At 40.7% G+C, this 51,774-nt stretch overlaps 7 protein-coding genes across 8 annotated transcripts; 1 reads left to right on the forward strand and 6 right to left on the reverse strand.

The window, feature by feature from the left end:
• Positions 1-6,490: 6,490 nt before the first annotated feature.
• Positions 6,491-11,085, reverse strand: LOC308114964 (trypsinogen-like protein 3). Its single transcript, XM_080472240.1, has 5 exons — positions 10,800-11,085; positions 10,580-10,715; positions 9,646-9,899; positions 7,935-8,068; positions 6,491-7,793 (listed from the first exon to the last, which is right to left on the reverse strand). The coding sequence occupies exons 1-5, from the start codon at positions 10,834-10,836 to the stop codon at positions 7,599-7,601; spliced, it is 756 nt and encodes a 251-aa protein (XP_080328366.1). The 5' UTR covers positions 10,837-11,085; the 3' UTR covers positions 6,491-7,598.
• Positions 11,086-13,760: 2,675 nt separating this feature from the next.
• Positions 13,761-16,116, reverse strand: apoc2 (apolipoprotein C-II). The gene is made up of 4 exons (XM_080472239.1): positions 15,684-16,116; positions 15,269-15,329; positions 14,331-14,487; positions 13,761-14,239 (listed from the first exon to the last, which is right to left on the reverse strand). The coding sequence occupies exons 2-4, from the start codon at positions 15,315-15,317 to the stop codon at positions 14,149-14,151; spliced, it is 297 nt and encodes a 98-aa protein (XP_080328365.1). The 5' UTR covers positions 15,318-15,329; positions 15,684-16,116; the 3' UTR covers positions 13,761-14,148.
• A 1,870-nt stretch (positions 16,117-17,986) lies between these two features.
• Positions 17,987-23,740, reverse strand: apoa2 (apolipoprotein A-II). Its single transcript, XM_080470719.1, has 7 exons — positions 23,655-23,740; positions 22,054-22,105; positions 21,868-21,952; positions 19,563-21,134; positions 19,366-19,407; positions 18,691-18,922; positions 17,987-18,435 (listed from the first exon to the last, which is right to left on the reverse strand). The coding sequence occupies exons 5-7, from the start codon at positions 19,403-19,405 to the stop codon at positions 18,279-18,281; spliced, it is 429 nt and encodes a 142-aa protein (XP_080326845.1). The 5' UTR covers positions 19,406-19,407; positions 19,563-21,134; positions 21,868-21,952; positions 22,054-22,105; positions 23,655-23,740; the 3' UTR covers positions 17,987-18,278.
• A 2,454-nt stretch (positions 23,741-26,194) lies between these two features.
• apoc1 (apolipoprotein C-I) lies at positions 26,195-27,487 on the reverse strand. The gene is made up of 4 exons (XM_080470877.1): positions 27,303-27,487; positions 26,894-26,963; positions 26,667-26,802; positions 26,195-26,578 (listed from the first exon to the last, which is right to left on the reverse strand). The coding sequence occupies exons 2-4, from the start codon at positions 26,946-26,948 to the stop codon at positions 26,530-26,532; spliced, it is 240 nt and encodes a 79-aa protein (XP_080327003.1). The 5' UTR covers positions 26,949-26,963; positions 27,303-27,487; the 3' UTR covers positions 26,195-26,529.
• Positions 27,488-32,075: 4,588 nt separating this feature from the next.
• apoeb (apolipoprotein Eb) lies at positions 32,076-34,781 on the reverse strand. Its single transcript, XM_080472515.1, has 5 exons — positions 34,541-34,781; positions 34,224-34,289; positions 33,370-33,523; positions 33,003-33,290; positions 32,076-32,922 (listed from the first exon to the last, which is right to left on the reverse strand). Exons 2-5 carry the CDS (start codon positions 34,264-34,266, stop codon positions 32,589-32,591), a joined length of 819 nt encoding a protein of 272 aa, XP_080328641.1. The 5' UTR covers positions 34,267-34,289; positions 34,541-34,781; the 3' UTR covers positions 32,076-32,588.
• Positions 34,782-39,694: 4,913 nt separating this feature from the next.
• On the reverse strand, positions 39,695-41,251 carry LOC308114795 (apolipoprotein A-IV-like). The gene is made up of 4 exons (XM_080471975.1): positions 41,042-41,251; positions 40,889-40,940; positions 40,631-40,781; positions 39,695-40,490 (listed from the first exon to the last, which is right to left on the reverse strand). Exons 2-4 carry the CDS (start codon positions 40,926-40,928, stop codon positions 39,926-39,928), a joined length of 756 nt encoding a protein of 251 aa, XP_080328101.1. The 5' UTR covers positions 40,929-40,940; positions 41,042-41,251; the 3' UTR covers positions 39,695-39,925.
• A 1,483-nt stretch (positions 41,252-42,734) lies between these two features.
• Positions 42,735-44,853, forward strand: LOC308115193 (uncharacterized protein). 2 transcript variants are annotated; one of them, XM_080472591.1, is made up of 4 exons: positions 42,735-43,028; positions 43,135-43,186; positions 43,273-43,423; positions 43,543-44,381. In XM_080472591.1, the coding sequence occupies exons 2-4, from the start codon at positions 43,147-43,149 to the stop codon at positions 44,117-44,119; spliced, it is 768 nt and encodes a 255-aa protein (XP_080328717.1). In that variant the 5' UTR covers positions 42,735-43,028; positions 43,135-43,146; the 3' UTR covers positions 44,120-44,381. The 2 variants fall into 2 exon arrangements, with proteins under 2 accessions (XP_080328717.1, XP_080328716.1); XM_080472590.1 differs by having other exon boundaries at positions 42,958-43,028; positions 43,270-43,423; positions 43,543-44,853.
• The last annotated feature ends 6,921 nt before the right edge of the window (positions 44,854-51,774 follow it).

A 51,774-nucleotide genomic window follows, 5' to 3' on the forward strand; every position in this document is an offset into this window, starting at 1 on the left:
CTGAACTGCTCATTGGATCATGGAAGAGACTCGGTGTAATAGTTGGCTGGCTGAGCTTGTGTGAGCTTGTGTTTTTTGTTTTGGAAAAGAACTGCTTGTAGAAACTCTCGCCCAGGTCTTCCAATTTGATATGTATGTTTCTTGAGCGTGAAGATGGAATATCTGGTTACAGCTGGACTGCAGACATTAAATGAACTATGCTCAGCCAACCGTTTGTTTGCCCAACGAGTTCACTCTCAGGAGTGACAGAAGTAACATTGTTTGAGGCATTTCTAGTCTTTAGTGGATGAAGTTTTTTTTGTTTTTTTTTCCTGCAGGTGGGGACTTTCCGGGTTTTCAGTGATATACGAGTCGACCTCCCGCCTCCGTGTGACGGATGAGTCCCAGCTTACCTCAGGGGAGTTTGTCAGGCTTACCGGGCGTTGGCAGAGTAACATCTCTCTTTTACTTGTGTGTGTGTGTGTGTGTGTGTGTGTGGGAGAGTGCAAGAAGCAACGTATGCATTTTAAATTACATGATGACTGCAGGGAGCAGCTGCTGGGAGAAACTTTGCATTTGTTGGTGTGGGATCACTCGATGTTATTTCTCTGTCTCCCTGATGTAAAAGTGTGCCCCCGGGTGAAGCTTTCTTACTGCATTCCTAACAGAAGTGCACACTTAGTGAGATGCAGAGAAATGCCTACATACGGGAACCAACAGGTTCTGGTATGTAGCAATGTCGAGAAACAGACCTTCCAGAAAAGGAAAGATATTGGGAAAATTACAGTGTTAAAAAAAAAGAAAAGAAGAAGAAGTATACTGGCATGTATCCATGGCAACGGCACTAGGCTATGGTGTTTTTAGAGAAGTGAGTGATGATTGCATTGAAAACCAAATGGACTCCCTTTGGGGTTTACCTCTTTGTAGCTGTGGCTCCTTTTTGAGAAAGCCATTATACTAAAATGTATGTGCTTCTGGAGAGAGAGAGAGAGAGAGAGAGAGAGAGAGAGAGAGAGAGAGAGAGAGAGAGAGAGAGAGAGAGAGAGAGAGAGAGAGAGAGAGAGAGAGAGAAGAGAAAGAGAGCGAGCGTGTGCATATGAGTGTGCATGTGTGTATGTGTGTGTGTGTGTGTGTGTGTGTGTGTGTGTTTGATCTTCTTATGTTCCATCAATACTAATGCATTATCAGAGTACACATGCGTGTGATCCCTTCCATCCATATCTGGTTCACCCAAACATTTTGAGATCAGTCGATATAGTTCCATTACTGGTTGTTAGTGTTTGCATCCACGTACATCTAAACACACCAGCATCTCCTGTTGTTTATGTTCTGCCTGTATATGTATTTTTTTTTGGACTGAAGTACTTTTGTTTTTGTTTTTTGATGTGACACAGAATCACCTTTATGCTTGTTTTTAACGAAATGATAAAAACTGTGTGGGAAAGAACACAAGGTGAGCTAAATAAGTAAACACGGCAGATGTTTTGTTCTGTGGAAAGAGTTCTTTCTTTTTGCTTGCTGCTTTACGAGAGCGAAACACTTTAGTATTGGAAATCATGAGGAATCCTATCAGTAGCATTAGCTGGATGACATGTCAGGTTCTGTCATCATGAAAGAATTCCGTTTTCCACACAGGTCAAATTTGAGTATTTTGGGAGGCTTTGGCACTGCCTCATTGCTTTTCTGAGATCAACCCACAAAGGTGAGATGGGTAAGTCTTTCTGTGGAAACAGGGATATGTTTGAGGAGGATTCTTGTGAGGCTTTGGTCTCTAAATAGCATCTTTGTTGTGGGGGTTTTATTCTTTAAATACTGACAATAAACATAGTAAATCTTAATTGGATGTTAATGCAGCTTGGCCATCTTTTGATTTGGTTACACTGTTTGTATAAATATAAATAAAACCAGTCAATTTCTTCTTTTAAATTATTCAATGACATATCCATTGATTAAGGTGTGCGTGCACACGCGTACACGCGTACACGCACGCACGCACGCACGCACGCACGCACGCACGCACGCACGCACACACACACACACACACACACACACACACACACAGCTGTGTATCGTCCCCATTATCTGGACGAAACTTGTAAATATTCACTCTTACCACTGAAATGCATTTTCTAACAGCATTTACCAAACTCCTTGTGGCTACTAAAGTGCACACGCTCATTTAAATTCACAGCAATTTCCAATATGAATGCCTAATGCCTCCCCCACCACTATATCTTCCTGTCTGTCAAATACACACAAACACACTCGCAAGACATACACACCATCTCAGCAGTTTTGTGTGTGAGTTGTGTGAAGCAGAAGGCAGGAGCTGAAACACACTGTAATTCTGACAACAACGGCGGGGGAAGGAGAAACGCTCAGAGAGCAAGGTTGTGTATCTGTGTATACGTGGGCTGGAGAATAATAGCCACAACATTTACTTTCCGCTCAGCCTCCATATGGTCGCCGTCCGCACACAATCATAAAAATACATGCATTAGCAAAACATGATTTTAATCGCCTGTTTGCTTATTCATCCCGTCTATGAGACACATCCCACACCTCTGCTCCCGCTGTATCCCACACATACATGTATACAAGCACACACACACACATGCGTACACACCCACGGGTGCCTCTCAGAGTGCTCTTGTTGCTATTAGGCTTGTATCATTACAGCTCTTCAGACTAATTATCTCCCCTGATGAGCTGCTGGTCTCAATGGGCCGACAGGGAGAAATCCGGTGTGATTGACTTGGCCTGTTCTATTCCCAATGAGCCATTAGCCAAGTGCACACAAAAGCACACACACACACACACACACGTGCACAGATTTCTGCTAATGTAAGCCGGCTTACACTATTCATTAACATCTCTGTGAAGACCTGCCAGTTGTTCGAAAGGAAAAATATATGACGGAAGGATGCATGTGTTAAAAGTTTGTGTGCACCGTGTGCACTTTCTCTCGGTTTCTGAATGTGTGTTTCAATGCGTGTTCGTCACTTTTCTCCTCTCATGAGCCAGGTGCCACAGGGGAATGCTGGGAATGTAAGCTGGCGATGACTGATGGTGACAGTTTGCCAGAGAAACGGAGCGATGGAGGGAGATGGAAGAAGGGAGGGAGACGCCTCGCATTTACTCTCCAGATATTGTACCCACCACTGATAAGCTCTGTCACACCCCAGGAGAAAAGATTTCCCCATATGGATCGTCATTCATTTTAATTCCCTCATTAATCAGCTCATACCCTGGTGTTTGGGCAATTGAGGATGCTATTTGTTTTCAATGTGGGCCAGACCTGCATGCCTGAGTTATGAAAGCCAGAAGAGCGAAGAGGAGGAGGAAGGGAGGACCTTTTAAAATTGGGAAATAATTTATAGTATGTTGTTTGCAGGGAGTGTAATAGGAAGGAAAGGAGCAATGGCTAACCATTAATAAAGATAGTTAACCGAGCAGAGAGACGGAATCCCACAGTTTGTCGGAGGAAAGACTTTCATTCAATATGTGCAACTACTGATTGTGTTTGCCAAGTAAATCATGACTGAAAGTTTAGGAGTGGGCGTCCAACTTCTGCAGTAACAACGTGTCTTTGCGTGTCCCTCCGATTCAAGATGACACATTTGACTTTAGTCACAAAGGAATTAGTTCCCTCCATCCATCTTATACACCCATGTTAAGGTTGTGGTGCACTGGAGCCAATCACAATGCAACTGGAAAGGTGCAGCCCAAACCACTGGTTGCTCATTTATATTCTATGTAGTCCTGCTAGATGAGAAAGGCTGCAGACCCTTCTCTCTGAGCTCCGATCCACCAAAATATTACAGTGAAGCCAAATGCTGGCAGACCCATCTTCTTATATAACATGCGAAAGCAATTGGCAGTTTCCCAGTTCTGCTATTAAAATGTCTTGAAATGGTCTATTGCATTGCGCAAAACTATTTAGAATCAGTCCCTCCCGATGAACTTTGACGGCGTCCTTTTAACTTTGATCAGTGCTGTTTAGTTCCAGTTATCCATATTGCAATACATGACCTCAGTTCTGACTGAAAAATGTTTTATTTTTACACTGGGTTTTTGGCACGCCCACCCAAGACTGTTCATCACAGCATTAGCACTTTTTGACAGACAATTCCTCATACACTCACACCTCACAGCTACTAATTTGAAGTTAATACTTGCCTCACATGTCTATGGGACTGACGATTTAGTTTTTAGGCTTGGCTATGAGAATTCTATGAGAAGTTCAGTGTGATATTTAAATGACTGTTTTTGAACTTTATAGCGACTGGATTGAGCAAACTAACTCCACGAGCAATGCCGGGGTTCTCCCTTTTGTAGTATGACACCATGTGGATAGTTTTGGTTTTAAAGTCTTTATTCTACTTAATGAACTGCCATGAATTTCAGCACAAACATTCCTCTTCCCAGCAGAGTGAAGAGTCTTTTTTGGATGGATCCATTAGCTTTTAATCCATCTCTCTCACTGGGCCAGTATTACCGGCTGCACTAAAGTTTCTGAGCCACTACCTGCAGAACTACGAGATTCCCATTAGAGTCACATCTAATTGACAGTAATTGTAAACATTTGCTCTGCTCAACAGCAGAATATTAGTATTCTCATTGTGAACGAGTCGGGCTTTGTTGGGAGCAGTTGAGTAGATCCTCACATTTTAAAATGTCAGTCCCGCTAAATACCTGATAGAAATATAGACAGTAAAGAAGTCTCCTGGATCTTATCCAGAACATTATATACTGCATCTCCTTCCTGCTGTATCACTTAACAGTAGATCACTGGCACTTTGTCGTTGGTTTAGCTGGTTGTCCAGGTGATTGTGATTGGATTACTTACTTTTTTCTTTTTTCTTTGCATTTGACCTTATCAATACAGATCCCAAAATCTTGAGGTACATTGTTTTCAGCATGTCTCCACTCGGTGAAGGTCTCAGGGGCAAAAGGGGTATCCGGGAAAAAACCTGACGAATCACACACACACACACACACACGCACACACACACACACACACACACACACACACACACACACACACACACACACACACACACACACACACACACACACACACACACACACACACACACACACACACACACACACACACTTCTTCAATTCATTGTAACCCCCCCCCTCAACATTGATATTGAATTCCTCATCTTCGTCGCACGATAAAAGAAAAGCAAACTACAGAGTAGAATACTTATTATTACTAGTTTAATTGAAGTCCTATTTCATGACTAATGCTTGCTGAATTTACGTGAAGGGAAAATGGATGGTTGAATTTCAACTAGAGAGCAAGAAGAGAAGTTGAGGTCTTTGCAGAAGCCGATCAGATAATCCAAGTTCAATTACCTTAGGGTTCAGGTGGCAATAATTACATCGCTTTTGATCTCCACAGCAGATTGGTAAACCAGAAACTATACTCTATTTGAAAGGAGGTAGAGTCCAGATTGCAGTCCATTTGGGATTTGATACATAAAAAGACCAAGAAAGCATTCAAGGAGAAAATCCTGAGGATTCCAGGTTTATTGTTTTGGGAATAAGTGAAATATCTAGTGTATCTTTCACAAAATGTCCCATTTGCTGCAATTACAGCCATAGTGGCTATTACATCTAATTGGGTTCAGTCAAAACAGAACATTGGCTCTAATCACTGAAGAGAGGAAAAAAAGACCGAGCCACTTCAAATAACCAATTCAATTAATACCACACTGCTTTTAAAGTGACATCCCAGCGACCAAGAACTGACCCCCCAGTTTGTTTTCTGTTTCCTGCTGAGGTGAGAGAAAAAGAAAAAGAGGAAAAGGGGCGTGAGGACGAGGAGACAAATGCTGGGAGCAGATGGTGGACTGGACCTTGTGCCCAACTGCCTGGGTGATTATGGACACAGCTGTCAGTCAGTTCTCATGTAAGCATGTGTGTGCATCTGTGTGTTTGCTTTTGTGTCTGTACTGCAGGCTGCGTGTGCCTCTAACTCCACCATGTGTTTCCCTCTTCCTTTGTGGTGTCTCGGTGATGTTGGATTACATCCATGTGTTTATTGCTGTGGCACCTTCTCGCAAAAATCTCGAGAGTCGGAGCACAAGCTCAGATGTGAGGTCAGAGTTCAGACTAAAAATTTGTCAAGAATGTGAGACTGATGTCACCTGTTCTCTCTCTCTTTCTCTCCCCCCCCCTCTCGCTCTCGCTCTCGCTCTCTCTCTGTGCTTTACCGCCATCTAGTGCTTCTCCTTGTCACTGTATTATCTTTGCAAATTCGCACGCCATGATGCAAAATTCCAGGAAGCCTTAACTAAATTCAATTTCACCGGATATATAATAAGAGGGAATACAAAAAAAGAAAAAAAGAAGGTGAGCATGAAGTTCACCTTGTCGTCACTGACATTTAGGATAAAACTCGATTAAGTTACATAAAATCATTATATATAGGAGAACCTGCTCTCAATGTCACATGCATACTAACTTATGATACAATTACGCAGCCATTTCCCTAGTTAGAGCAGAGTAAGCTTTAATGAACCCCACAGCTGAAATTATAAAAGCTCCATTACAAAAGAGGAGACACTCCGAGGGAATTAGAGTACAATGAAGCTGAATCAATGTCAATATGCAAGAAAAGAGCAACAGCAACCAGGAAATGTGCCATTGTGCCGTCAGTGTGCATACATTACCAGAAAGAGCCCTCTAGTCGTTCTTATCTGCCTTATGTTTGTGCTGCAAACATTTTATTTATTATTTAATTTTACTTTCATTTCAATATATATTCCCTTTGAAATTGACTTCTTCCTTTGGCCTCAAATGGAACGGATGGAAAAGTAAATGAAAACATGAATCATTTGGGCTTCAGCCTAATAAAATAAATAAATAAACGTACCAGTTGTGCCACGGGCTACTTCATAATTGGGTACGAATTCTCCCTGTAATTCTCATGATGGCCAATCTCTCTCGTACACACCTGGAGACATTTGACTTGGAAATACATTGATCCAACGTTGTATTGTTGTTTTGACACGTGAGCGCTGTGTGGATTACTCTAATGGCTCACTGAGTTGAGCTAAGTTACAATGGTTTTTAGTTGAAGGAAGATGCTCTATCATCTGAATCATCGTTGTTACTGAAAGAAACACATGAGCGAAATGAAAGGGCAGCGACAACAAAACAGCTGATATAAACTGATTTTACTCATTCTTAAGTACAATTTACACAATGTAATATTAAATCAATGTACATTCGTTATGCTTGAGGACATTTTCTGCACAGATTTACCTCCAATAATAGGTTGTTGTTTCTTACACTGTTAGTTAGATGACGACCACAAGCTGAATGAAAACTTCATCGGGCTGTATTCAAGTGTCGAAGAGGAAAATAGAAACTCAAACCACAGGAAGTGCGTCAACAGAAATATAACGATCATTCATTTTGGTTGTATTTACATCTTTCAGTATGGACACAGGTATTGTGTTTATATTACTATAACAAACAGAACATTTATATTTCATCCACGTTATTCTGACAACGAAGCTTTCAATCAGTCTCCGTCAATCTCCTGGAAAGGCGACCTCTGAACTTTCCTTCATGCCTTTTGATCCTTCAGTGCAGAGGTCTCAGGATCTGGGTGTGCCGGCGGTCGTCGTTGTTGTCAGAGTCGGGCTGTAGCGGTCCATCATGCTGTGAATCCAGTCATTGTACTCACACAGCTTGCTGTAGACGGTGGGGTGAGCTGGATTTTGGCAGCCGTATCCAAACCACTGCACACCCTGCAACTGCCCATCACAAACCATCACGCTGCCATTGTCCGCCTGCACAGAGGAGAGACGATGCCTGATGTGTTGCTTGTTTCTTTATTCAAACAACTTTGGTTAATTGGAATGGAAGTTGCAGGAAGGGCAACAGGAAAGAGATAACGTGATATTGTCAGACACTGTTGTTTCTATGCTCACCAGGCAGTTGTCTGTGTTTTCTTGACCAGCGCAGACCATAACGCCCCAGTAGATATACGGTGGGAAAGTCTTGACGCAGGTCTGATCATCGACAATGGGCACCGTGATGCACTGCAGGCGAACAGTACGACCGTCTGCTTGGAAAAGGAAGGAGGTGGGTTGTCACTCTGACTCCTTCAAATTAAAGCACTTAAACGATATTGATATCTCTGAGTTTTCAACATGACAAACATTGGACTGTCGTCATATAGTTTGTGCCAATCTGCCACTTATTTTCTCCAATTATTTGACAAAAATCTTCCTTGTTTCCTTTCTCTGGGGTTTTGCGGATTACTTCCCATTTTCAAGCATTGTCACTTCATGCACTAGAGGCCTAAACCTCCAGTAAATACTATTTTCAAGGTCTACCTCTTCTAATTAGTCCTGATCACTGACTGGGCATTTTGGCAGGCAATTAGAAACTCCTCTGATTAAAGAAAGTCATGATTGAAATAGAGGGTTCATGCCTTGTTAGAGCTGCACTGACCGGAATATTGAAGAGCTTTATTTCACCTACGTTTCCACCGCTGTTTCCAACATTTCCTTGAGTCAAGGTCCAAAACAGAAAAGAACCGGTGCATCATTCCCACCTGAACTTTTGTCACGTTGCTTTCTGCTGTGAACTGTTTCTTGTTTCAAGGCTCCAATAGTTATGAGATTCATTCAAGAAGCAACAATAAGAATAAGTGGAACTCATTCTATGCGAAAGTAGTTTTGGAATATTTGCAAAACATCAATAATTTATTCACATGTCACGTGAAGTTCATCGTTCTCATCTCTCATTTCAAATGTAGTGGAGGTTTTGCATGAGTTGATTAATAACAAGGAGACGATTGATTTTAAAGTGTGCATGTTCTGTCTGAGCATCCATAGATACTCCAGCTTCTCACCTCAGTCCAAACACTTGCATTGCATGATAATTTGACTCTATTTTTGCCCTCAAGAGCATAAATGTAATCCCCAGATGTATGTTTTCTATTGGGAACAGTGTGTTGCTCAAGAGTACTTCAACAGTGGAAGGTGACGAGGTGGGGATCAAGCCACCAACCTACATAGAGAGCCTAGAGTACAACCAAAAACCTTTACTTAAGTAAAAATGTAAGTACAGAGCAAGAAATGAACTACAAGTATCAATGTTAAAAAGCGTGTCTCTTTTTTTCGGTCCGACAACTTTCACTTTGAAATCAAACCTTGAAAAGGGATTATCCTTCCTTCACTGACTCAATTTGAGCCACAGAGATTCTGTGTACTCTTGTGTATTCTAGTACAATTACTTAAGTCCAATTTTCTTGCATTGTCATTCACACACATTTTGTCTTTTGTTGTGCCGGATTTTGTTTTCGTGTGTCTGGTGAGAAACAAGGTTTGTCTTTCTTGCAGGAGTTTGCGTGTTCTCAACGTGCATGTTTGGGCTTTTGAAAGGTATATTAAACAAAAAACCCATCATTTTACTGGTGTAGATGATGGAAGATAGATAGATTGACAATGTTTAGAATTAACTTCACACCTTCAAGTGTTTTTTAAGGGTTAGGTTTGGTGCATGAAAGTAAATGAGTCCATTTTGAAAGAGTCTTTTGCAGGAGAAGTTGGATGGAGGAAGTCGGCTCTACTGGGATCCTCTTTTCTAAACTTTACTTCCGTGACAAATCGATGAGGCACAAACTCCACTCACACTGATGCGGGATGGTGGAGCCCCAGCCGCTGACGGAGCAGGTCTCCCCCGGCTTCGGGCAGCGGCGGGGCAGGGGGATGGGCTGCACGTGGGGAGTGAAGCGGGCCGGTTGAGCCAGACGAACCAGAGTGAGGCTGTGGAAGGGGGAGCGGTACGGGCTGTGACGAATCACATCAGCAACAAGTATGCGCTGCTCGGTGCCCTCCTCGCCACTTACGTCGTGTTCCCCGAGAGATGCAACGGTGCTGTAGGGTCTGCAAACGAGAGCCACGTCCATTTAGTAAAAATATTCAAGCCTCTCGTGCCTCCGGCAGGAACAGGCCCATGACCGAGTAATAATTAGCCATAATCAGACATGAACAGCAGGTTGATGAATGTGTTTTAATTAAACAGGAGCCCAACTGGGATTCGCATTGGTTCTGTCAATAATATTGAGTCCTTGTGACACTGCAGAGCAGCACAATGACAAAGCTGAACTCAAAGAGTGGTTGACTCACTCGACACGGACAGATTAGGCCTCCTGTTCATATTATCAATGCAAATTCTTTAAACGGGCTTGCAGTGCCACAAAGTATGAAGTGGTTGGAAAATAGCTGACAAGAGTGTTTGACCTACTCATGAATCACTTTTCACAATAAAAAAATGCGACGCTTTCTACTTTTTATAAATCGCTTCAGGAAAATTAAACAAGACACCAGAGCAGCTGAAAACAGGAGGTCAAACTAAAAAAAAAAACAGAGCAGCGTTTAAATTAAGGGTGAAAAAGACTGATTTAAATGGCATGTATTCGGAGTCTAACAAAGCGTGTTACTGTTAGGTCAAGTTACTGACATGTGGGCCAGTCATTTATTAACACACAAAAAGACAGGCATAAACACTGGGATGAAGGATTCATCTCGGCATGTTTCCATCACAATAATGTCTTAATACTCACGTCGGCGCACACTCAAAGGAAGTTACTATCCACCATTTGTCAATGAGAGCTCCACTGCAGGATGGCGTGTCCAGGTGGACCTGCCATGGTCTGGAGTGAGGTGTGCACTCTTTGCTGTCCTCCAGTGGGGCTGCACCTGCAACCCCGTCAAAGAAAAGCTCTCAGCAGCTGCTCTTATATCCACTCCTTTTATTTCAGACGGAACACAGTGAGCATTTACCTGCAAGCCCCAACAAAACTGCCAGGAGAAGCTTCATTCTGCGTCTCGTTTTTGAAGTACTCTTCTGTAGTGCTAGTAGTGCATACACACCTTGATCAGTCTTTCCTCTTTATATCTCCAAGGCTTTTATTTTTTATTTTTTTTTCAGATCAGTGGGAGGAACAAAGTAGTAATTCTCAGCATCCTAACCGGCTCATTAATAACCTTTGTGATAAACTTATCAGAGGCTTTTTTCAACACCTTTGATTAATAGCGTGTTCATTCAGAGTGAGTCACCTCGTTTCCTGTAAAGGTCTGTTCCTCCCTCAAGGACAGGGACATTCCGGTCTGTCACTGATATATTCCTTTTTGGGTACAGCGGCTGTGTCTTTGGTTGATTCACTTATTTTGCAAACTAAACATAAAGTCACACAGCACAGTTTTGGTTTTGTTATTTTAAAGCCTTTTTTTTTTTTTTTTTTGCATTCTTGGTCTGAACACACTCTCAGATGGGTCGCGATGCAGCACATAAATGCACTAGGCTGCTGTAGCACTACAAGAAGTAATAAACTGAAAAGATAAGATTGGAGACATGATTTCCCGTGTCTGTTGGTGGAGTTAATGGTTTACTATGAAGCAGTAAAAATTCTGAATGGCCTCTTGACAAACCCGTCTTTTGTTAACAATTTTCTTTTCCTCTCGACTCCTCAGAAATATATTTTCTGGTCAAATAGGAAATGATGATCAGATAGAACAAAGCTGGGTAACTTTTCATGAGCTTTGCTGTTTTCTGACTAAAGTAGAAATTATGTTCCTCCGGCTGTGAAACAAATGGCCAAATCTTAGTGCATCATAAGTCATGGAGATGTTGATGCTTTATGCTGGTGGTAAATGTTCCTGATTTAAATCTCGGCTTTGGGGTCTTTCTGTGTGGAGTTTGCATGTTCCTCCTGGGTTTGTGGGTTTCCTCCAGGCACAGGCGCTTGAGGTCCATCAGAGATGTACAGGGAGAATGTTTAAAAAGGCCAATCCCAGTCATGAAGCCACACTAAGACGTGAAAGTGCTCACCACTAAATCACTGTGCAGCTCCCACTCATCCAGGCATCGCGTCAACTGAGGCATCCTGTAAAAACTCATTCGAGAATTGAAATCTTCCTCTTTACATCCTCTGACTCGGCTCCCTGTGTCTCTCTCCTTCTCTTGTTAAGTGTTATTTGATCCAGGTTGGATCAAACAAGCAGAATTTCCCACAAAACATTACTTAATGGGAGGGGCAATTCACACATTACCAGAGATCCCTAGGTAATACTAATCCTGTGCGAATAGTATATTTGTGGTAAGAGATATTTTTTCCCTCGTTGACGTGTGCAAATATTTCCTGTTTGTCATGGCAGGACATCTTGTGGCAGTTTTTAAACACTTTGAAGGTCACCTATAAAAAAACTAAATGTGTTCAGAGGTCACACAATAGGTCTAATGCTGAATGTTCACACACTCTTTCTGGTCCGCATGTTCCTGCATGTGTTGTTGTTGTTGTTGTTGTTGTTGTTCTTTTGTGGGCACTCTGGTTTCCGCTCCTTAGTGTTTTTTAAGTGTGTGACGGTGTGTGTGTTTGCCTGTAGAATCGATGACTAAAATGAATAAAAACCTAAACATATTTCAGTTTATGTGTAATGAGGATGAAATATATGGGAGTTTCACCGCTCATGCAACTGACCAGGATTATTTGCCTTCTTGGTTGTTTTTTTTCACCTTTCATGAGCTTATCAGTGAGACAAGGGAAGGTGAACCCTGTGAATATCTGCCTTTAATTTGGGTAAAACGATCTCAAAGCAAGCAAGATCAATGTTTTGGGGGTTTTGAGTGTTCAGATTGAGCAGAGAGCAGCTTTGGTACATTTGACTGGACTAATTTCCTCAGGAGGAAACAGGCAGACTAACAATGTGAAGAAACATTTTCTGAGCCACGACAGTCCAGAAGGAGGTCCTGATTCCTGCTGCTCAGCATTGCAGCTATTCGGCCTCTGCTCTCTTTTAAAAGTCAATCCTTTGCAAGGGCAGAACCGGAATTGTTTAGATGCACAGAAATCAACGAGATTAAAATGGAATTAGTCAGGACATATTTGCAAAACTGTTGTGGCGCACAAGAGAAAGGACTTTTTCTCTTGCTTTGTAATTATAATTGTTCTTCTGTATGGCAGCATTTGCAGGCGCCGGTACATCAAATGCAGTTAGTGTCAAAGAATAATCTGATTACATGTTTTTTCGTCGAGCGAAAACAAAGTCTGATTCTGAGTATACACTGCGTTTCTTCTAAGACTTGTCCAATTTGTACAAACATGGAAATTGAACCGCTCTGCAAAGACAGAACCCTGCAGCCGACACTGCATCAAAAGACCATTTGTCTGTTTAATCTAAGTGACAATTAAACAACAGCAGCGATGTTAGAAAACTTTCATCCTTCCAATCAGACAAATATGTACGTTATCCTGTGGATCTCTGCTGCTAAATATATATGAGTTTAATAATAACTGCCTGCAGTGATACTTGAAAGAAAACGTGTCTGTTTTGTGAGCTGCGGCTTCAGAAAAGGGCACAAGTTGTAGATTTACGCGTTAATTAATAAAGTCACTGCGTTCTCGCGTCACTTGTTTGTTAGAATCCATAAAGCAATGTTTACCGCCACTGTTGTTCATTCATCTCACTGGGCTTTCGCTCCACTCACATTCTACACGTTGGGCCTTTTCATCCGTCATTAATTGCTACAGAAGCGTGTTGCGGCGCCGCCTCGCCTGATGAAAGTCTCACTGCAGATTCACATAGACAAACACAGTTTATTATGTCCAACGCTTCGCCACTGAATAAATATAAATCAGCACAGTCACCGGTGGTTTGTTGTTCTTTTATTAGTATAAATACTTTAGTTCAGGATATGAATGAACACTAAAATTTTACTCGAAACAAAACCACAAATGGCTAAAGTTTCATCTTCAAAATATATATATATATATGTTTTTTTTAATCTGGTGGCTTCACTCTGTCCTCTTTTTTTTTTTTTTCTGCACTTGCCACTTTTCTTTTTTCTTCTCTCCAGGTGCTCTGTGCAAGCTGTTAGTTGTCTTTTCAAAGGATTACAGTCCCCGATGGCGTGGTTATCATCATTTACCACCAGTGCGGCGGCCCAAGAAAACGCCACAAAGCGCAGCGTGTCCGCGGCTTCTGAAGATGCTGTTTGAGGTTTTTGGAGCTCGGGTTTGGTGAGATATAGCCAGGTTCAAAGTGTCAAATGGTGTTTGGGCTCTTTCACGTGGAGGTTGAAGGTTTTGACGCTGTCAGAACGGTGAGCTGAGGTCATTGTCGGGTTTCTTTTTTACTGCTGTGGGTAGAAGAAGTGATAAATCTGGTCCTGCATGATGCCGGCGTAGGTGCTCGCAGCCGCCGTGGTGTCGACGTAAAGATTCCTGCGAAACATCCCAGAGGAGAGTTTTAGAAAGGGATCTAGTCCAGGCGTCACATTAAGAGTAATTAAGTCTGCCTTCAAAAGTCTCTTACTTGGCTTTCTCCTCCAGCTTCAGGCCTTTGATGCTTTCCACGTATTCGCTGGCAGTATTCACCGCAGAGTCGTAGTAGGATTTGATGTTGTCTGTGATTTTGGTCATGGTCCCCCGCTCCTCATCGGCCTGCCTCGGCACACGGAAGCCTTCGACATCTGCACAAACGTGGGTTAAAGGAGTTTTAATGATCTGTATTCATTTCAAAAGAAAGGGACTCAATGAGCGACAGAAACAGAAGGAGGAAGGCAGGGTCAGTGAAAGAGCAGGAAAAAAAGGAGGGTAAAAAATGGCCACTTCTTCGTACAAATCAAGTAAATGGCCTTCTGCAGATGGTCTGCCAGCATTTCTAACAGCTTTTCTGCATGCATGTGTGGTTATTACTGTGATGTGGACTTAAATCTGTTTACACATTAACTTAATGAGGACTTGTTTTCCTTCTGGGGGATAAAAATCGATTCCCCAGAAGAATCAACGTTTTAGCTGAAAGCATGTTTTAGAGTTAGTCAATGGTAAACTCATTGTTTTAGGCTAGACTAAGGCAAGACAATTTAAAACGAGTCTGCAGGAATGAAATTAAAGCCTTCGCATTGGAACTAATTTTAAAAAAGCTCATGAATCTCAAATTATTCAAATGATTTGATTTGTCTATCAAATAGTATACATCTTAAATCATGCTCCACAGAGCCATAAACTGTCCACTATAATGAAACAAGTACAAAACTGGATTTCTAAATCAAATATAAGAAACATTTTTGCTCTAAACTGAATATGAATCTAGTTCAGTCAGTCTTGTTTTCATGATCGATTTTTTTTTTTTTTAACAAAACAAATAGTTAGTATGTTACACTGATAAAAAAGAGAACGAGAAGAATTCCTCGTGTGTTTAAAGTAGTAATTTGTGGGCATGAACTGAGGGGAAATTAAGTTTTGACTTACTGAGAGCAAGAAGTGCAGCAAGCACCGTAACGACCAGCAGCTTGTTCATGTTGACTCGTACCTGAGAATGGAAAAGAAAAAAAACAACTTTATTATTAGTTTACCCCACTTCATCCACTAGGGTGAGACATTGTCAAGGATTTCCTCGCTCACGTATACCATGGGTATTGTGAGCGACAATGATGGTTGTTGTTTTTTTTTTTTTTGTTTTATGTTTTGTTCGGGGTTTTTTTTAGCCTTTTCAGTGTAAAAAGAAAAAAACAACAACTTGTGATCGTCAAATCTGTTGAAAAGCCTCTCTTCCCTCCAAATTAAAATGCATCGTCGGTCATCTTCTTGTGTATCTAATCTGTAAATGTTTAATGTTGTTTGGTCTCTTTGCATTGAGAAAGTAAAGCAGGGTGGTCATGCTCACCTTTAGTCCTCTCCAGAAAGGGCTGCGTAAAGAAAACAGAGTAAGACGTTGAGCTGAACTGACCTGTTTATATAGGAGTGTGAGCGTGTTGACTTGTCGCTCTCAGAGCCAAAGTGCACTCTGCAGGAGATAAACTGGTGCTGTTGTCCAGCCTGTTTTCACTGGAAGTGTGCCATTGGGTGTTAATAAATGGGAATTTGTGTCGATCTAAACGTGAGGGATGTCCATACATTTCTTTTGTCTTCACATCATCACAATAAAAGTGTCGCCGGGTTGGATCAAACATGCAACGGAGCGTCTCACAGCAGAATTTCCCACAAAACACTATGAGACCCTGTTGTTGAAAAGCTACAATCAATCACTTTCCACTGATTAGGATTTCGTTTTCAATAAGTAACGCCCTCCGACTCCTTGCCCTATCCACAGCCACTGTGAGGAAGCAGTTTTTCTTCTTCTTGCATAACAAGGCTGATGCGTTCATGCCACACTACAATAGTCCCAAGTCCTATAAAGATTGTCCTGAGTCTAGAGTGTGTTGGACACGTCATCCACATTGATTCCTGTTATGAAACATTAACGGCCAACCTCACTCAATTTATTGGGTCACGACTATAATAAATAAACCCAGCAATCCCTTTGCTGGGTTTATTTAGGGGGGATTTGATATAAAGATCTTATTTCCACTGATTATTAAATCATTACTTATTTAGAAATGAAGACCTCTAATCAAATTTTCAAATCATTTCAATCAGGAAGAGAAATTGTGTACATTTCGATGTTGTTTATCTTCTGCAGCTTGTATTATTAAAATGAAATGATAAAATTATTTTGCGGTAATACGATGATTGAATTTATGAATCATTTCGTTGTTTTATCATTTGAAACCGTGACTTTGTGGCTGTAAATATGTTGTGGCACAATTTTTAAGTGCTTTGCAATTCACATTGTGTTTAGGAGCTGCGGTCCCATTTGTTTTTTTAACCAAAATAAAACAGACAGGAAAAAGGAAGTTTCAGAAAAATAGTCCATGCCTATTTAAAATCAATTTTTTTTCCCCCTCTCTTGCGAGACAAATCTAATTTGACAGGATTATTCCTCTTTAACTTTAAGGATTCTTTTCATCCATTCAAAATGTCCCTTTTGAGTAGAAATCACATCAGAAGGACAATCGTCTGTGTTTTGCCTCTTTGTCCAGTGACAACACGTTGATTAAAGCCTGAGCAAACATCCAATCATGTGATCGGGCCTCACATGTCCTGCGGCTGGCGACCCTGGAGTTCAGGTCAGTCTGGAAGCAGCTGTGGGCAGCAGCTGGACTCAGAGCGCCGCTGTGAGGACGATCCTCTGCCTGCTTGTCACTGGAGCCGCAGACGGCGTCCAGCTGCATAAAGTTCTAATATACTGTTCAAAGGCTGCCATCTTGGTTGTCGCAGGCTTGAACTGCTTTAACAACACGTTCACACAGGAGGGATATTTGTTTCAAAATGTACAAGGAAAACTGAAACCTTTCTGAGAAACAACTCCATATTTTCTTCTAAGAAAGATTTTACAATCACCAATGGGTGGCGCTCATTAAACTATTCAATCACAGATTATTGTGATTATGTTATTGTCACTGAGAAATTCGGTCATCAATTGCACTTTTGAGCCAAAACAAACTTAATGACCATTTTTTAAGTCGATTTTGAGAATAATGTATGTAATGTGGCACTTGACTATGTTCAACAGTTTTATTTACTCAGCTCAAATGTAAAAAAAAAAAAAAAAAAATGTGTTCAGAGGTCAGGCAGTAGATGAGGTGGTGATGTTTCCACGTGTGTGTGGGTGGGTGTTTTTTGATGATAATTTTTTGTGATTTACTCGCCTCAGTGTTTGAGAATATTGGTGACTCCAAGTGCCTGTAGGTGTGAATGTGTGCTTGCCTGTGTGTTTGTGTTTGCTTTATGATGGACTGCTGACGCGTCCAGCTGGGATCTCCACCGGATGCCCTGCAAGTTGGACTTGTAAGTATAGCACCTGAGGTAACTGTTATCAAGCATTCACTTTTGATGGCATGCTTATTTTTTTTTTTTATTGACTTTCCCACTCATCATATCGCCCTCAAAACATTCAACTTAATGATCCTCATGTTGACTTTGTGTGGCATCATTAAAATCTAATCGCTGTAGTTAAAATACAATAGCTGAACATTTGTTCTGCTTGTAAAATAAGATGATCTGCTGATTTATCGCGTAACTCAACTATAATGCATTCATGGTACAAAGTAATGAAGAAAAAAAACAAACTAAAAAAAACATTCCAAATAGTTTTTGGTTCGTTTTTATTGAACACACGCACACACAGACAGACAGTCACACAATGACTTTGGTTAGTGTATCAAACACAAAATACTGTACATGCACAACTTGCATAGATGGTGTGGACATATTTGCCATGCATTAACTTTGCATGATTTGGCAAAGGCATTGATTTATTTTGAGGCAAGGAATATTATTTGCATTGTGCATTGCTCTTCTTCAGGCTAAACTGCTGCATCTATTAAAAGCTACCATCTATTATAGGCTGCTGACAGGTGGAATTGCTCCCAGTGGTCTTTTACTCAGCGGGCATGAATTTGTCCAGGTAGACCTTGATGTCGTTGATGGCGTCGTTCAGCTGCTGGCCGATGTGGGGGCGCAGGTACTGCTCATACAGACCCAGGATTGTAGCACGGGCGTTGTCCACCAGGGGGCCTGTTTCTGCTCCCAGACCACTGCAGGGAAAAGACAAGATAGTTTTAGTTTGAAAAGACAAGAAAGAAGAAGAAAAAAAAGAATTTTACACTACCTCGGAATGTGTAAGAAAACACAAGAGAAGGTATATGCAGCCAGAGTTATGTAGGCACAGTGGATAGACTCCATAATAACAGCATTTTTATTTTTTAAATGTTTACCCCCCAGAAAAACTGACCGTTGTATCTGAGTCTTTTTTTTTTTTTTAGAGAGGATGGTTCTGAATTATTACTTACGTGGCAACATTGACAGCTGCCTGGAACTCAGGCTTGGTCTGCAGATCCTCCACGAAGTCCTTGAAAGCCTGCACGCGCTCGTTGTTGCCGGCGGTCTCCACCATGGGGCTTGCGGCCTCCTGCATCTTGTTGTAGAGATTCAGCAGTCTCTTGTAGAAGGTGGCTTTGTACGCGTCATATTTCTGAACAAGCTCATCTGATGGTGCAGATACGTCACACAGGCTCACGGAGACTGGAAGTGAAGCAAACGGGCTTGATTATTACTTCAGTATCAGAGAGAAGAACATTAAATCAAAAAAAAAAAAAGTCAATCTGTAAATAATATGTATTAGAAATGCATGATCTGTCACTTTACAACTGGAAAAATTATGTTTTCTATGTTTGCTTTTGAAAAAAAAAATCATATTTTTTTTGGTTTTCCAGTGTATCTGCAGCAGCATATTAATGTAGTTTAAAAAATATGCCATTGTTATCTGCCATTGTTGCAGAATGAGTGAAAGGGATCTATCAGTGATAATGAATTTAAATTAAAAACATACAAATGCTATTTAAAAAAAAACATTATTGAAATAGTACTTTTGTCCTAAGAGTTGCAGAAAAAAAAAAAAGAAGTAAAACATCCCATCGCATCTATATGCTGAAACTATCTACATTTTACCAATTGTGTTGCCTTACCGAGAGCGAAGAGCACTGCCACAACAAGTTTTGTGTTCATGTCTGCAACAAATAGAAAAGTAAACAAAAGTAAGTAAAAATGTCAGAGCAAAAAAAAAAAAAAAAAAGACAGAAAGAAAGAGAGAGAGATCCCTGAATTTTTCGGCAAATGTGTGAATGAAATCTAGTAGCTCCCAAAGCGAAGGACGAGGGATTACCTGCTGCTGTGTTGGATGTACAGATCCAAGAAGTGACAGTCTTCTCTGGAAGCGAGTTGTCTGTAACTGGGAGCTCGCCTCTGGACAGGATGATATAGGGGGGGACTGCAAACAAACGTCATCTGATGAGCATGCACACACCAACACACACACATTGCTTGCATGCTGATGCACACACCTACACACACACACACACACACACACACACACACACACACACACACACACACACACACACACACACACACACACACACACACACATACACATCTACCTACACAAAGTCCACTGTACATACTATTCGTTAAATACGTGTGGAAATAGGACTTGGGCGTTGTGCAATGTTGGTGAAAAGTACGTTTATCTCCATGCTTATGACAAGATGCACTTGGAGCCCTCCTGATACAGCAGGAGTTATGTGTTGGCAAGATGTCATGGTACATTCGAGAGGTAATAGTCTGATGTCATGTGAAAAAAAAGAAGAAGAAAAAAATCATTTAAAGGAGGTCATGCTCCACCACTTGCTGCAGTAAGAGATTTTGGTGATTTGTCTGTCTCCTGCTAATCAGCATTTTGTTCACAGCAATGTCTGCTCAGACACACTGAGTGTCAAATAGTCGACAGGTCAGGCCTCCAATATCGGCCTAGATAAGTTGCACTGTGTCCCATCGTGTACTAAGACTTTTCTACTTTCACCTTTCACCTGCATTCCCCGAGCCACTGTGTTCTGATGATATATTTATATTCGTAGCTTTCCAGAACTGGAGTTTTACGTAACCTAAACCTCAACTTTTTATTCAAGGGGACACGGAGTAACCAGGAAGTGTCTCACTTCAAGAAAGACATTACTTTAGACTCAGTGGGTTGAGGGTATTGTCCTCCAGGCCAACAATTGGCAGTTCGATCTCCGATATCTCCCTTTTACGTGTATGGTGGTGTCTTCGGGAAAGACACTGAACTATAGTGTGTGTGAGGTGGTGAGTGAACATCTTGCGTGTGAATGAATGGGTGAATACGGCCAATTGAGTACATTAATGAAACTCCTCAACTGGCAAAAATAGTCAATAAGTTAAGTCCATTTGACATTTTTATTGGACTGAAGGCAAAGTAAGAGATATATTATATCTTTCAAGTTTTACAAAATATATGAACGTATCAGTCATGCATGCTGATAAACTCGACTTCATGTCACACAATAATAGCATGTAATGGTGTCTTCTGAAATATTTCTCTCTCTTTTGCTGTGTTTCCTGAGAAGAAAGCTCTAATGCGAAAGCAACTGAATTTCTTCTTTTTTTTTTTCTTTTTTTTTTTACGAGTCAACATCTTTTTTTGACGAGTGTGTTCCTGCCAGCAGTCGTTAGCCTTGAGAGGGTTGATCGGCTTTACTGCTTAAAAAAAGATGGTGTGTAGTCGTCAATGGTTGTCTGCAGCTTCTCCCACATTGAGGTTTTGACCTCAGAAGCCCAGCCAACGTAGCTGTCCGCCACTGGTTGGATGTGATCCTCGTAGTAAGCGTCGGCAAACCCTCGCGCCACAACACCATAATGCTGGATTTTAGCTTTGGCGTTCCTGTCAGAAAACACACACAATTGTACACTATAAATACATTCAAGAGAACAGAAAGATCCCAAATAAAGACTGCAATGGTAAAGTAATAATGTGGTGACAGAACCAACTCGAGATGGAAGACACTAAACGGGACATTGGCCGTCTCAATGGAGACGACCGACACAAAGTGTTATGCACACTCAGCAGGAGGGAGTTTTCTTTTCACCGAAGTACTTCCAGCTTAAAATACCACGTGAACACAAAGCATACGTTAGTCCGGGATTCTACTGACTGTTCTCAGTCGCAGGCAAAATTGTAAATAAGAAGCGGTCGGTTAGTTTGTCTCAGACGCTGCTGGAAAGAAGTAACAGGGCAACATTAATGTGGATAAATGTTTGTTTTGATAAAGACCAGTTTCTTTTTAACAGGACCTTTTAGCCGTGTTCAATAAACACATTAAGTGCATATCTATGTCCTTTTGTCTTGACTCTGTTCGCTCATAGATAATGAAAGACGATTGATATAGATTAACTACATTTAATTGTGGCTAATTGAAATCAATCCACAGCAAGCCTGTGATTAATCTGATTAAACATTTTAATCGTTCAACAACACTAATTCAAATTAATAAATTATTGAGGTTGTCGTTGTTTGTCAGTCATTATGTGATCATTTTACAGGTCCGGCCCACTTGACATTTAATTGGCCCGTATGTGGCTCTCTGTGCTGAATTGAGTCCAGTCCCCAGGAATACCTGGCGTTCTCTGTCAGCCTCTGCAGAAGTCCTGGAGGATCAGGCTCCCCTGGAGCCGGTGTCTGGGCCAAAAGCGGCCCACATGCTGGAAGGAACGATATTTGTCAGTCAGTCAAATAAAAAAAAAAATCAAGCTCTGAAAGACCCGATACTAAAAATGTTGAAGAATTCCTGTTAAAACTTCACCTTGCAGTATCAGAACAAGGATAAAAGCCACTGCTTTCATTTGCATCTGCCACTAAGAGAAGAAAAAGAAAACATCGCAATCAGCAGTTTGTTAGTCACATTCAGTGTAGACCAAGAATTCCTTTGGCAGTAAGAAACTATGAAGAGATTACTGCGATAAAATTCATTCCGCAATTATGATTAATAAAGTTTCCTTGAGTTGTTGAACAGATGTAAAGCTGCTGTCTCTTCCTGCATCGGCTGTTAGCGTTAGCCACCATTAGCCACCATTAGCCACCTTTAGCCACCATTAGCCTGCCTCTACACTGCCTGTGTTGTATTTGAACTCCAGCTCACGTTTGCAGGAGCTGCCCGCATGTTGGTAATTGATTTCAGCTGCTTCGTCACTCATTCCAGCTATTCCACTTCTTTCAGGAAGAATTGTTTTGCCAACTTTTGCACGAGAGCCCAAAACTCCATCGTGCTTACGGGAACACGTACTGTTAAAAACATAGCAGACTCCAGTAATGACTGATGAACCTAGATGTGCCACCACTCGACATCCAACGAACTGATGTGTCTTGAACTCGACCCAATCAGTCGTTTCAGAGACGCGGTGCAGTACAGCTCAGCTAATGGATCGCAGGTGAATGACCGCTTTCCAATAATTGCTTTTATTGCATCTATTGGTTTGAGTGCAAATTACGATAACAGCGACTTTGTGTTTCATTCAACTGAAAAATGACGCTCCCTAATTCATTCTCACTTTTCAGTTTCACTTCTCTCCACTCGGGTTCAGTTTTTGTATTTAGATAATTGCGCCACGCGTCCAGGCATCAGGCAAGACGAGTCAAACGCAGATGGGAAGAAGTTGCTTTTAACACAGCAACGCGCTTTACGTTCTTTACCTGACGGAACTCCCCCGATACAAACAACTATTTGATAAACGATGTACACTGGCCAGCTGGCATACGGGAACAAACCCCAGTGGGGCGATATGATCAATGCCAAAACGCTAAAATCCAGCCCAGCTTCCCATCTGTGCTCGGCTAGTTTTGCCTGACGCCAGGCCCCGGATGTGTAGCACAACAATTTGAATAGAATAACTGAACTTGAATCTGAGAAGTTAAACTGAAAAGCGAGAATGAATTATGGCGGTGAATTTTTTTCATACAAATTCAAACCAACAAATTCAATTTAAAATTAGACCATTTAGATTTAGAAATAAAGAATTCAAAATCACCTTCCACTGGCAAGTCAAAATGCATCTCCTACACAGCAACACTACAACAATACAACTGTGGGCAACATAATTAGCCAATGAGACAATCAAAATTGATCCCAAAAAAAACACATTTCCAAATAACCAGCTTCTTTCATTTCCAGTGTCTAGCAAATGAACTTCAATACTTTATAGAGTAACTATCATCAATACAACTTTCAGCACAACACAGGTCATAATATTGATGCACATCAGTCCAATCAATCAGGCGCTAATCACATAAAACAACCTTCTAACATCGTCATTTATCTGACAGCGTTGCATGTTTTTAAAGTTAAATCATCACTAGTTTGATAACAGTGAGTCAAAAGAGAAAGAGAGAGACAGGAGGCATTTTTACCATTTCCTCCGGCTCTGGTCAACAGAAGGTAAATGAAACAAGAGTAGTAAAGCCACTATATTTGTATTTGATGACGGTGACAGTGTGTACGTTGGTCCTTATCTGATGAATATTTGTCGTGGGTTTTTTTTTTTTTCCACTAATCTTTTTATTGGCAAAACACAAAGTAACAGGTCTTGACAAGAACAAACAAACTACGGCTCAGCATGTTCCTACTTCATCTCACACTCTTGTTTTCAAAGAGGAACACGCTGATATTTGTCAAGAACCGCCAAAAAGAATTCCACTCTTTAAAAAAGTAGAAAACGTCCAATTAAAATGTGTGTGTGTGTGTGTTTTTTTTTTTTCTAACAGAATTGATTTCACCTGGTACATTTTTTAACGGTACAACAGTGAATGTGGCGTTCAGTTCAATGCGAAGACCATGTTGCACTTTTTGATTTGCCCATTGTGAACTTTTGATATCTTTTCAAAATCAACATTAGCTGAGTTCAGTAACTGTCCAGATGTCCTTTGGGTTAGACATCTCACCCCGGGCCGTGGGTGTCGATCTGTGTACAGTCCAGTCAAAGTCTCTGTTCCAGCAGCAGAGATACGGGGGTTTAGCGGGGTTCAACTAGATAAACATTTCCAGCCAAGCAAAGCGTTTCTGTGGGCAGAGTCCATCGCAAAGTCTGATTAATCTTCTCAGTACTCAGGCTTACATTTTGCTGCTTTTGCCATATGGAAATAACTCCGCACATAATGTTGAGATTAGATTTATTTATTTTTTTCCCCCAAAACACAGCACTTACAACTCTGATCCCACAGCTGTGTAAACAGAGATTTTTGTTTGCATTGTTGTTTAATTGTTGGGGTTTAACCATCTGGACTGTACAGCGCAGTGTGTGTGTGTCTGAAATGACTGCAGCTCTGTGAAATGTAGGAACAATCAGCAATGTAGCAGCTTCACAATAATCGTTCTGTCTTTAAGAAGATAATAATAAGCCTGTTTAGATTAAATACAAGTGCGTCTCAGAAAATGAGCACAAGATAGAAAAGGTTGTTTTTCACATAATTTAATTTAAACGGTGAAACTGCAAATAATATAGATTAATTGCAAATAAACTAAAATATTTTAGTCCATGTTTATCACTTTAGCGCACAAGATTATTTGTCTATTTGTTAACATAATTACCACAATATCATAAAAAACCTGACATGTTTGATTTAGAAGTAGTGTATGAATAGCTAAACTTTCAGTGATATTCTCGATTTTTTTTTTCTTCTTGAGGTTCTGATTGTATTTGTGGATTATTTTCAAGGACATTAAACAATCTTACATATAATTACTTAAAATTTTAATTAAAGTTCATCATCCTCACTGCCTCAGAGCGTTGAAAAAACAGCCAGAGGGACTTCTTCAACTGAAATACATCAAATAATAATAAAGAAAGTAATGGATCACTTGGCATCCGCAACACAAAGCGAAACTGATTTATAAGATAAATATTATCGATACCATTCTGTCTACTATGCTGTCCTCTGTCTTCCCAGGAACTGATTTCAATGAACCGGGACAGGCGGTGGATCATTTACTCATCTCAAACAGCCTTTTTATCTCGGATGTTGGGAAATGATGAACAGTCCAGTTGGCACCTGATCTTTGGTACCAGCTATTGACAAAAATAAATCATTATCTATTAAATGCTACCTGATAGCTTTTGATGACAGTGGGACGCATGCCTTATTTTGCTACCTGGAGTCCACATGTGCTCACAATATGGCTTAGATTTGTATAAAAAAAAAAAAAATCATATATATATATATATATATATATATGTAAAATATATATAAAATGCATGATACTCCAATAAAATCCAGTTTCATTTAAATGTTGTATGAAATAAATTGTTCATTGACATTTTGACAGGGACAATATTTTAATGGCCCCAGATAAACATTCATAGAGCATGTACACACCTTCAGTGGAAGATTCATTGCAACAAGGCAAACAAATTTAATGCAACAGTGTTCTGACTTGTTTTGTTTCCATCTGGTTTGTGAATGCTTGACAGCTGCTGAAAATTATTCCATTCAACTCTGCACAGAACTGCATGTGATGCACAAATCGGATGTTCAGCCGGGACTTTAGACAACACCCATGTTCTAAAATAAATAATAACAATAATAATAGATAATGTTTAAATTCTGAAAATAAACCAAATATTTAATGAAACCTGGCACAGGAGTCGCGTAAACTCCAGACAGAAAGTTGCCGGCTGCTTTAAAACTGCAACTTTGATTTAAAGCGATTGTGATAACTATCGCAATATGACCCATCTTTATTCATTTATGCATAAAGAAAGTTTAAATCTATGAAATACATAGTGGGAAAAGTTGATTTTCTTGAAATCCTCTGAATTTCTTAACTTGTTATTTTTGTGCGTGCGTTTCGGTCGTAGGGTATAGGCTAAATATCCTGGGGAAGTAAAATACTGCAGAGCTTAAGAGGATAACGATTGTGATGTTTTGTGTGACAAACACATGCTGCACATGCCTTGGACCAGAAATGTTCTTTTATTTATACATGTTTAATACACTTGTATGAATGTTTTATATTTCAGTACTCTTGTTATTTTATTTGCATGCCAACAAATAATTCATATTAAAACATTATAGCATAGCTTTATTGCACTTTGTTTTCTCTCCACATTGTCACGTAAGGATTAACCATAGTAATAATAATAAAAACAAAAACTTCACAGCAAAAGTGATGAAACCGTCTGGTCTGGTCAGTAAAATGTGTCATGCCACATCTCGGCCGCCTGAATGTTGATGACAGGCCGGATGCAGGGTGAAGACATTGGACATGTGTGATGGTCTACTCAGGAAGTTACTGGAATGTGTTCCTCATTCTTTCCATTTGCTCTGCCCACCAGTCCCTGGGAGGGAAGAAATGGTGTTACATCGAGTCATATATGCACAGAAATGAACATGAGTTGACTTGTTTTTTCCTGCGTGAGGGCTCACTTGACTTTGGCTGCAGTTTCACTGTTGTTAATATCTTGGAAGGAAGTCTTGATCTTCTCAGCCATATTCCCAGCAAAGTCACTGACCTGCTCACCAAACTTGTTGAACTTGGCATCTATGGTGTCATCCTGAGCCTCTGCAGGTGAAGAAATGTTATTGTATACCATAATAACCACATGAGGGGTTTTTTTTTCCCTTGTAAAAACACAAATTAACACAAGACCAACCTGTGTATGCGACAAATGCCAGCATCAGCACGGCAACTGCGAGGAACAGTCTCATTTTGGCTGTGGATCACTGAGAAGGACAAGAAAGTTTTATTGATTTTTTTAATCGTTTCCCTTGCCACCTTTAAATTCAGTATAAAATAGCGCCCCCATGTGTCAGCACTAATGGACTGGACAGCTCCTCTCACTGAGAATAGATTCTACAAAATGAAAACGTTTTCTCAACGCATTTCCTCTGCTTTTTTATTATTCTAATATACACATCCTGAGTACATCAGGCCTAATTTCAATCATTTCAAATCCATGCCAGGCCTCATGAAGTTGAGATTTTTCAGCGGCATATTATGCTGACAATAAAATCAAAAACTTTATTTTTCAGTTTTGCAAGAAATCAAGTATAAAAACCAACCTGTTTTTCGTCTCAGAGCAGGAAAACAAATAGAGTTGAGTGCCTTTCAGGTCCTGTGTGTGTTGCTCCTTATAAGCCTCCTCAGTTCAGTGGGCGTGACGCACTGCAGCAGACTAAAGTCAACACGTCCACGTGGTGACCTCGTGGTGTCACTACCCCTTTATTGACCTGCAACAGTTTGGCCTGATTACATCGAAAGCTGGTGATCACGTTAAAGATACTCCATGAAATGAAATGATGCAAGAGTGCATGTCTCATTCCAATATAGAGTGATAACAATTCTGTGGATTACATGGTGAATTTATCAGATTACCATTTAGAAATTAAGCAATGAGGTGCAAATGTATTCAAAACTTCTTCTTTTTTTTCATTGCATGATCATGATTATGTTAAGGTCTCCTAGGGTACTGGAGTTTGATTGAAGGACAACTCGTCTTTCCCCCCTCAGCAGCAACACGGTCAATAGATAAGGTGAAATGTGATGTAGCTGCACATAGTTCATCACTGATAAAAAACAAAATTTGGTCAATAGACCTGAGCGGATTGGAAGCTCCTTTGGACCTGAAGTTTTGGCCAAGAAGTGACTTTGTATCTTTATATTCATTGACAAAATGTTATCAAGCTTCAGCTATTAGGCAACTGACCTACCAGACTGCCACACAGTCAGATGAGAGTCCTCTCCTGGACTGTTTTGTGAGCGTGATGCAGTCAGACTGTTAAAAAACGATTGTAGGACAACTCGTCCACAAAACTGCCACCCCGGACAACTCGTCCACGGACAGCACCCTCAGAGGACAACTCGTCCACGGAGGAGATTTCAGAATTCTTTGGGGGAAAATAAATCCTGTACAATGTACTCTTACATATTATTTAAAAAATACCTTTCCTACTGAGTTTTTATTTCAGTGGTTTTCTGCAGTGGACTGGTTTACTGCAGCTGCTTCATTGTGACAGACTTGTAGATTAATTGTATTTTATTGCAAGGGGAAGGTCTCCTAATATAAAGAGCTAATGTGCTTAAGAAGATGAGATGAAACTCAAAAGCAATGATTTACCTTGCAAAACCCCCCCACAAATAATTATCGTTATTTTCATATTGTACAATGTATGGAAGGTCAATTTAATTGACATATTCCCTAGTACAATTTGCACTTGTTACTTTAAATCAATTAATTAAAAAGGTAATTTAATTACACTTTTCCCAGTTTTTTTTTTTCAAATAGCTATACAGTTGTTAGTTGTTTTTTTTATTTCTCAATATTTTAATAATTCTTTTTCAAATGTTTAATATTATTATTATTATTATTATTATTATTATTAGTAGTAGTAGTAGTAGTAGTAGTAGTAGTAGTAGTAGTAGTAGAAGTAATAGAAGTGTAGTATCATTTAGCACATTCAAAGTGCTATTGCATTGAGAGACAAATAACAAGAACAAGCAACAATTAAAAAAAAAACAACCTTATCAGATCATCAGGAATTATAAATAAAAGTATAACTGTATAGCTGCTTCACGTTAAAAATTAAAGTTTCTCTCGTAATGATCATTAGACCAAAAATGCTGAGCTGATTGATATGTATTCTGCTTTCTTTGGACCGACATTTTCAAAATCTTGGCCTTCTGAAATCTGGTTCAGAGACAGGAGTCTGCAGCAAAGTGCACATGTAAGCATGTCTGCTCCCCTGAAATGACCTTTGTCCGTAATCATGGCTGTATTTAGAATAACATTGCCACATTTGTCGTCTGTCTCATGCAGACCTTCCCTTTGTTGAAAAGGGAAGTGGCTGAGACAAAAGCAACATGTGGTCCCTCTTGCAGGTTAAACATGCAACAGTTGGAAGAGCTCCTGTGATTCTCCGCTACAGCCGTGACCCAAGCGGCAGACAGGATGTCTGCATCTGACAATTTAAAGAAGTCATCACAACCTCACGTATCTGTTTTCACACCCCGCAGTCTGCTGCGAAAAGGCTCAGATGCACATTTGGCTTTGATGACTTCACCTATAAAGGGCCATTGTTTCCGTGAATAAACCACAATTGAGGTAAATGAGGCTTCTCATGGATCAGCGCTCACACATTTACTTTTAAATAGACTTAAATCTCGCATGGGGCCCAGCTTGTTGCGTGCATACAAGCCCCTCTTGAATAATTGCAGGAGGCAGAGAGTGTGAAAGTGCACATCTCGCATGCTCCCAATTTGCAATAACAAGCTTACAAAAAGCTGTTTTTGTGTTGGGCCGTGGCTCCTGTGGAGATTGCCGTCGTGTGCCAGCTCTGAAGAGCACAGAGAAAAGAACGGGGGCTTAAGAAAGGAGGCAAAATCTCTGCAGGGGAGATTTTGGAGGGGTTACTCGCAGTCATGGGCGAGCTCGCGCCTGTGATTTAACTGGTACTTTTAATAATTGTTGTTGCTGGGCAGGACTCAGAATGCAGACAGCCTATAGTAACACATGGAGCAGAAGTGCTGATTTAGCGGGATGACTGTGGTTTCCTGTTTTCACCATCCAGGACTGTGCCGTAGGAGTTTCACTTGTCACTTTTCAAAATAAATAGATTCCTGGAAGAGGTGATTTCATATGTGAATAACATGTAGTCACCAAGTTAGTCATTGTTTCACTTTACAGGCAAAGTCTTTTGACACGGATAGAAAACAGTAAACATGCCTTCACATGAACCCATGCAGATAGTTTGTTCAGCCTGGAAACAATGTGAAATTACAAATAATTGCAAAAAGTTCCAATGAACATCTAAAATCATAGTGAAAGTACTTCATAAAATTATCTTTTTTTTATCATATCTGTTCCAGCTGCCTGTTACGTGCCTGAAGACTAATTTGATTTTGATTGCGAGTCATTCTGAAGAGCTGCAAATAAATTCAACAATAAGTATGATTGTTCTGCTCCTAAATCACAGTCTTTATTTTATTCATTTTTTTTTATCAAGCAAGTACATTTTCCTGATCTTTCAAAACTGAAAACACAGCTGCAACTTTTGTTCAGGCCAGGATTCAAGCTGAAGGGTCAGCGGAAAGAAGACGAACAGGGACAAGTGGTGTCCTCTACTGGCCTCTGCTCTGAACTTCACAGTAAGAAATCCTGCTGCCTGTGATAAGTGTGTTTGAGGTCCCCAACTTTCTTTTTAATTTAAGATAATCACAGCCATAGTTTCACTTTTGGTCCAGCCAGGTTAAAAAAAAACAAATAAAAAAAAAGTGTACAATTACTACATGCTTATTATTTGACTATAACTATAAATTGAACCAACTGTCTGTTGAAATATGTTTTCTAATGGCTGGTCTGTTTGGGATTATCTACTGCAAACAATCTGTCTTCTTTCCGACTTGTGTGCGGCTTGGAGACACAGTATTTGAGCATGTGTCCCTCTCTTTTGCAGGCGCAGGTTCAAACATGCATGCGGATGCATTGTTTAGAGTCGTGGACATGCTGAGATGAAGGTATAACAAGTTGTGTCACAATGAAATCAGCGTGTGGCACAGGCTGTTCCCAAATACCTGCTGGGATCCAGAGAAAGGAATCAGCAGGCAGATCTTAACATGATCAGACGAGAAGAACAGGAGACGGAGTGATGTGTGTTTGGGTGTCGGGGGGGGGGGCAAACTGTGTACAGGGGTGGGACACAGGCACAGGGAAAGACAAAGGTGGGAGCTACTAATGGGAGCCTATTCTGAGAGCTAATCAGTCATAAATTCGATAGGTAACCTTTTGCACTTTGTGCTTCTTGTAGTAACTTAATCAACATGTCTTTGCACCGAGGGAGGAAACTTGAGAACGACACCCAGAGACAGCAACACATAAAAGGCTCTAGCTGGCCTATTGAACCCCAGACTTGCATTGCTATGAGGTGGCGGTGCTAAACTGAAAACTACAATATGGGACAGAACAATGAGAGGCAGAGAAAGTTATCACGCTCTTCTATGGAGAATCATATCCCAGTTTTCAGTTCAGGATCAATTCTTAAAAAGGTTCCCAGAGTTTGAGCTGGAACGGTTATTGTTAACCTGTTTCAGGTTTAGACGCTACGTTCCGACTGTACATCACGTCTCTCTCCCTGCTCTCTCTCTCTGTGCCTCATGGCAGGGATCTCTGTGGTGGTGAAAGTGATCAGTACTTTCTACCGTCATTAACTTTGCAGCATGTTGACTATCCTGCTGTTTCTACCCTCTAAACACACGCAGGTTGCTTCTTCTCCACCATGACTAATTGTTTGCTTTGTCTTCTATATCTTATTTGAATGAAAAGAGCAATGAGATGGCTCTTTTTTAATTTAGTGTAATATGAGTAAAACTGAACTGTTTTTAAAAAATGCCATTATATCATCAATCCCTGCAGCTTTATTCAACCAACTAACCAAAGCCGGTTAAACTGTTTCATTGGAGGTGAAGCTCGACTCTTTTTCATATTTAGCTTGTCTCCAGTGGAAAGTGTAAGTGGACCTCATCCTGAATAATAGATAACTCCTAAATGTTTAATCAGATAAAACAATGAGAAAGGAGAGTTTGTTTTTCTTTTTAGTCTTAAGTTCTTTATTCACTCAGCACAGTTCAGCACGCTGGGCTCACGACATGCGAAACATGAATCGACACTTGTGAAGAGCAGAGAGGCAGCTTGACATCTCACTCACTGTTTTGACATTTTTGTAGCGAGTTCAGTTTTCTATTTTGCGTGCCACCTCTTTGTGAGGCACACCTACGGCATACATCAGGGCACTTTGGTGTTTGAGTTTCACTTTCTGAAAGAAACTTAACAGAGACATGTGCATGCGACCCGATCATTTGATCATCAATCAGTGCATTTATTGAAATGACAGAGACGTGTTTGGTACATTTAAGGACAGCAGAGGCTTGAGTAATTGCCCGAGGGTCTGACTCAACAGATACGTTGTAATTAACCAAATGTAATGAGCATGTTACAATTGTTGTGGACAGTATAACTGGCGATGTTTAAGTAGAAAAGCAAAGCATATTGTGAATAATTGTCTCCCGTTTTGTGTAATACAGCCTGGTGACTTGTGTTCAGTGATCCAGGGAGTCTGTCAGAGAAATAAGAAGTGATGGTGCAGAAGAGCCTGTTGGCTGTTCTGTAAAAGACGCACCTCATCTTCTCTCATCCCTCCAGTCAGCCCACTGATCCCAAGTACTTAAAGCACAACATGTAGAGATAATCAGTAACTCAACTCCTCTTTACCAGGTTATAAAGAAATCAGTGGCCTTTGCATTCCTCCTCCAACCACCAACCATCTACACCCTTAAAAGCCCCTCAGAGTCTTTCTTTAGGCGATGACCTTCTCCACCATCGTCTCCACCTGCTCGCGGAGCTTGGTGGCCACGGGGGTGAGCAATTCTGTCAGCTCATCGATCTTGGCCTCCAAGGAGGTGCGCAGCTCCTCCGCGGTAGCTTCCAGCTGGGTCTTGATTCCCTCGGCCTGTACCTGCAGCTGCTCGCCCAGTCCGTCGCTCTGGGCCTTCAGGAAGGCGGAGATGCTGCTCAGTTTCTTGCTGCCGTTTTCGCCGACCTGCTGGACGTAGGGCTCGACCACCTCCCTCATGGACTGCAGGTTCTGCGTGGCGCGGGATTGGATCTCACCCATGTAGATTCCGGCAGTCCTTCAATGAGGAGAAGAGAGCGTTATTGAGGCTCAACAGAACCAAAAGCGAGATTTAAATTCTGAAATCAATCAACTCACTCTCTGATCTCACTGGCGTCCTTGTTGAGGCGCTTCCTCAGCTTGTTAGTGTACGAATTGAGGCGGCCACGGATGTTGTCGGTGTTGCTCTCCACCATGGCTTGAAGTTCACCCAGATACTCAATTTGGCGGTCCCGGGCCTCGACCATGTCTTTCTGCAGTTTATTGAAGACAAGTGTCATGTCCTGAGACATCTGGGCGGCAGAAGTCTGAGTGAAGGGGGCCAGTTTGTTCTCGATGTCATCTTTGTAGACTGACAGCTCCTCCATGGTGTCGGTGATCAGCGTGCTGGAGGCAGACGGCGGTCAGACATTAGACACATCATCAGGGACTGAAGGGATGAAGGGAGGAAAAAAAGTTCACTTACTCGAGTTCCCGCTTGAGCTGAGAGTCCTTGATGTTTACCACGACTTCATCGGTTTTCTGGTTCAGATCGGCGATGTACCGCCAGAAAGCGTCCACATTGCCCACCCAGCGGTCTGCAGTGTTATCGGCCTGGCGCACGGCACGGGCATTGCAGCCTACGGCGAGCACACAGAAAACATGAAGACGTGAATTCACCATGTCCAATGAATCATGGTGCTGATGTGTGATCTGTAAAGGTGGATTGCTTAAACGTGGCTGAATGTTATTAATTCATATTACTGATTATACGACGGGATATTGTTAGTGGGTGGTTTGTTTTGTTGTTAGTTTTCCTGTAAATGCAAAGAGGCCAGTTTAATTTGAGTATTTGTAAATGGATGCTTTTGTGTAGGAATGAAATGTTACATAATATGCATTTTATTGTGTCTTCCCTTTCCCTGCATTCTTTAGCCCTTTAAGAATTAAAAAGAAAAAACACATCACAACAAATATATATATATTTTTTAACTTACCCTCTCAATAAAATCCTGATTTTACAAAGATTTTGTTGGATGGGTTCAAACATGAATTTCTACAAAGGTATCTAAATATTTATATAATTTTAATAAGGCACAAAATACATTCCAGGATGCATAGAAACCCAGTGAAAGATGGAAAGATTATAACTGATGTATCTTGATGTATATACCGATATATACGAACGCATATTATCTATATCACATGTGAGGTAAATTGGTTTCCAACAAAAAAGGATGGGTGCTTAAATTTAGTCTTTATACATTTTTATCTGTCTCTTGTGTTTAAGTCGTAGGTATTTAATTAATTCAGGTCAATAAAACCGAAATAAAAACGTACCAGTGATGACTGCCAGAGCAAGGATCAGAGCAACAGCCTTCATGATTGCTGGACAGAGAGATACACCTGAGAAATACACGAGAAACAACATGAAGCAAACAGTTCATGGCAGAATTTTAACAGGACCAACGTGCTCAAATATTACAGAGAAGGCTGAGTCAGAGATATTATTGGATCAACAAGACATAATCATTAACCATGCATCAACATGCAAAACATTTCATTAAGTCATTTTTTTTTCTAAGAACATATATAGAGAGAGATATTGACACATATAAAAGGCAACGGGCTTCTCCTGACTGATGTCTCGCACTCACCTGAGAGGTTGAGCTTCTTCCGTGCTTTGCAGGACGGAGGCTCAGGCTTTATAACCCCTGACTGAGCAGCGACCCGTGGGGGGAGGGTGAAGGGGGAGGGGGATGAGGAGGGCTGGGTGACTGCTGCAGTTCACGTGGTGGTGATGATGGTGATGATGACGATTTTTATTTATTTTGTGTCTGCAGTTAATCCTGCTTCCTTCCACGCAACCTGCCCACAAGTTCTCGTCGATTTGGTGACGATTGCGCAATCCGCCAGCAACGAGAAGCGAAGAAGGAAAAGTTCCAGATCCAAGATAAATAATATTTGTTGTCAAGGTTTACAGAGAAGCCCTCGACGAATATTCTACCTGATGAAGAAAAGAAAAAAATGATATAAGATTGGGATATTAAAAAGAAAATAGCTAAGTTCAAATGTCAAAAGCATTATTATTGATAAAACAACAACATTCCCATTGTGTTTTTGTGCATTGTAAAACTGCAACATAGATTAGACTCAACTTTTAACTTTATTGTCATTATGCATGCCATAAGTAGATCAGAATACAATAAGAAAAAAACACTGGTTGCAGCTCATCAGGAGTGCTTAACACCTAACTAATTAGTAAAGACGTTATACAGTATGTATGAATATAATGTAGCCACAGTGTGTGTGTGTATCATATTATGCAAAACTATGAGAAAATCTTATTTTATGCCATTACATTATCGTTTTTTAATACTGTACTTTGCACATGTACCAGCAGGAGTTTCTACTGTAAGTACTTTTCTAGTATTTTTTATTATTATTTCAATGTCCTTGATGTACATGTCCTGTCTTGTGCCTGTGTAAATGCAAAAAATATTCTATTCTATTCTATTCTATTCTGATACTGAAGGGATGTACAAGCAATAACTTGTATGTCTGTGAGTTTGTCGTGTATTATTTGATTTTCATTTGTGGCTATTGAAGTCGTTATACTGTATTGCAGTAGTGAAGCATTGACAGTGTACAAACAATGAATCTACAGTGGTGCATAAAAAAAATTCTAATATGATTTATACACTGTACTGCAGCAGGTTTTGATGGAAAATCTAGTCAGTTGTCTTTCCTCTATTGTCGAGCCTGTAAAATGCACTGGAATCTGAAAAATCTGAAAAACTGAAATCCACCCAGCTGCTAGTTTTACATGCCAAGTTTATCTATCATTCAGACATGGTGAGATTCAAAGTGATTGGCAGTGACAATTTAGGAATACATTAAAACAAAGAAGTATCATATTTGAGGCCTGAGTGGGACAATGAATGGAAAATTGTAATCTGAAAGCAAATGTGAAGAAACAGCAGACTAATATCAACACAATAGCTACACATGATAACAGTGAGTCCATGATGTCTTCAGCTGCAGTAAACAGACGTGTTAAAGCTCTGATTTAAATGGTACGACAGGTAGCTGTTAGCGGTCACTTGTAGGTTCGATGTCGACTGTTGCAGTTCCTTTGTGTAGCAGGTGAATTATTCTTCATTCACAGGATATTGCAGGTTTGTGTCAATGGCTGCAACAGCAGAGTTTGCTTTTATCACTTTCGGCAAATGTGCTCGTCTGACAGCAATGACTCTTTGCACTAAGATGTGAAGTAACCTCTTTTACAAATGCGTTTCCATACAAATGGGTTGTTAACTTAAGCCGCCAACAAATTCACCGCTGCATCCATTTTGAATGACAATCCCACTCTTGCATTGTGAACCGTGGATGAGAATGTGAATGAAGGAATGAAGCATAGGGAATGTTATGTGCGGATCACATGCACCACATTGCATTCTGCTCTTAGTGCTACAAAAATGTCCTGAAGCACAAAAAAGATGTCAAAAATGGTGTCCACACGTGGAGATTATTTTAGATTGTACAGCGTCATTGTTTTTACAACTTTAAAGTGCAATCGTCACTGAAAACCGCATCTGGTCCTGGGATCTGGTGTCCACACATGTGGACATTATTTTGATTTGTGTCGACCACAATTCCAAACTTGTTTGGGTCTAAGGAGGTTAAGATGGACACGTTGAAGCTCGGGGAAACTCAAGTACAGTGAGTCCACTATATAACAGGGATTACTGGGAATGAAATACAGGCAGTGAAGAAAGTGAGTGGGTGAAATCCTGTCTGCTTTGTGTTGCAGGCTTTCATAAACATTTGTTTCTAGGACATTTCCAGGACAAAGAAACCAGTATTCGAACGGGGAAGTTTAATGGAGTAAGAAAGTAATTTCCCTTTATTACCACAGAGTTTATTTATGATCATGTCACCCCGGTTAGTATTTGTTTTTGACGTGCTTTACTTCACAAATTAATGAACTTTAGTGGTCCATGTAGTTCAACCAGGTTGTCTCTCTTTATAAATCTGCCAGAAGTTTTTGAAGGTTTCCAGGTCAGTATTATTTTAAAGAAATATATTATTTTCATCATAAAGTTAAACTCTGGATCTGTCCCTGTCCATGTGTAAAGACCTTTGCTCTTTAAGACTTAGCCTCTTTGTTGTCATTTCCACACCTTTCACCGTTCTGTAGTTTTCACAGAAATGTTCCTTTTACAGAGGCTCAAAGTGTAAATGAGTTGGCCTGGTCAGGTAATTAGAATGAGAACAAGATAGCATTACTGTGTGATAAACCAAAGAGGTCAACCTCAGATTCATGGGGTAGGAGACTGTCTATTATTGCACAAAACTAACCTTTTACCCCCTGAGAAAGTGAAGGGAAACTACTGGGGGGGGGGGGGGGGGGGGGGGGGGGGGGGGGTGGGTCCTGAAACTCACCTGTTTGTCGTTATATTTTCCACAAAACGAAAGCCCTTTGACCTTGATCTTACATGATCTAATGTGAAGTCACTGCAGGAGGTGTTCCTCCCTGAAAGATTCTACTGTATGTGTGCATGCAGATAACAAGTCCTGTCCAGTTGACAATCACACGAAAATCAAGATAAGGAGTTGAATCCCGTCAATGTGATTAAAACAGTTATGCAATGACTCCGATTACATGTGATTTTGCAAATTTTTAAAGATTTTCTTTGAACAGCATATCATTATCAACATGGCTTCCTAATGCACATCCAGCATGAACAGTTTTCTTTTTTTTAATTATCATTATTATTATTATATAAAAGGACTGGGTCACTGGTAGAACATTACACTTACAATATGTAAAAGGTCACAAGCCAGACCACATCAAACGGCCATAAATTATTCTGCTGTTTGCAGGGCACAGAGAGTAACAACAAAAGGGGAAATGAAAGAGGATTTCAAACAACTGTGAGGTAATACTGTAAAATAACCTTTGGTAGTTGGTTCCACAATGATAAAGACCCATAACGAAGTCTTATGTCAGGAAAGAAGTGTGTGAGAGGGGATGCTTGGATTGAACAAAAGTAACCTTTGTCTGATGATGTTGTTTTCTGCAAGAGTGTGTTTTTATTGGGCGGGATGCTCTCACACCCCTGAAAAGGCAATGAGTCAGTGAGGTAACTCCAGTTAACGACTGTGGTTGAAAATCTGCCAAACTGGGGTGTTCGGTGGCCTAAAACCACAAAGCTTCAACCCAAAATGCTTTGATTCCCAGCTGAGGAGACTTTGTTCAATGTCATAAATCTCTCGGTATCTGTCTCTTTTCCTGCTCGTTTCCAAACTGACAGATAAAGACAAAATGCCAGAAAACAACTCTTCAAAAAGGATTATAGACAGAGATGAATCACAGGATGAGGATGTTTGCAGAAAGAGTCAACAATGTGTGAGGTCTTGCTGAAACACAAAAACACAACTTAGCATTAAAATGGCCTTCATGAATTAGTGAGCTATCAACTGTAGACTGCATGTTAAATTGGAATGTCTTGAACCACGTTTGCTGAGCGTAGCCCAAAGATGGAATAACTCAGCATTAAATTAGTATGCTATAAAGTATGCTATACTTAGTATGCTATAAAGCTTTATAATGCCATAAAGTAAAAACTCGGAATTAGTGAGTTATTAGGGGCCTTTTGGGAGCCACATGCCATATTTACCATGCATGTCAATTAAACCGTCATCATCATGGTCGTTTTTATGTTCAATATAACCTGGTTGATTCACATGTTAATAGCAAGAGCAAATAATATTCCAAAATGTATATAAATATACCAGAAGCATCAAAACCATGAAAGAGACAAAACAAAATCTGACCTCTTGTATCACTAATAATTCTAAATTCCTGCTTTCATTTATAGCTGTACAACCAATTTTCTTTTTATCATCACTGTCTTTAACTTTCAATTATACTTTAATCTGCCAATACCGGCATTTAGCACAGAAATCACTGAGTTTGAAACTATCACTTGATAATGAAGCGGGACAAAACGTGAAAATTAGTAGACGTGTGTATTATTAAGAATACACATTTACAGTCAAAAATCTAACTTTCGTCTTCAGAGCATTCAAAATGAAGCCAAACGCTGAGCTTCATTAGCCGTAATGAGAAACCAGAGGCCGTGTTTGTGCTTGCAGAGCCTGAGACAGCTGGGGGCAGAACGGAGGAATGTTGTTTGCCACTGGGTAAGGCAGCGTGGGAGCGATCTGGCAGGACAGATGGAGGCACAAAGGGGAAATTTATAGGTGGAAGCAGAATATGTTTATGAACTTCAGACATGTACAGACAAACCTTAGCGTGTCATGTCCATTGCCCACAATTACAGGGGCGTATGGGGGTGGGGGGGTTGAATTTGGTAAGCAGATACTAACAGGAAAGGTCGTGTTTGTCACTGCTTCTTGTGTGTCACAGTTGTTTTGTACAATCTTATTTTGTCACATCTGCGTACACTTCAGATCTCAGCTTGCTGCTCAAGGATATTTCTTGAGTAATTCAATATTTGTTTTCGAAGGTGCATGAAGTAATCTAAAAAAAAAGTGTAATCATGCAGACTGGGCATTGGAAACAGTGTCATTTTTACATTCATGAATTCAAGTGCATGTAGTTTAGAATCTTGTTTGTCTAGAAGTCTGTTTGTTTTTACAGGGATGAACACAACAAGTTAATTCAGCTTCCATCATAGAGCGGACGAGTTTTAACGTTAGATGTCCCAACTGAGGTGCCCCACATTCTAATTCAAGACTTTACCCAACACAAGGTGTGCAAGAAAAACTTTCCAATACAAGTGAAATGATACACAAGCTTGCTTTTATTAAAATTTCCATAATATAGGAAGAGAACACAGAGTGGTCACAGACCAGCTGTTGTTGGAAATGAAGCTTTTTAACACTGTAGATAAATCTCTACAATATCAGCAACTTTATATTAGGTGGATTTTTGTCATCGTAATATATTTATGTGTCCGGGGGTTATTGGATTTGGTTTCTCCTGATGAAGTTCATTTTTGTTTGATGTGAGCTTAGTTGGTCTTGACATAGGACTCGTAGAGGGCGGTGAGGCGGGTCTGGAGGTCCTCGGCGTAGGGGTTCAGCTTCCCCCTCAGCTCGTCAACGTAGGGTGCAGCCATGTCTTTCACCTGCTGGGCCCTCTGTGCCAGCTCAGTCTGGACCTTCTCGGCCACTGGAGCCACGCGCTGCTTGAAGTCCTCCAGGTGATGGTCCACCTTCACCTTCATCTCATCGGTGTAGGGCCCCAGCTGAGCCTGCAGGTCCTTCACGCTCTGCTCCAGGCTGATCCTCAGCTCCTCGCTCTTCTCCAGCAGGGTGGTCCTCAGGGCCTCGGAGTCCAGGGTGGCCAGCTCCTGTTTCAGCTGGTCCATTCTCTGCTGGATCTGGACCTTCATGTCCTCGGTGTAGGGCTCCAGCTTCTCCCTGACGGTGTTCAGCTCAAGGTCGACACGCAATTTCAGCACCTCGGCCTCCGTGGAGACTTTGGCGAGGATGTCCTGGGCCGCAGGGGGAAGCTGCTCATGCAGGGTGACTGCGTACTTGCTGGCTACGTCAGCACTATCTGTCAGACGGGTGCTAAAAGGATAACGTTGGTCACAGAGAAAAAGTGGAACAATGAGGTTTCAAGGCGTTTTCCCCAGTCCTTCAACTAAATTTACATGTCAGGCCATATTATAAGTTAAATATCAATACTTGAGGTGTCACAGTTGACTAACCTGATGTCCTGTCCGAACTCAGACTTCCTGATCATCTGGAGGGTGTCATCAGCCGTCTGGGTGGCTTTGCCAACGTAGTCCCAGAAAGCATCAGTCAGCACTTCCAGCTGTGGCTTGGGTGCGTCGGCATAAAACAGGTTGGCATTGCAACCTGGGGACAAGAAGGAGAAAAGAAAAGACTGAGCACAATATAGATATCCCATCAACGTCTGTCTGCATTCAATTCTCCAAAATTCAAACCGGGTGTTCCCCTCGTACCAGTGAAAACAGCAAGGACGAGCACAGCGAGGACCTTCATGGCGGCAAGACCCTGTGTCAAGAAAGTAACAGGCACTCAGCACAGCATGTTCAGAAAAGTAGACAAGATTTTTCAATAAATAAATAAATGTTTCTCTCATTTCTTCAACTTACTTTAGTTTGCAAGTGTATCTGCAAGTCCAGTGAGCGGTGCTTGTGCTCTGCTGGTCAGACTCTGCGGCTTATATAGCAAAGCCAGACGGCAATTGTCCCAAAGTCCAAACAGTCATGTCTTGCTGTCACCTTGCCTCACCCTGATTTCCAGACTGACACCTTGTGCCAGATATTGGCTCAAATACAGTCCTGAATGTGAAAATACACCACACACTGAGCACAGAATATCTCCACCTTTATACCTGATTCATGATTATTTGATGACATTTTTGAATGTCCCAATAGGTATTAATGAAACATATTCTGGCTTTATGTAATTACCTAAAGCTATGAGTCATTCCTCACTGTTGATGGGGTCAGATCTATAAAGTTCGCCTTGAATGAACCCAACGGTGCAGCCGTCTAATCACATGGCAGGGACCGTTCCCCCGGTCAGAGATAACTATTTGCCAACACACACTGATTCTATCTTTAATTTCTTTGATGTCCTTCTTTGATTGTCTATACAGTCGGGGTTTTATAATCACATCAAGCAGGACAATCAAAGCGCGACAGTAATTCCAGTTTTTTTGTCGTACCATGGGTCAAAAATACACCATGTGTCAGCCTGGGCAAAGGTCAGCAGCTGCAGCCGCTGTCGACTACTTGAGGACAAAGTTGCTGCTTTTTCAGGTCACACAACACTGTTTGATCGGCATTAAAGATTTCTGATTACATATATGAGATCTCTCACAGTATAAAATAGAGTAATATAATAAATGGAACTGCGTGTCATAGTATCATGACGTCATTGAAAAACTACTAAAATCTTACCACAAATAGCTGGATTGTTTTAGCTCCAGTCAATTTTTGTATTTACATTCATCGCAGGATGGTGGGAATATTTTAATCATTCTGTTTACATACACTTTCCACGATGCTTGTAAATGAACGTTGAATGTTAAGTAAATGTTAAGTTCTCCATTAAGGTTTGTTTTCCGAGCCGTTGTTGAAAGTACAACTGCAGTACAAGACAACAAACTCAATGTTTTTGGTTACAGGTCAGAAAATAAAAAATAAAATGTATAAAATAGCAAATCACATTTATTGTGTGTCTGATTTAATTTGTTGTTGAATGTCTCCAGATGCACGTATGAGTCACAGGAGAACATTTTAATTGTTTTAAAATGTGACAAGAGAAACCAATGTGTATCCTGAACTTTGATTATTTAATCCATTACGTTGAGCCTTTTATCCTCCAGGGGATCTGATCTTTCTTTAGTGGACGTTTTTATTTTTGATCCTCATAGTGAACTTAAATAAAAGCTGTACTTTTAAAGTCGGTATTTAGTGTGAATTATCCAGTCCTGAAACTCACCTGTTTGTCGTTTTACTCTGAGACTACAGCAGCCAAAGTCTAAATGACACACAGAAGAGCAGTAGTGACAGGCGGCAGCTCAATATGACAAAAGTCAAAAGCGACTCATTGTGGATGCCGGCACATCGCTCCTGCTGTATACTAGAAATACCATTGATCGGGCACATTTTTCCAGTTTTATTTAATTCAAATGTTAGGAAAGCATCAACGTGCTTTGTAATGTTGCATTCACATTGTTTGACCTGAATACAAAGTTCACAAGTGTCAACATACCAAAGTTATCTGCACGTTTTTAAAAGCTGGAAACTCTGGACCACATAGATCTTCAATCGCTCCATATTAATGGGGACTAGAGAAATATTCAGAGGAGGGCTGGTGGGATATTTACTGTGCCCCGTCAGACTGTTGTTTTTTTTTGTTTTTTTTTAATAAGGACATTTTCTGAAATCCAACTGTTGTGTGACAGTTGTCAGGAACAAAAACAGGAAAGGAGTCATTTTGACAACCTGGCAGTGACTTGTGGACTTTGGGCTCTTGAATACAACTGTCATCTGACTTCACTATATATACACGGAAGCAGCAGTCTGACACACTCACAATCACATTTAAGCCTGAGCGATACGCCAGTAGGTGAGTATTGTAGTCAATTTAAAACTAAGAGAAATATATCGATGTTTTGACCTCGTTAATGCAACATAAATTTTAACTTAATCCTTTTTTCTTTTTTTTTTTACAGCCAGTTTCAGTCATGAAGGTGTTTATTGTCCTCGCCGTCGCAGTGCTCTCTGGTACGTTGTTGAGTTGAAGTGAATTCGCTGCTTGACTGAACACCACATTGGCTCACACACGAACTGTCCGTGTCTCTCTCCAGCAGGATGCAACGCAAACCTCTTCCATGCCGACGCACCCAGGCCACAGCTGGAAGTGCTCACTGATGCCTTTTGGGTCTACATCGCCAAAGCCACCCAGACCGCCGATGACACGCTGCAGATGATCAGGAAGTCCCCAATCGGACAGGAGATCAAGTAAGCTGCGTGACACACTGAACCATACTAACCTGGCCCATGACGGACAGCGGTCCCATGACCAGTGTGGTGTCAGACAAACCTGGGATGATCTCACAGTCGCTTTGTTTTTCTCCAAGCGCTCGCCTCACAGAAAGTGCTGACATAGCCAGCAAGTACGCAGTCACACTGCAGGAGCAGCTTCCCCCTGCGGCCCAGGACCTGATGACCAAGATCTCCACTGAGGCTGACACGCTGAAAAACATGCTGACCAAGGAGCTGAGCTCTGCCAAGGAGAAGCTGGAGCCCTACACCGAGGACATGAAGGCCCAGATCCAGCAGAGAGTGGAGCAGCTGAAACAGGAGCTGGCCACCTACGCCGACACCCTGGACTCCGAGGCCCTGAGGGCCACCCTGATGCAGAGGAGCGAGGAGCTGAAGGCCAGCCTGGAGCAGAGCGTGAAGGACCTGCAGGACCAGCTGGGGCCCTACACCGAGGACCTGAAGCAGAAGGTGGACAAGCACCTGCAGGATTTCCAAAAAAGCGTGGCCCCCTTGACGGAGAAGGTCCAAGTGGAGTTCAGCCAGAGAGCCAACCTGATGAAACAAATGGTGGCACCTTACGCCGAGGACCTGAAGGAGAAGCTGGACCCCTACGCCCAGGACCTCCAGGCACAGCTCATGTCCCTCTACCAGTCCTTTGTTGAAGCCAACTGAGTCTTCCTGCCGCTGATTCCGGCCTCGCTCGTCTACCTCTGTTAAAACAAGAAACGTTAGAATTTCAGTGTGTGACTTTTACTGTAACCCAAATTAAATGCTGCATCTCCCCACAACACGATATTTATTTGCTCGGCGAGACAGTTGCACAGAAGATTTCTGCGCTTGTCAAACAATGTATATATTTCATTTTTATTGTTGTGAAGTTACATGCTGTGACTTTTTTTTTGTGTGACTCATAAAATAAACCGACGGAGTCTATAAACTTTGTGTTTTTGCTGCGATTTGTTTTTCGAGGAAATGTTCAACACATTTCTGCATCAAAACAAACGTCTGTCCACACTTAATTCCCACAACAACATTTACTTAACCAAAGTGTACACGACATCAGAGAGGGGCCGATCCTGTGTTTCCCCAAACCGCAGTTACTAATGGGACACGCTTGCCTTATTCCCAGAAAGAAAGTAGTATTTTGATTTGGCTTCCCGTGTCTTGACATGTCCCGGCTCCTGTCCCGGTTTCGCCTGCCAGTTTTTCCAGAGGCAGACTATTGTTCCCGTCGTTCTGCTTGTCAACGCTTGTCATGAAGCTCCGCCTTACATGTGTCACAATGAACGGTTGTGAGGAGCCGTTATGAGAGAGAGCGACAGACAGAACTGCAGAGAAGCTTCTAACTCATTGTGTTTAACATTGAAAAAAATTAAAAATAAACTTTTGGCATTTTGCTTTCATATAAAATTGGTTTGCAGCTCGAGATTATTACATCCATCGTTAAAAATGGAACTATGCAGCACATGACCTTCTCCTCGTTATCCTCTGCCTGTTGACAGTGCCAGCATCCAGCGTGGAGGGTTAGAGTCCACCGACAAGCGTCCAACCACTCACATGTGTACACAACACTCGCAGCACAGATTTGTTCCTGGGTTGCCCAAAAACCGCAACAGCACCAAATCAACAGGCCAACAACAGAGAACAATATTATTTTCATTGTAATTTGCATGAAAAATGTAGAACAAATACTCTCGTTAGATTTTGGCTCTTTCTTTATTGAGTCATCGGTCGCATGTTTCAACAGTTTAGTCAACTTATGAACAAAATCTGTTCTATAATTGCAGGTTCATTCGTAGTTATCGTCTCTCAGTCGTCCACAAAAGCCGAACTGCGGTGATGCTGCTTTTAGGTAGTTTGCTAGAATCTACTGGAACTGAACCTTCATGTGGACATTAAAGTGTTGCTACTGATTTAAAAGTTTTATGCCAAAAGGTTTAATTATGTTCAACTTTATTTTGGAGAAAACCTTGAAGCTAACTTCTATTAACATTTTATTTATTATTTCTTTGAAATGTGATGAATATTTGACCTACATTTTATGTGCTGAACATTCTACTCTGTGTGTTCAACATACACAAGTTCACTCTCCCTCTCACTGACATTATTGTAGTATTATAGTGTTGTTTACTAGTTCATCCATCTTTTATTGGTTTATTTTATTCTCGTGTTTCAGGCATGCATTTATCTCCACATTCAATTTGAATTCTCTGCGCATGTTAAAGTTGCATGTGCGTGCATTTACAGGTGTGACTCCATTCAACTGGTTTTTCTTTTATAGTGTTTTATCAGTCTCCTGTGAGCCACTTTGAACTACAAATCATCATACAGAGAGTGTTACATAAATAATGATTAACTGATGACTAACATTAACTCGGTAGACCTTTACATTGCACAGCCAGCAAGCAGTCAATCAAAACCAAATCAAACGGGCACAAAATATACATGCAATCAAGTTGCTTTGTTATTTTGAAGATGGTCGGTTTCATCTTATTGTGTTTGTGGTTCATGCATGTAGGTGTACCTTCACATATGCTCCGTCTTTAAACGTTTGAGTTTTTCACATTTGACTTACTGTTATAAAACATTACATGCAAATGAAATTCAGATAAAACAGTGAAGAGTAGCATACTGCTTCCTAATCAGAGAGCTCTTCATAAGCGTATGGCCCAGCGGATTAGTCCCAGCTTTACCTGGAGCCGCCACAGCAAGATTAATTGCTCGCTTATATAATCAGTCTCTGACAAACTGAAACAACCGACTGCGAAACCTCTGTGAATCTTTGAGAATTCAGACCTGCTGTCACATCTTCATGCTCCAGCCTGTTTTACGCCTCAGCACTGGAGTCGGCACCAAGAAGCAGCATTCAGACGGCTTTATCAGTCAATACAGCCCCGAGGCTTCGTCCAGGCCTTGATCCTAATGGCCATGTTTCAATCCTGGAGGCCAGACTGAGGTCTGGCTCCACTCAGGGGAATGGCGATGGGGGTTTTCTCTGACAAAAAACAGCTTCTTTGAACAAGAAACATCTTGTTTTACACACCGCAGTGACAAACAGAGATTTGCTGCTGTTTTGATGTTGATAACAGTTTGTTTCTACACTGGCTTGATAAACAGATCAGTGCCAGAGGAGATAAGAAGATAGCTGTTGGACGTCAGCAGTTCATTTTAAAAGCTCTCAGACTTTGTTGTTTATCCCACGTTGTCATCTGAATGTGAGCAGGTTCCAGGACACGATGATTCTGAGGTTCTTAGAAGAGAAAATATCAGAATAATGCAGGTTTAATATCGCTGCTGGAAATTAGTATTCAAAGTTTGGAAAGAAGACTTTGTTGTCATTGATTTTCTAAAACTTAATGGGACTTAATGAACGATTCAGAGTCAGCTTTTCAGTATTTTGTGGAGTGATGGATGTTGATATGATTGTACATGTTGATATACAAAATGGTTCTGGTGGATCTGTACTGTTTTCACAGTACAGACAGTCAAAGTATTGCAACATAAACATTTACTCTACATTTGGCTTAAAACATTCAAACTGACCAGATTAACAGAGGAAAACCATGGACAGTAATTATACTCACATTTTCTTGCTGTGAGAGGACAGTGCTAAACACTGTACCACCATTTTGTCATTTATTCAGATCGTCTGCCTACAAACTTAAGTTTTTATGAATCTATTTACTGTTTTAAACTCTCCAAAGAGAAGCTCATTTTAAAGAAGCAACAGTGCTATCTAGTGGTCAAAGTTTAGTAGTGCTATGAATTGATTATGACATATTAGTCAAAACTCAGTGTGATGGAGAAAAGTGCTTTGTGATTAAAAGACATGTTTATCTTATATTTCATATAACTGTCATCATTCAAATGATTTTATATAGAAAACAAATGTGTGATGATAAAAATCAGCATACAGGAATTATTGTATAATAATGTATAATAGGTTTTTGATTATTACCGAAAGACAAATGGTGCTGTAAATTAATGTGTTGGGTTTTTGTCATCCTTTACATGGCACTGACTAAAACATGTGTAAATAGACATTTTAAACCGAAAGACTTTAAAGCTGGTATAAATGTGCACAATCATATATCATATTGGGAAGAACTGACCAAAATCACACACATTTCACCTTTTTGTGGTTTAAAAAAAAAATCTGTTGGTGAGATTTTGTACCCCTTTAATGATGATTTATACATTATTGAGTTCAATACAATGTATAAGATGTGTACTTTCCAAAAAAACGTGCAATAAATATGACATAATAACTTATTGGGTGTATGTATGAAAACTGATACTTTCAGAATTGATCCAGTAGATTTCTGATCACAATATGTTCAAACACAGTGTTGCTCTTGTTTCATTTGCATCAATCAGGTGCACATGACATGTTTATGAAAATCAAAGAAGCCAAATAAGTTTACAGTTATGAAAAATTGTAGGAAAATACCATCTAGTTCAATAATCAACACGTTTTGATTATTTATTATTTTAGTATTATTTGTGTCAAACATGGAATGCCCAAGTGAGATGGAAAAAAAAATAACGACAAAAACAAAAACACCGCAGAAAAGATTAATTACAATTTTCCATTCAAAGTAAATGCTGTGCTCACTTCGTCCACTGGGAGGCGGTATTGTTTTAGTCGGAGCAGAGGCCATAATGCAGCAAGCAGCTCGTTCATGATGTGGACTACTGATGATCTCCTACTTAACCCAATACAGTTTACTTATTACAAACGCCCAATGAGTGATAGTACCTCTGAGTTTAAGTAGTAGGAGGGAAGAGTTGAATGTGTTGTCTTTCAAAAAGGAAACCAAGGAAAACTGTTTTCTTTCCTGTTTTTTTTTTTGGTTTTTTTCTATCAACAATTATGTTTTTTAAACTCTGATCGTGTTGGGGAAAAAAGATAAAGACACATGCAAACACCCAAGCAAAATGTCACGAAAAATCCAGGCTATATTTGAAAATTGATTGAGCAGAGTTCTGGGATAAGACACATTTATCACCATTCAAAGCTTTAATTGAAATTCTAGAAACATATTTCATTTCAACTATGTGATCACGCTGTATTTCTGGTCTCTATTGCTGAGGAAGCTTTTCAGCCAATCGTAAGCAGTACCCCATACAGGACACCATACCTCTGAAGTTTGTTTAGGAGTTGCGTGTGGTCTATCGTGTCAAAAGCCTTACTTAAGTCTATAAAAACACCCACAGTATATCCTCTGTTGTCTATTGCTGTTGCAATATCCTCAGTAGGGGTGGATCTGTTTGATAGAAAACCATACTGATTGTCACTCAGCAGGTTACATTTTTCAACAAGATTGTCAAGCCCGTTTACAAACAGTTTTTCAAAAATTTTTGAAAATTGTGGAAGAAGGGAAATTGATCTATAATTAATAAATAGATGTCTGTTGCCACTTTTGTGAATAGGGATTACATTTGCCGTTTTCATTGTAGATGGAAAAATACCAATAAGAAATGACTGCAAATACATGTAAAATTGTATTAATATTTTATTTACTGCTGTCACAAGAAAAAGTTTGGTAAATAAAGAATTAAGTAATTAATCGCGATTACTCAAAAAAAACTCTACTTAAGACTGAAAGTTGTAATGCTTTTTTAAGTGAAACTTAAGACAACACTCTGTTCCCAATTGTTGTAACTATTGTGTAACTTGACCAGCAGCTAAAAATAATTTTTTTTTTTTAGAACAATTAATAATTTAGGTGTGTTTGTTTGAATGCGGAAATAGAAACGTCCAGTCACACATGCACGCGACACAGGATCTTCTTTAATGATCATTTACTGTCTAGTCATAGTTCCTTGTTCATGATGAGAGCTCATGCTTGCAGGCATTACTTACACATGTTTTATTGACCATTAACCTGTAGAACAGGTTAGAAATTAGCAGTGGCCTTTAATAGAAACCACCACACACCTTTGACTTTGCCTACAAGGACTCGGCTATTTCATCTCCTTGTTGGTAGAAACAGTCACTTTTCATATCTTGTGTTTACATGCTGTCTGTATGCAAAGCTGAAATAAGTTCCCGTATATAAGTTACACCTGAGTATATACGTTGCATCTGTCAAACACAGGTCATGAAGAGACGAACTGGTTTATGAGACACATTTATGTTTACATGCTCAGACATGACTGTCCTGTCAGTAGGCCTCGGCCATTAGCTGCCATTCAATAAACCATCTGTGAATTTGTTCCTCCAGCTCGGGATGTCGAGCTGTCAGTCAAATATGGTAACTTAGGGTTTTTAACGGTACTATAGCAGCATTCTGTTGTAGTCATCCCAGATGGTATGTCCCTGTATTTCATACTTTTAAGACACATGGCCAGCCGAACAGCAAAAAAAGAAAAGAAAAAATAGATGTGACTTATTGTTGCATAAAATATGGTATCTGTCTCATTGGCACTTCAAAATGTTACAGTAGTGGACTAACACTGTCCATCTTTAATGGGGCTCCCACACCCTTTCCTGTCTTGTGTGTGATTCAGTGCAGAATAATCGACTCATTTTATAAAGCACCTGTTTGGATTTATAGAGTTACGGACGTCCAAATGAAACCCTGTTCCTGTGTTCCTCTTTAGACTCCTCTTCATCTGGCAGTGATAACCAAGCAGCCAAGCATGGTGGAGATTCTGCTGAGAGCAGGGGCTGAACCCTCGGCCTTGGACCGCAGGAAATACTTGAAACTTGCAGGTAAATTGTTTGTCTGTCTCGCTCCTATTTTTTTCGCTCTTCTTAAAAAAAGAACGTTCTTTCTAACTACGTACACCCGATGACCTGACTGATTAAACTGTCATCCAACTGTCAACACTGCTGACGTAAAAGCGCACAGCGTTTATCTGTTGAACTTTAGTGACTTTACCCTTTAGTATCAGAAGAGAAACATTCATCTCTTAGTGTTGCCTCCTGTCTTTGGTTAGGTTTGGCACGGTTCATCCCCTTTGGCTGTTTTTCATAACCGGCAGCCTCCTCTCCATATCTGTCTTCATGCTCTCCTCCCATCTTTTCACCTCGTTCATGTTCATCCGCCCATTTTGCAGGAATGCAGCTATGTGAGGACAAACCCAGGGGAAAGCGATGGGGTTTTCCCTCGTTATCCTGTCTTTCCCCTGGACTCCCCTCTGTTACTTCCTCTTCTTCCTCTGTCCTCGGTTTCCCCATCCCCACTCCCCTCCTCTCTCGCTTCCCACCAAACGTCTTATCATGGCTGGATCTTTGTTTAGTCACTCTAACTTTTACAGTAAGCGTGAGCCAGTTTGACAGTTCTGTGAGGTCTATTTATAAAAGGCCTTGATGTGTCACATAATCTCACAATCTGAACAGGAGCGGGATTTATTTAAGCCAGAACATTTAAGTACACATTAATTGGGAGTGTGTGTGTGTGTTTGTGTGTGTGTGCGTGCGTGCGTGTGTGCGTGCGTGCGTGCGTGCGTGCGTGTGTGCGTGCGTGCGTGCGTGTGTGTGTGACTCATAGGATTCAAGGAAACCACAGAGAAGGGAGGGACACTTGCATTGACACATAGGAGGAATTCCACAAAGATGCTTTGCCTATCAGTTGTCTTGCTTTACTGGCAGTCACACCTACATGGATCTTCCATAATTATAATGTACTGACAAGTCATAGTTCCTTGTTCATGATGAGAGCTCATGCTTGCAGGCATTACTTACACGTGTTTTATTGACCATTAACCTGTAGAACGGGTTAGAAATTAGCAGTGGCCTTTAATAGAAACCACCACACACCTTTGACTTTGCCTACAAGGACTCGGCTATTTCATCTCCTTGTTGGTAGAAACAGTCACTTTTCATATCTTGTGTTTACATGCTGTCTGTATGCAAAGCTGAAATAAGTTCCCGTATATAAGTTACACCTGAGTATATACGTTGCATCTGTCAAACACAGGTCACGAAGAGATGAACTGGTTTATGAGACACATTTATGTTTACATGCTCAGACATGACTGTCCTGTCAGTAGGCCTCGGCCATTAGCTGCCATTCAATAAATCATCTGTGAATTTGTTCCTCCAGCTTGGGATGTCGAGCTTTCAACCCACAATTAACCTTCTTTGTTTTGTCTTCAACGCAGTAACATTTTTCTCTGCTTTTCTTCGGTCCCTCAGATGTTTCCAGAGACTCTCCCAACTCTTTCTGCTGCTTGGTTTTCTTTTTCTGATACATATCTTATAATTCTCCTTCATAGCTTTTTCTTTTTGGGGACATTCAGCTGGCACTGTCAGTCAAATATGGTAACTTAGGGTTTTCGGCACTTCGAAATGTTACAGTAGTGGACTAACACTGTCC

This window comes from Lipophrys pholis (genome assembly GCF_963383615.2).
Source record: "Lipophrys pholis genome assembly, chromosome: 9".
Lineage (NCBI taxonomy): Eukaryota > Metazoa > Chordata > Actinopteri > Blenniiformes > Blenniidae > Lipophrys > Lipophrys pholis.

Bases quoted from the DNA above. Each gene is read 5' to 3' on its own strand.
- apoeb (XM_080472515.1), bottom strand. From the start codon at position 34,266: ATGAAGGCTGTTGCTCTGATCCTTGCTCTGGCAGTCATCACTG. The intron at 33,524-34,223 runs GTACGTTTTTAT...TGCTCGCCGTAG, and splicing joins TGCTCTGGCAGTCATCACTG to GCTGCAATGCCCGTGCCGTG. The intron at 32,923-33,002 runs GTGAGTTGATTG...TCCTCATTGAAG, and splicing joins GACGCCAGTGAGATCAGAGA to GACTGCCGGAATCTACATGG.
- LOC308114964 (XM_080472240.1), bottom strand. From the start codon at position 10,836: ATGAAGCTTCTCCTGGCAGTTTTGTTGGGGCTTGCAG. The intron at 9,900-10,579 runs GTGAGTATTAAG...TCTCGTTTGCAG, and splicing joins TCCTTTGAGTGTGCGCCGAC to ACCCTACAGCACCGTTGCAT. The intron at 7,794-7,934 runs GTGAGCATAGAA...TCCTCTGTGCAG, and splicing joins AAAACACAGACAACTGCCTG to GCGGACAATGGCAGCGTGAT.
- apoa2 (XM_080470719.1), bottom strand. From the start codon at position 19,405: ATGAACACAAAACTTGTTGTGGCAGTGCTCTTCGCTCTCG. The intron at 18,923-19,365 runs GTAAGGCAACAC...CTTCACTTCCAG, and splicing joins GGCAGTGCTCTTCGCTCTCG to TCTCCGTGAGCCTGTGTGAC. The intron at 18,436-18,690 runs GTAAGTAATAAT...TTTTCCCTGCAG, and splicing joins GCAGCTGTCAATGTTGCCAC to TGGTCTGGGAGCAGAAACAG.
- apoc2 (XM_080472239.1), bottom strand. From the start codon at position 15,317: ATGAACAAGCTGCTGGTCGTTACGGTGCTTGCTGCACTTCTTGCTCTC. The intron at 14,488-15,268 runs GTAAGTCAAAAC...ACGTTTGTGCAG, and splicing joins TGCTGCACTTCTTGCTCTCA to ATGTCGAAGGCTTCCGTGTG. The intron at 14,240-14,330 runs GTAAGAGACTTT...GATGTTTCGCAG, and splicing joins AAGCTGGAGGAGAAAGCCAA to GAATCTTTACGTCGACACCA.
- LOC308115193 (XM_080472590.1), top strand. From the start codon at position 43,147: ATGAAGGTGTTTATTGTCCTCGCCGTCGCAGTGCTCTCTG. The intron at 43,187-43,269 runs GTACGTTGTTGA...GTCTCTCTCCAG, and splicing joins CGCCGTCGCAGTGCTCTCTG to CAGGATGCAACGCAAACCTC. The intron at 43,424-43,542 runs GTAAGCTGCGTG...TTTTTCTCCAAG, and splicing joins CCAATCGGACAGGAGATCAA to CGCTCGCCTCACAGAAAGTG.
- apoc1 (XM_080470877.1), bottom strand. From the start codon at position 26,948: ATGAGACTGTTCCTCGCAGTTGCCGTGCTGATGCTGGCATTTGTCGCA. The intron at 26,803-26,893 runs GTTGGTCTTGTG...CTTCACCTGCAG, and splicing joins GGCATTTGTCGCATACACAG to AGGCTCAGGATGACACCATA. The intron at 26,579-26,666 runs GTGAGCCCTCAC...CTTCCCTCCCAG, and splicing joins GAAACTGCAGCCAAAGTCAA to GGACTGGTGGGCAGAGCAAA.
- LOC308114795 (XM_080471975.1), bottom strand. From the start codon at position 40,928: ATGAAGGTCCTCGCTGTGCTCGTCCTTGCTGTTTTCACTG. The intron at 40,782-40,888 runs GTACGAGGGGAA...TCTTGTCCCCAG, and splicing joins CGTCCTTGCTGTTTTCACTG to GTTGCAATGCCAACCTGTTT. The intron at 40,491-40,630 runs GTTAGTCAACTG...TTATCCTTTTAG, and splicing joins GAGTTCGGACAGGACATCAG to CACCCGTCTGACAGATAGTG.